The 72,089-nt window shown below is 36.8% G+C and overlaps 1 pseudogene; it reads right to left on the bottom strand.

The window, feature by feature from the left end:
* Positions 1 to 30,578: 30,578 nt before the first annotated feature.
* LOC125154094 (protein FRG1-like) lies at positions 30,579 to 46,590 on the bottom strand (annotated as a pseudogene).
* Positions 46,591 to 72,089: the final 25,499 nt, after the last annotated feature.

Genomic DNA, 72,089 nt, shown 5'->3' with positions numbered 1-72,089 from the left:
TCGTCTTTGGAGATGTGTCGAGTATGAAATTGCTGTGGCTGAGGTCAGAGGTTTTTTTTCCTGCTGTCTCCTCTAGGCTTTTGATGGTTTCCTGTCTCACATTCAGGTCCTTCATCCATTTTGAGTTTATTTTTGTGATAGGTGTAAGAGAGTGGTCTAGTTTCATTCTTCTGCATGTTGCTGTCCAGTTCTCCCAGCACCATTTGTTAAACAGACTGTCTTTTTTCCATTGGATATTCTTTCCTGGTTGTCAAAAATCAGTTGGCCACACATTTGTGGGCCCAATTCTGGAGTCTCTATTCTATTCTATTGGCCTATGTGTCTGTTTTTGTGCCAGTATCATGCTGTCTTGATGATTACAGCTTTGTAGCAGAGGCTAAAGTCTGGGATTGTGATGCCTCCCGCTTTGGTCTTCTTCAAAATTACATTGGCTATTCAGGTCTTTTGTGGTTCCATACAAATTTTAGGATTGCTTGTTCTAGCTTCGAGAAGAATGCTGGTGCAATTTTGAATGTGTAGATTGCTTTGGGTAGTATTGACATTTTAACAATATTTATTCTTCCATTCCATGAGCACAGAATGTTTTTCCATTTCTTTGTATCTTCTTCAATTTCCTTCATAAGCTTTCTATAGTTTTCAGCATACAGATCTTTTAACTCTTTGGTTAGGTTTATTCCCAGGTATCTTATGATTCTTGGTGCAATTGTGAATGGGATCAGTTTTTTGATTTGTCTCTCTGATGCTTGATTATTGGTGTATAAGAATGCAACTGATTTTTGTACATTAATTTTGTATCCTGAGACTTTGCTGAATTCACATATCAGTTCTAGCAGACTTGGTGGAGTCTGTCGGGTTTTCCATGTAGAGTATCATGTCATCTGCAAAAAATGAAAGCTTGACCTTGACTTCATCTTTGCCAATTTGGATGCCTTTGATTTCCCTTTGTTGTCTGATTGCTGATGCTAGAACTTCCAACACTATGTTAAACAACAGCAGTGAGAGTGAATATCCCTGTCATGTTCCTGATCTCAGGGGGCAAGCTCTCAGTTTTTCCCCATTGAGGATGATATTAGCTGTGGGCTTTTCATAAATGGCTTTTATGATGTTTAAGTATGTTCCTTCTATCGCAACTTTCTTGAGGGTTTTTATTAAGAAAGCATGCTGAATTTTGTCAAATGCTTTCTCTGCATCGATTGATAGGATCATATGGTTCTTATCTTTTCTTTTATTAATGTGATGTATCACATTGATTGATTTGTGAATATTGAATCAGCCCTGCAGCCCAGGAATGAATCCCACTTGATCATGGTGAAAAATTCTTTTTATATGCAGTTGAATTTTATTTGCTAGTATCTTGTTGAGAATTTTTGCATCCATATTCATCAGGGATATTGACCTGTAGTTTTCTTTTTTTACTGGGTCTCTGTCTGGTTTAGGAATCAAAATAATGCTGGCTTCCTAGAATGAATCTGGAAGTTTTCCTTCCCTTTCTACTTTTTGGAACAGCTTGAGAAGGATAGGTATTATCTCTGCTTTAAATGTCTGGTAGAATTCCCCAGGGAAGCCATCTGGTCCTGGACTCTCATTTGTTGGGAGATTTTTGATAACTGATTTAATTTCTTCGCTGGTTATGGGTCTGTTCAAATTTTCTATTTCTTCCTGTTTGAGTTTGGGTGTGTGGGTTTGAAGTGTGTGGGTGCTTAGGAATTTGTCCATATCTTCCAGGTTGTCCAGTTTGTTGGCTGATTATTGTTTGTATTTCTGAGGGATTGGTTTTAATAATTCCATTTTCATTCATGATTTTATCTACTTGGGTCATCTCCCTTTTCTTTTTGAAAAGCTTGGCTAGATGTTTATCAATTTTGTTTATTTTTTTAAAAACCCAACTCTTGGTTTCATTGATCTGCTCTACAGTTTTTTTAGATTCTATATTATTTATTTCTGCTCTGATCTTTATTATTTATCTTCTTCTGCTGGGTTTGGGGTGTCTTTGCTCTTCTGCTTCTATTTCCTTTAGGTGTCCTGTTAGATTTTGTATTTGGCATTTTTCTTGTTTCCTGAGATAGGCCTGGATTGTAATGTATTTTCCTCTCAGGACTGCCTTCGCTGCATCCCAAAGTATTTGGATTGTTGTATTTTCATTTTCATTCATTTCCATATATTTTTTAATTTCTTCTGTAATTTCCTGGTTACCCATTCACTCTTTAGTAGGGTGTTCTTCAACCTCCATGCTTTTAGAGGTTTTCCAGACTTTTTCCTGTGGTTGATTTCAAGTTTCCTAGCATTGTGGTCTGAAAGTGTGCATGGTATGATCTCAATTCTTTTATACTCATGAAGGGCTGTTTTGTGACCCAGTATGTGATGTATCTTGGAGAAGGTTCCATGTGCACTCGAGAAGAAAGTATATTCTGTTGCTTTGGGATGCAGAGTTCTAAATACATCCATCAAGTCCATCTGATCCAGTATATCATTCTGAGCTCTTGTTTCTTTATTTATTCTCTGTCTAGATATTTTATCCATTGTTGTAAGTAGAGTATTAACGTCTCCTGCAATTTCCACATTCTTATCAAAAAGGTTGCTTACATTTGTGACGAATTGTTTTATATATCTGGGGGCTCTGACTTTGGTGTATAGACATTTATAATTGCTAGCTCTTCCTGATGGATAGACCCTGTAATTATTATATAATTCCCTTCTTCATCTTGTTACAGCCTTTAATTGAAAGTCTAGTTTGTCTGCTATATGTATGGCTACTCCAGCTTTCTTTTGACTTCCACTAGCATGATAGATAGTTCTCTACCCCATCACTTTCAATCTGAAGGTGTCCTCAGGTATAAAATGAGACTCTTGTAGATAGCAAATAGATAGGTCTTGTTTTTTTATCCATTCTGATACCCTATGTCTTTTGGTTGGAGCATTTAGTCCATTTACATTCAGTGCTATTATTGAAAGATATGGGTTTAGAGTCATTGTGATGTCTGTAGGTGTCATGCTTATAGTCGTGTCTCTGGTACTTTGTCTCACATGATCCCCCTTAGGATCTCTTGTAGGGCTGGTTTAGTGGTGTCGAATTCCTTCAGTTTTTGTTTGTTTGGGAAGACCTTTATCTCCTCTATTCTAAATGACAGACTTGCTGGGTAAAGGATTCTTGGCTGCATATTTGTCCTGTTCATCACATTGAAGATTTCCTGCCATTCATTTCTGGCCTGCCAAGTTTCAGTAGATAGGTCTGCTACTGCCCTTATGTGTCTACTGTTGTATTTTAAGGCCTGTTTATCCCTAGCTGCTTTCAGAATTTTCTCTTTATCCTTGTATTTTGCCAGTTTCACTATGATATGTCATGCAGAATATCGATTCAAGTCACATCTGAAGGGAGTTGTCTGTGCCTCTTGGATTTCAATGCCTGTTTTCTTCCCCAGGTCTGGGAAGTTCTCAGCTATGATATGTTCAAGTACACAGCCCCTTTCTCTCTCTCTTCCTCTCCTGGATTTCCTATGATATGGATATTCCATTTGATTGCACCACTTAATTCTCTAATTCTCCCCTCATACTCCTGGATTTTTTTTTATCTCTCTTTTTCTCAGCTTCCTCTTTTTCCATAATTTTATCTTCTAATTCACCTATTCTCTCCTCTGCCTCATTAATCCACACCGTGGCCACCTCCATTTTATTTTGCATCTCATTTATAGCATTTTTAAAATTCATCACGACTCTTTTTTTAGTCCCTTGATCTCAGTAGCAATAGATTCTCTTCTGTCCTCTATGCTTTTTTTTCAAACCCAGCGATTAATTTTATGATGAGTATTCTAAATTCTTGTTCCATTATATTGCTTAAATTGTTTTGATCAATTCATTAGCTGTTGCTACTTTCTGGAATTTCTTTTGAGGAGAATTTTTCTGTTTCATCATTTTGGTAATTTTCTGTCCCTTAGGCATTTTAAAATCTTGTTGTGTGTTCTGTACCTGCAAGCACTGCTTTGTTAAAAATGGGTCATAGACTGTCCAGGGTCTGGCCCTTCAAGAGGTGTTTTTTTGGGGATTGTTACTTGCTCTCTGTTATTGTGACTTTGGTTATTTTATTACCCTACTCGTAGTAATATTTTGAACCTTCTACCAAGTGTTCTTTGATTTGTTCCTTGGAGTAGCCCTGTCAAGTTGCGATAGACCATAAGCAATTGAATATGGAGGTAACTGGGGAGATCAAGCATCAGCATCTCCATAGGAACCTCTTATTAAACTTCTTCTATGTTCCTTGATCTGAACAGAAGTGATTCAGTTGGCCAAGACCATTTGTTGAGTGCCCACAGCAGCCTCAAGCAGTGTAAAGATGCTGTGAAACAGTGCCCCCCAAATAGAACATTCTATCTCTTCCACAAGAAACTTCCATGCTGATCTCAGCATGGTGGAGTTCTAAAGCAGTTGACCACCCTGCCCAGCACCCTTATGTTGCAATCCACGTGTAGAAGGTATGAGAAACAGCCTGCTTAGAGCAGGAGGCAATTGGGGAGAAGGGATGTTGGTTTCAGAGTTAGTCCCCTTTGAGTGGATAAGAGGGTTCCCCGGGAGAACACCTGGGCTTCTGAGGGTCCCCACCAACAGCGGCACTCAGCAATCTATCCTGAGGTGTGCGGCCATGTCCTTGTAACCCCAGCCCCAAAATAAAGATTTTTATATGATCTATTATTTACATATGTGGCAGGGATCCAGATCATGTTCAGCCTGAGACTTCATTTTGAAAAGACAGGACTTTTTTTTTTTTTTTAAAGAGGGGGAGGATAAAAAAGCTGTTTTCTGGATGTCCTTACAGTAATTTTCTTGAGGCAACATTTGAGGAATTAATACATAGACAAACAAAACTCTAAAAAATAACCAGAAGGGTTGAAAATGAGAGATTACTATTTGCTTAGAGAATTAAGAGAAACATTCCCTCTTGTTCACGGCAAAGAATTTCCCAAAATACACAGATAAATAAAAGAAAGCAAGAGAACGTTAATATTAAAATTGAGAAAATTAAGTAAATCAACAGTCCTATACTCATGATGTTATATGTATGGAACATAGAAGGAAAATAAATTCAAAATTTACTGAGACTTTTTCTAAACCTGAAATAAGTTGTATCAGCTATGACCTAAGTAAAATACAAAAGATGGTTTGTCATGATGCAAATGTGTGTGTTTTTAAACACATTTCAAGTAGGAGGAAACCTTTTATGAGTGGTGGCTGTCTAAGGTGGGCCCAAGTTTCTCTAAAGCTTGAAAATTATAAGTAATCAAGGAAAATACTTGAAGATGCTTAGGACAGTGGTGTGGAACAGGTTGACTATATACAATTTCTTCCATCAATTTCTTACTGGAAATATTTCACAAATGGAGAAGAGGAAAGACTCATGCAGTAAACATCTGTATTTAAGATTTAAGAAGTGAGGGGCGCCTGGGTGGCGCAGTCGGTTAAGCGTCCGACTTCAGCCAGGTCACGATCTCGCGGTCCGGGAGTTCGAGCCCCGCGTCGGGCTCTGGGCTGATGGCTCAGAGCCTGGAGCCTGTTTCCCATTCTGTGTCTCCCTCTCTCTCTGCCCCTCCCCCGTTCATGCTCTTTCTCTTTCTGTCCCAAAAAGAAATAAACGTTAAAAAAAAAAAAGATTTAAGAAGTGCTAAGATTTTCCTACTTTTTTTTTTCTCACGTTGTCTCTATAAATACATAGAGAACCATTTTAAAAACAATTTGATGACAGTATGGAGCTTCAACTCTAAATATTTTGGCTTGCATTTAGTAAGAACATAATATTCTCTTACACAATCAAAATGCTTTTTGTCTTTATAAAATGTTGGTAAATTGACAGTAATTTACTAATAAAGTCTAATAGTCCATCTTCAACTTTCTCACATTACCTGCCTCCACAGTTGATTGTCCCCACTTCCATAAAGGATCCGTATTTCATTCGGTTGGTACAAATTTTAAATCCAGAGGCAAACTCATGCTTTAAAAGTTTTTTGAATAACACTGATTTTTTCTTAAAGAGCCCAGATCAATTTTCTCATAACTCTGTTACAAATACTTGATATGTTTGCTTATTTGTTCATTTTCTTCATTTCCCTTGTTCCTTTAGCCCCTATGTTTCGTGCAAACTGGAAGTTAGTTCTACAGGCTTGATTAGATTCAAGTGCACCTTGGGCAGGAAAAATTTATAAATGTTGTTGCATGGTATCTGGACTCCCAGTAAGAATTCGTGCATGGTAACCTGTTTGCTTTTCACAGAGCTCCATTCATCTTTGAGCAGTTTCTTGCTTCCTGCCACTACAAGATGGCCCAAGTTGACCTGTCCCAGACCTAGATTCTTTTTACACAGGAGGAATGAGCGTAAGTATTTGTGAACAAGAGGGCGAATTTTGATAAGCTGAAGTCATCCTCAGCAAATATCCATTCATCATTCTTTCTTTTCCTTGGGGCAAAATATATTCTCCAGCCCCTGTTTTGGTGCTGGCCATGTGATTTGTTGTGGTCAGTGCAACATGAACAGATATGCAAGCGCAAGCTTTAAACATATTCGTATCCTGCATCTTGTCTACTGTGATATGTTGATTTGTAATGAGCATACGGCTTGGATAGGTTTCAGTTAAAGGAAAACGAGGCCTACCTAGAGCAGAGCTGCATCCAATTCATAGCCTGCACTTGATCTGAGGTAATCAGCAACTTAGAACAGCCACAGCTAATGCACACAGCCAGTGCACAATGCATTTTAATTTTGGGGAAAACAAATGAGAAAATCTAAGTTAAATTTTGCAATCTTTTCTAAGGCATTATTGTCATAATACCCGACCGACGCCTGGGGCAGGGTACATGCATCAGTAATTCTGCTATGCATTGCCAAATTTCCAACCATATGGGAAAATACTATTTTTTACTCCCACCAGCAATGTAAGAATGTTTGTATTTCCACTCATTTTGTTAAAAAGGATGTATCCTCAAACTTTTGTATTTTTTTTTATTTAAATTTTTTTTTCAATGTTTATTTATTTTTGGGACAGAGAGAGACAGAGCATGAACGGGGGAGGGGCAGAGAGAGAGGGAGACACAGAATCGGAAACAGGTTCCAGGCTCTGAGCCATCAGCCCAGAGCCCGACACGGGGCTCGAACTCCCGGACCGCGAGATTGACCTGGCTGAAGTCGGACGCTTAACCGACTGCGCCACCCAGGCGCCCCAAACTTTTGTATTTTAATCAAGTAACGAAAAACACTATGGAGTTTGATGTGCATTTTTGTTGCATATAATGGTGAGCATATTTTAGGTGTTTAAGGGTCTTGCATATACACCTTCTAGACTATCTGTTCATACATTGATTTTTAACAAGTCGTTTTTTACTTGACTTTTAAAGTATTATTCTATACCTTAAGGATGTTAATGCTTTGTCTCTTAGTTAAGTTGCACATACTTCTTTTTTTTAGTTTGACTTTCCAGATGGTATTTTTTTGTGAAGCAATTTTTTAATGTAGTTTGATAAATTACACTTCTATATTAGATAGAAAGGCCTTACAAACTTCTGGTGCTTATATGGTTAACTTGCAACGCAACACAACATGCACTCACGTGCACACGTGCACTTAAAATCACAATATGTGAAAAAATAGCCTCTAGGAGTGAAAGTAAGCAGAGCCAACAGAGAACTGAATTATTCCTCAAACATTTCAGACACCAAAATATTCAGATGACAAATACAAAGTATTTTAATTGTGTCTCAATAAAAATATGTGAAATGGACAAGGCGTAACAGGAAAGTGTACTTTAAAACAAAGAGTACGTAAAGCAAGAAAAAAAAACTAGGTTTTTATTTATAATCCAGTTAGTTAACATACAGTGTAATAATAGCTTCAGGTGTCCAGTGTAGTGATTGAACACTTGCATACAACACCTGCTGCTCAGCACAAGTGCAATCCTTAACCTCAGCCATCCGTATGACCCATCCCACACCCGCCTCCGTCTGGTAACCATGAGTTCTCTATAGTTACAATAATGTAGGGGCCTTAAGAAAAAACTGTTGACATTAAAATGTCAGGGGATGGATAAGACAACAGTATAGACCCACTGGAAAAAAAATGATTGGTATAGCAAATAGATGACCTGAAATTACTGGAAGTTTATCACAGAAGAAAACTGGATGGAAAATATGGCAGAATGTCAAAGATTCATAAGGAGCATAAAATAAAGTAATAATTGAGCCTTTAGCCAAGAAAAATGAGCAAGTTCAAGAGCAATACAGTTGAGAATATTCTGGAATTAATAAAGACATGAATTCTCAGATTCAGAAAAAAAAAGTGAAGATGTATAAGAAGTAACACATACCTAAATACTGGTCAAACCTAAAGTGGTTAAACTTCAGATCACAGAAACAACAATAGCCGCAACAAACAAACAAACAAACAAACAAAATCAGAGTGGCTAGGGAGAAAAGCTAGATTCAGTACACAGAATTGACAACTGCAGACAGCAGACTATTCAGTGGACACCAATGAAGCCATGAGGAAAGCCAACACCAGAAGCCAACAAACTGTATTGACAGAATATAGGTTTCAAGCCAGCACAGTTGTTTAAGAAGAAGTGTGAAATAATATTCTCAACATATATAATAAAACTTAGTATTACATTTAGAACTTAATTAAAGTTCAAAAATAACTTCAAAAAAGTACTTCAAAAGGAAATGTGAAGTAAAAATATAAGGTGAAGTGAGGAAAAAATGGTTGGAAAACCTAAAAAGGGACTATATAAAATAATATCTACCTGAAATACAGGGAAATAATATACACATGAACACATTTCAAAACGTCAGTATTATATAAACAAGTGTTTTAAAAAACATGTAAAGGTATTAGAAACAAAGTTAGAAATTATAACAAAAAACGCATGGGGGAAAATTTTATGGTGCCGCTACATCACTTAGATTTCAAAGATTAAAATGGCCTTATAAAATTACTAAAACAGAATTAAATAGTATGAAAATATGCATGTTCATTTAATATTTCTTAAGTTTAAGTTATAGATGTTTCTTAATTTTTTGCATTTTAAAAGCCTAATTCAGGCATTGTGTTTTCTAAATGATATATAAGGAAAATAGAAGTGTGTTTACATATGTCTACACATGTAGATTTGGGATATTTCCTTTATATGTTATGAAAAAATAATTTCCTTTGTTGTATACGTTTTCAGTGTGTAGAGATACCACTTTTTGCTTTCCATGCACTTTCCTAGCTATTATTTTTTTAATTTTTTGTAATGTTTTATTTATTTTTGAGACACAGAGAGACAGAGCATGAACAGGGGAGGGGCAGAGAGAGAGGGAGACACAGAATCTGAAGCAGGCTCCAGGCTCCGAGCTGTCAGCACAGAGCCCGACACGGGGCTCGAACTCACGAACCGTGAGATCATGACCTGAGCCGAAGTCGGACGCTTAACCGACTGAGCCACCCAGGCGCCCCTCCTAGCTATTGTTTAAATAATTTTTGGGGATCTAGAAAAACATTAAAGCTATGAAAAGCTAGATGTCTAGAAACTGAAGAGCTCTTTGATATTTTGCTCCTGGTTCCTATATGGAAACTCTTTAACAGTGTTCAAGTAATCTCCATTACTTTAGGCACTCAAAATAGAATTTTGCTAATTAACATGTTTCTTTTATATATTCAGGTATTATATTTTTAAAAGGTTAAACAAGCAGGATACAAAGCCAAGTTTCCTGTTGTCTGCTTTTCTCCCTAGAGTTTTGATTTTAGAAAGAGAAGGCTAATGTTTACAATTACACAGATTAATTTCTGTTAGAAGATGTAATAAAAACCCATTTTATAAGGAAGTTCTAACAAAGTTAATAGTGGCTAACATACCTTTAGCCATAATATATTTTGAATGTTTTAAGAGTCTTATATCTATAAATTGATTTAATTCTCAAAATACTGTTAGTATTTCCATTTACAAGTGGAAAGGCATTTTGGTGATTTAAAGTAATTAGGAACACATGTGTTCGAGTTGATGTTCAATTTAACAACACAGCCTGTGCTCCTTATATTATTGCACTAAACAGGAATCAAAAAAATAGACATTTTCCGATCCTGTTACTCTGCAGGAAAAAAGTGTAAAGGACAAAAAGAAGAGGACCAAGAGAAGGTGTATTTGAATATGAATATGGGTTGGCCTGTTTTTAAAATTCTGCAACAGAATCCAGGGACTTACAATAGAACAGACCATAGAACAATGAACAGAAGGAAATCCTTGAAGTCTGAAGAATGGAAGAATCATTGAACAGTGCACAGAAGAAAATCCTTGAAGTCTGAAGAATTAAAAATTGAAAATGACAGTGTTTTGCTTAGCAAGAGCGCTAATGAGGAAGGGAGGATAGAGATGTAGTTTCGTGTTGCTTAGGAATGAAGAGCAGTGAAGGAAGTCTTACTTGAATACACGCTGTTTTCTTAAGGTAAGTGTGAGTGAGTAGGATTGATAGGAAGAGAACAAACACTTGTTACATGAATGACAGCAATGCAGAATTAGCAAGAAATCAATAACTGTAGGCTGTGGAAACTAATTTTCACTAAGAGCAGGAAAAAAGTTAGAGATTAATTGGTAGAAAAATACGTTGGAGTGATTGCAGCCATTTGGTATCATTATACTAGCAAATTTTTTCAGAGCTCTGAAGCCCAAAGGAGGCAAGATATAGGAGCAAAATAGATTTATCAGGGTCTAAACGCTGTCAAGAATGATGCCGAAGAGATACGATATAAGACTTCACTCATTTAAAAGTATAAAGTCAAAGAAATCTTAGTAATAAACTATCTATGGCCAGAAAATGTAAAATGAGTTTTCTCTTATTTACTGCCAGGTAATATTTAATAATAGAAAAGCTTCAAATTATCACATCTGCATAAGACACTTTTAATATATAAATGTATATACACGTATACCTATATACAAAGACAGATATATACACATGTATATATTCCCATACGTATATGCGTGTATACATACATATCTACGTATATGTATGAGAGTTACAGATAATTTCTGGTGATTAGAAACCAAATCAATGAACCTAAGGAACAAACGGGATTGGACCACTTTCTGGCTGTTGTAAAATGTGAATTGCATGTGTTTGTGGTTTTTATCCTATCCTGTAAGTATATTTAGGGGGTTTAGGATTTGGCATGGCTCTCGAAAAAGTGTGATTGTGGCTTAACTGGAGTACAGACCCGAGTGGACCAGTTTATTTAGAGCATGGGAACTTGCTAGCAGTGTCAAGCTGCCTCATGCAATCACATTCCTTTCACCCAGCCTCCCCCACTGAAGGTAGACATTCAAGTGTTATGTTGGAAAGGGTTGAACTTTGGCCATGGTTACTTAGAAAGTCAGTCTTATTTTGGAGTGGAAACAGCGGTGTAAAAGCTTGACTGAACTTTGCCTGAGACATAGTTTGCATCCATAATGTGGAGGGGAGGAAAATCGTGTGGTCTTAAAAAATCTCCCAATATATTTTTCACAGATTATGTCTCAATTATTCTTACCATAAATTTTCTATCAGCACTGTTGGGGTTGGAGTACAGGTTATTGGTATTGGAAAGAACAAAACCGTAAGATTAAAACCAGTAAATACTCTAACATAGTGAGAAGAAAGTTGATGTTTCTGATCATGTAGCCCAGGCTGAGTAGAGAAGCATGTGAATATCGCAAAAAGCTGATGAAGGGAGAAAATGGCGGTGGTGCCCAGAAAAACAAAGCAGTAATGATTGGAAAAGTATACATGTCATCATCTCAGAAGAGTAGAAAACTTACAAGGTAGCGATTTGGGCTAAAGTTAAGTTTTCATTAGGAGATAATGGCATCAGAATATATTTGAGTTGAAATGCTCTTAAGGGGCTACCCAGCCATTTACCAATATTTTCAAAAATTACCCCTCAACCAATGACCAGCTAAACTTTTATTAATATGTCAATGGATGAAACCAACTGATAGAAAGGTTATCTTACAGATTTCAATAATAATTGTTAAGGAGCTAATTGATCATTATACCAAGCTATATTTGTTTTCCTATAACTTACATTCACTAAATCCACTTTAATTATCTGGGCTAACCTAGAATACATTACTCGCTTTCTCGTATTGAAAAGATTTAAGTATTTGTCAGATCTTTGGTTTCCTTCTAGTGTTATTTTCTCAAGATAAATCTTTCCCATTTTGTCAACTATTTTTTAATTACGTCATTTCAAACAACCCAAAGTAACTCATTTTCTTTGTCTAAATCTTGTATATTTGTTGACAGCTAACAGGTATGACCTCTAAGCCTAAACAAACTTACTAAAAAGTACACTCTCGGGGCACCTGGATGGTTCAGTCAGTTAAGCACAGGATTCTTGATTTTGGCTCAGAACATGACCTCAAGGTTCATGAGATCAAGCCCACGTTGGGCTCTGTGCTGATGGTGCAGAGTCTGCTTGGGATTCTCTCTCTCTCTCTTCCCCCTGTCTCTAAAATAATAAAAAATAAATAAATAAAATACAGTCTAATTAGTCCAAAGAGAAGTGATGAGTATTTCTCTTCTTGTATACATTATAATCTGGAAAGTGTTCTAAACTCTATTTTTATCATTTCTAAATATTTTGACTCATATTTAATATACAGTGAATTAAACTCCCTGTATTTTGTTTTCATATATCATGGTGTTAAGGCGTGCCTTACCATCTCACACTTGACATTTATATTCATGCTCCCATTAAATGTCATCTTATTTCAATCTGTAATGGATTTTTAATTTTTTTATTCTTCCTATATTTATGTCATATGAAAATTAGTTAAATTCACAATCAGTGTTATTCTAGAATGAGTTAGATAAAAAAAATTATTAAAATTGTGGTCATGGTGAAGATAAAATCACTAGAATGTATTTGTTGTCATGAGAAAGAAGGTGAAATAGGGAAAAATAATGAGGAGACAGAATAATCTTTTTTTCAATGTTTATTTATTATTTTTGAGACAGAGAGAGACAGCATGAATGGGGGAGGGTCAGAGAGAGGGAGACACAGAATCTGAAACAGGCTCCAGGCTCTGAGCTGTCAGCACAGAGCCTGACGCGGGGCTCGAACTCAGGGACTGTGAGATCACGACCTGAGCTGAAGTCGGACGCTTAACCAACTGAGCCACCCAGGCGCCCCTAGGAGACAGAATAATCTTACTGAACCAAAATTCTGCTCTCTAACAGGTTATTCTGTAAGACACGCTTAACTTCTTTAGAGAGGGTACTGGAATTAAGATATTTGCACCAGCAAGATTCAACATGTTGGTACTTCAACAAGAGCAGGTTTCTAAGAGGAAGGGAGGAGGGAAAAGAGGGAGGGGGTGGGGAAAGGAGCAGGGGAGAGGGTGGAGAGGAAGAGATAACCTTCGAAAAATATGTTTTAAGCTTACTTCTTATTGATTTTTCTTTTCCAAGCGAAAGATTATTACTTTCCTAATGGAAAAATTCTACGTATTTAAATCCAGGCAGAGTTTGAACTAAGTGGTGTGATAAACCAAAGACTGCCATTAGGTACTATACCAGAATTGAAGCATAAATCAAAAGATTTCCTTTCCTAAATAATTGAATTCATAACCCATGGCTTTGAATTTCAAATTTTATTAATTCATTTTATGATGGCTTTCTAAATTGCCTTTTTCCAGCTAATATGCCAAATTTTATGCCAAATTTGATAGCCCCAATTTTCCCATTACAGAACAACTTTGATTAACTTTGAAGTCAATAGGATTGTTACAGGCAAAAAGGAGTGATTCTGCAGTGCTTGCAAATTTAGGTCAAAGTACAAAGATTATCTTAAAAAATATTTTGTAATTGTAGTGATTTTCATGTCACTGTGCTAATTATTAAGAATACAAAAAAAAAAATCAAAGTTCCAGAGCTTACCCTTAGTGTGTTTGAAATCTCATAAGGTAGAAACGAAATGTCATATTTATTTATTCATTTATTCAACAGTTTATGTTGATAAAATACATTCCCTATGCCAAACACTTTAAGCATTAAAGACACATCAGTTAACAAGGCAAATATTCTTGCCTTCAAGACAGTTATATTGCAAGCAGAGATAGACGATAAATAGTATGAGAATCAATCCATAATGAAATGATAGGCTAGAATGTAGTATGGCTATGCTGGGTGTAGAATAAGAGCAGGAAAAGTGCTTGAGATTTTAGAGGTGAGGAGGGATGCTGTTTTACATGGAAAGGTTAGTGCAGGGCTTACTGAGAGTGATGTATCTAAGAAAAGATTTGAATGCAGTGATGGAGTTGTCATGGTTGGAGACCATTTCAGACAGAAGGATAGTAGGTAGAAAACCCCATGACAAGGGCATTCTTGGTGTGTTCAAGGTGTGTTCAAGGTGTGTCTCCAGTGGGGGAACCATTGGGACAAAAGTAATGTAGACAGTAGGGATAGAATGGGTGATAAGGAAAGAAAAGGCTGGATTGAGAGAGAGAGAGAGAAAATCATTGTGGTAGCTGGCAGCTTCTAATGTGGCTCCAGGGATTCTCCACTTTCTGGAGTTCATGCCTTGTGTAGGGCATGAATCCAGTGAGGGATGAGGGATGGATCCAGTGAGTTGCTTCTAGCAAGTACAATACTCTACACTTGATGAGGGATCATTTCAATGATTATGTTACAAAAGACTGACATTTGCCTTGCTGGTGATTTCTCTCTTCCTGGAACGTTTTCTTGCTCTCCTGCTTACTTGCTCTGATAAAAGCCAGCTGCTGTGTTGTGAGATGCTCCATGGAGAGGTTTTATGGCAAGGAATTGAAAAAGGTCTTTGGTCAGCAGGTCATGAGGAGTCAAGGCCTCCAGCCAACACTGCACTAGGAATTAAATCCTGTGAACAATCTTGTGAGTGGTCTAGAAAACAGTGTCTTTCCTGTTGAAGCTTGAGATGGTTTAAGTCTTGTAGAGTTGCCATATAAAAAGATCAGTTAAATTTGAGGCTCAGATAAACAATGAAATATTTTGTAAGTATACATAAGTGGGACATACGTTAAAAATTATCGGTTGTTTATTTAAAATAAAAATTTATTTGTGCATAATATATTTTATCTGTCCAGTCTAGGAACCCTATTTGTGAGTAATCCAAAGCCAGAGGACTCAGCTAACCTTTCTGATTCCTGATCCATAGAATAAAAAATGGGTGTTTATAGCTGTTTGGCTTGGAGACCATTTGTTACACAGCAATAGCTAACTGATTTAAGGCAGTTTTTTTTTTAATTTTTTTTTCAACGTTTATTTATTTTTGGGACAGAGAGAGACAGAGCATGAACAGGGGAGGGGCGGAGAGAGAGGGAGACACAGAATTGGAAGCAGGCTCCAGGCTCTGAGCCATCAGCCCAGAGCCTGACGCGGGGCTCGAACTCCCGGACCGCGAGATCGTGACCTGGCTGAAGTCGGACGCCCAACCGACTGCGCCACCCAGGCGCCCCTAAGGCAGTTTTTGATGAATGTCAAAGAAGAGTGCTCACCCAGCTTCGAATGAAGGTCAGGGGACTAGTGAGGAAGAAAGTGAGATTTGTGCTGTTTGTAAGAATGGTAAGACAGGGTAGAGTACGCTTAGAAGGATAAACATCTTGTTTCTTCTTTTAATCTCGCCTAGATTCCATAATTTATTCATCAATAATAAATAATTATAAATTGTCTCTTTGAACATATTCTTAAAGTAGCTTCATTGTGTCAACTTTTTTTTTTTCGTTTATTTATTTATTTTTTTTATTTTTTGGGACAGAGAGAGACAGAGCATGAACGGGGGAGGGGCAGAGAGAGAGGGAGACACAGAATCGGAAACAGGCTCCAGGCTCTGAGCCATCAGCCCAGAGCCTGATGCGGGGCTCGAACTCACAGACCGCGAGATCGTGACCTGGCTGAAGTTGGACGCTTAACCGACTGTGCCACCCAGGCGCCCCAGTGTCAACTTTTAAAGAAATGGAAAAAAAGGAGTATATGATATATTCTTGCGTCTCTGTATTATAGCAAAACTAATACATAAAGCACTTTCTATGGGCCAGGAACTTGTGCATGCATTATGTATATGAATTTATTTACTTTTCATAATAACGAAAGTAAATGTGTAGATGAGGAAATGGAGACAGATGGTAAAGTAATTTGCCTAAGATTATACAGATAGGAAGAGACACAAAAGTCTCAGCAGACACAAAAGTCTTTGATTTTAATGAACTTAAAGTGTTTTCTTTCTGTTGGATGTCATCTGCCATAACCTCTAGGTTCAACACTTGCTATTTAGGCTACTAATATTTTTATCACAAGAATATACATCTCATCTCTTAGAAGCTTCATTATTTTTCCCATGAAATCCATCCCTTGCAAATCAAATAGTCACAGGCAGCTTCATGTTAATAATGAGCCTGACTTTCATTTGATTCATTTATCCCTTCTGGCAGATATTCAATCAATTTGGATTTAAGTCCCGGTTCTGTCACATAGGACCTTCAAATCCATTAGCAATTTCCCTAATTGCTCTCAGCCTCAGTTTTCTCAACTATGAAATGGAAATAATAATTATTATGACAGGAGACAGAGGAGATTAAAAAATATATTGTACCTCAAATGTCTGTACGGTGTCTGATCTAAGAGATGCATGCTAACTGCTAATGTCATGCCATCTCCCATTTTTCACTTTCCTGAGTATCCAGTCATTTCTTTCTTAATCACCGGAAATCTGGCCAGAATTCACAAGTAACAGAGGAGACGCCAGTGATTTATTTCTGTCCCAAACCAGAAGCATTTCTTCAGTCCTAATTCTCCTTGTTGTCTTTAGAGTTTTTGACACTTTTACTGTCCCTTGCATTTAAAAATTTATTGCTTCCCCACTTCTGTGGCACTGTCTTTTACCGGTCTCTCACCCTTTTCTCTGACCCTTCCTTTTTAATTCTATTTTAGTAGCAGTATTGAGATGAATCAATTCATGTCCAAGTAGTATTAAGCGTGTCCTTATGTGATCATCAGTCGGCTAGGCTTCTCACGTTGGACAGCCATACATGTTTACTTAGTTTCTTCTAATTACATTATTTCTGAAATTATTTCCTTAATTTATTTTTTATTATGGATTTTTAGAGTGAGTGAAAGACAGAGAGCATCAGCAGGGGAGAGGGGCAGAGGGAAAGAGAGAGAGAGAGAATCTTAAGTAGGCTCCATGCTCAGTGCAGAGATCAGTCCCACAACCCTGGGATCATGACCTCAGCTGAAATCAAGAGTCAGACGCTCAACCTACTGAGCCACCCAGGTGCTCCTCTTTCTGAAATTCTTACTATAAGTAACCTAATTTTTTTGTGCCACGTGTTAATTTGTCCCAATCCAGCCTTGCTTGCCTTGCTTTGCGATACTGGACCTAGACTCCGTGAACATTTCTTCTTGGCCAGCTGAGATGTTATGTTTGGTCAGTAAAGGGAACGGGAGGGAAACTGATGGAGAAAAGGATTCTCCTGGTTCTGGTGTGCTTTTTCCCTTCAAGCCCTGGCAACGTACACGGAGCCAGCCTTGGAGCCAGCGGCGTGCGCACCAAGGGAGTGCTTGTCCTCTAGCACGTTTCCTTGCCCATCCTGTCCCATGGTTTCCTACTCACCAGCCTCAACCTACCAGCGGTCTGGCAGGAAGCTTCCTGCTCATCAGGCTTTATCTAGTATCTGTGGGCCAGCTCTAGCAGGGGACCACCTAGATTCCATCTTCCCATTTGGTTTGTTTCTTAGTTTCCAGCCTTGACCCCACAGCTTTGGACGAACTCCGTAACTTTCTCCAGCATCAATGGGCTGTAGCCACACCCTGCCCAAGAAGGCTTGAATCTCAGCTTTGGGAAGGTAGTCCTTTTCCTTCTTTGCTGCTTCTTTGCCTGTGCTCTCTCAGGCTTAGGCTTTTCTCGAACACTCTGTTTTAATCAGCCTTTCTAGGCATTCCCCTATTCATAATTAATATTATGTTCTCAATGAATGATTTCCTTGTTCAGATTACTGGTGTTTTTGTGTCATCGCTGTGTTCTGATGCAGGATAGATATGGAGAAAGTTTCAGGAGATAACCCCTAAAATAGGGTATTTTGGAATTAGCTTAATCATGTGTATGTGCTTGAGCATAGCACTGGGCTCCTTGCCAATGGGAAGTGAGATGCCAGCAAATCGTAAGTGTAAGTTCGACTTAGTATGTTAGGCCAGATAGTTCTCTGAGCTGGTTGTACAAATTTACACTGTGACTAGCAGTGTCTTTCAGCGCCTGTTTATGTTCTTGCAAACATTCTCCACCATGTATCTTCCTGACTTGACTAATTCTGGCAAATGTGTAGGGTTATCTATGTTTGGTTTTAATTTTTATTTTTATTTATATTCAGACTAATAAGGTTGAACACCTTTTTGTATGTGTATTGGGATATTTAGAATATCTTTTAAAACATGTCTTGTTTGAATAACTTTTCCATTTTTCCCCATTGACTCAGCTACTTTTTTTACTTATTGATTTATGGGAGTTCTTTATATACCATAAAATGCAGATTTTATTAGCTCTGTGTGTTGCAGGTATTTTTTTTCTCCCAGTCTGTGGAGATACTATTTAGAATAATAAGAGAATTCAGATGCCAAGGAACAAATCCTAAATTTATAGGACACAACTGTAAAATTATAAATTGGAGAAAATAATATAATTTATATGAGATATGCTATGTTCTTGGACTGGAAACCTGTAAGACGTAATGTTACCAGTTGTCCCCAATGTTATCTGTAAATTCAGTAAAATCTCAACAAAAATCTAAGCCAGTCTTTTTTGGAAATTGAAAAATGAATTGCAAAACATAGGAAAACATGATAATCTTGAAATGTTTACCAGATACCAAGACCTACTCTAAAACATCACTTATTACACAGTGTGATTTGGACAATAATATATACAAATAGAACAATGAGAAATGACAGAGTTAGGACCAGAACCAACATTCTTTTCCTTGGAACACCTTGTATGGTCCTAAAGATACCTGACTTGTAATTCTTTGACCTTTATGTATATACAAATATTCGCTCTACCGACTTCTTCCAAATCGTTTTGTGTATTGGCATCTTGTATTACTGCTTCTTCCATTATGTAATTTTCCCTAAATAGGATTCATGAAGGAACTTTTGAGCAGTCGTTTGCATGTCCCACCACAAGGGATTCCCCCTTTGGAATCTACTGTACAAGATTTTATTCTTAGAGGAATTTTTCATGTATTTTATTTCTTAAATTGTTTCAAAATAACATTCAACATGTTAATGTCCAAAACACAGTACATTCCTTCTTTTCCCTTGTAAGTAAATCGATTCCTTTTTTAGTAGTGATCGTGATATTTTAGCAGAGGTTAATTTAACATCTCTCCGTTAGTTTAGTGGCATAGCTGTGAAGGTTGAGGGGGAAGGGGGATGATCTCATTTGATTAGCAGTGTTCCTAATAAAAAAGCATACTATTTTGACAGATTTGTGTGTTTTCAATGAAAGATACTTAATTACTGAGGGCTAGTTTAATAGAGAAGATTATTGGTCCTTCATAGAAAACAGTAAATGTCAGTGTTAACACAACATGCTTACCTTTTGAAGATGCTGTTGACCTTTAGAGCTTACTTGAAAAGATCATGCTAGGTTGGGATGACATTCCCAATAATAAAAATTGAAAACTCTGTTAAAATCATCACTCACATTCATGTCAATTTTGATCACATTTTCTTCCTAGCTGATTAAGGTAATTAATCTTAAAATAGTTTCACATTTTTCTACAATTCAAGGCAATGCACTGCTCAAATCTTACATGCATGATTTTTTTGGGTATGCTAGATGCTAGATGTTTTTTTTTTTCCTGTCTTTCACCTCTTCCTTGTTCATATTAATCTGAAATAGTTGGATTTTTCAAGACATAGAATGAATAGAAGAATAATAGAATAGGACTTCAGTGGGTGAATGTAGGAACTGAAATGAAGGATGAGCTATTCTGAATTACTTAAAAGTGAAAGGATTTTTTTTTACTAATGTTATTGAAATATGTATTTAAAGGATGGCTTTTTTGTTTACAAATAAAGGGTTACTAAAATTTATGGAAATATTTTCTATTTATATTAAGCCAGCTATAAGAAGGGAGGGGCTAGCTGATAGCCCCCAGCTGTTAACTGCTTTAGATTTTGCTTCAGTTCTTACAGGCTGAGATCTTAACTTTGCTTACAGCACTGCCAATGACTGAGCAACATGGCACAGTGGAGGACTTGATTTTCCAGGATGGACCGCACTCAGTATTTGAGCAAGGCAGTTGTAAAACGTTCTAGCCATTTGCATCCAATGTGGAACTTCTTCATTGGGTAATATTTACTCTGGAGCTCAGACACATAAGTTAAAACCAAATAGTGCTGACTTTTATCTATGAAAATAAGTAGGGTGAAAACTTCATAAAGAGATGACTATGGGTCTTGTTAAGTATCTTTGAAGTGCTTTGTGTAAGAAAAATAGAAAAGAAGGAAATTCTTCAAAGCAAAAACACGTACACGCTGACTACACAATTCAATATCAAACATTGATCGCTATGATGAAGAGATATTGAGTGACAATTATTAAAAATTACCTTTAATGTTTGTGTTTTTTTTTGAGAAAATGCTCTTTTGGAGAAAAATAGTTATCTTACTATCAGAACAGAAATACACAATTTCATTATTATGTTTCAGGAATGACTGATAAATATTACGATAAATATTAGCAGGGAAAAATACTTGTCAAACGCCCCAATTATTTTTCTTTATTGTAATAATAAAAAAGCTTTAAAAATTTTACTTAGAGGTTTGCCATACTTTTGTTCAGTAACAGCTATTACTATGGAACTTCATTTGAACTACGCAAGCATATTTGAATTTAATGATTCTTGTTTTAATCGCAAGGCACCAAATTCAGGAATTACATAGATAAGTCAATATCTACTTCTACATTATAATTGAATTACACAAAAGATGTCGATATACTTGCTAATTGCCCTCTTTAACATGGATGTTATCCATAATTTGGTTTTCAGAGATGGGATTCCAGAAATCTTCTAATACACATAGTATGTGGGATGCACATATATCTTTATGCAAACGTTGCTGACCTAAAGCTCTCCATTTGTTTTGTTTTGAGGGAGTTGAAGAGAGTCCCCTGTTGGATGCTGGGGTTATACTCTGCACACATTACCACTGTTTTCCTTCTGTCCTGTATTCCGAATTTCCTAACATTGTATAGAGGAGGCCCACCAGAGACTGCTAGAAACTTGATGCTTTTAATAGGGTTTCAGAAAGTAAGTTTGAAAAGATGGCTTCTCACAGTTAAAAATACTCCCCTTCTCTGTATGTGGCCCAAGATTTAGAGCTCTGTCTCCATTCTTCAACCTCTTTAAAACTTCTAGTTCTCTACCTCCTTCAGGAGGCTTCCTCCTGTAACACAAGGCCCCATTGAGATTCCTTGTAGCTATTCTTTGGATTACTTGATTTTTTTTGATATTTGACTATATTCCATTTAGCACTTTCTTGCTGTAATTTTGCATTATTCCCTAATTTTTAAACGCCTAATGTGCCATTTTTTTCCCCAAATCTTGTAACCTCATGCAGGGATGAACAATGTCAGGTATTTGTTTTGTCTCCATTTTTTTCTCCCACAATATTGTAACTTCTAGCAGGGATGAGCCATGTCAACTACTTAAACATCTGGGAGAATGTTTAAAGTTTCATAACACTTTTATTAAATTGAGCTGGCAGTAAATCTGCTGTGGGTAATACTGTTCTTAGTGCTATCTTCAGTTATATGGCTGAATGAATGGAGTGAGGCATTCATGGATACTGAATTTTGTATGTATGTTTTCCATGAATAAAATTCACTACGAGAATCACTCTATTGAGGGATCTGAAGATTAAATAAGAGAATCAAATAAAACACATCTGTTTTCTCTTATAGTATTGGGATTTAGTTATGGCTCCATGTGAGAAAACATTACAGGTACATAGTTTTCACTTAAATATAATGTGGTTTCTTTGTCTTTGATCCTTCTTTTACTGCTTTAAATTCCATTGGTGATGTAAACTCCCCACTCCCATTGTTGTAGCTCAGATCGGAGAATCCAGGTATATTTGCATAACCTCAGGTGAAGTGAAGATGGGACTAGTTTGTACAGTTGCATCATATCTTTGTACAATCTACTTACTGGGTGTTAAAGACTTTCACGACCCTCAAGAGTTAATAAAGAGACACAGGGGCATTAAAAACCAGTGGCAATTTTTACAAAATCAATCATGTTTGGGGCGCCTGGGTGGCGCAGTCGGTTAGGCGTCCGACTTCAACCAGGTCACGATCTCGCGGTCCGTGAGTTCGAGCCCCGCGTCGGGCCCTGGGCTGATGGCTCAGAGCCTGGAGCCTGTTTCCGATTCTGTGTCTCCCTCTCTCTCTGCCCCTCCCCCGTTCATGCTCTGTCTCTCTCTGGCCCAAAAATAAACGTTGAAAAAAAAATTAAAAAAAAATCAATCATGTTTATAATATATAGTTAAAAAATTTTAAAGTATATAATTATATATATGAATTACATATATATTTATGTATAATTGCGTCAGCATTGTTTAGAATTCCCTTCAATATTGCGTTTTATTTATTTTCATTTGTGTGCAGTGGTATAATACACACATATAAATTAATGATAAAATCAATTTTCACTTTATACTTGCTCGAACTCTTGTGTGTGTTCACTGAGTAAATATCAGTAAGTCCTTACTGTGTTCCAGGCATTGTAAATAAAAGAGAAAAAAAACAACATTTCTGACCTACAGGATTCAGATTGTTGAGTCCTTGAGAGTCCAAATGATTACGTTCTTGCATATATGATAAATAATTGTTTTATTTTTAAAAAATTAATGTTTATTTATACTTGAGAGAAAGAGAGAGCAAGAGCAGGGGAGGGGCAGAGAGAGAGAGAGAGGTAGACACAGAATCCAAAGCAGGCTCTAGGCTCTGAGCTGTCAGCACAGAGCCCCACAAGAGTTTGAACTCACAAACTGCAAGATTATGACTTGAGCCAAAATTGAACCCTTAAATGAGGGAACCACCCAGGTGCCCTGAATGTTTTTTTTTAAATATTTACTTACGTACTTATTTACTTATTATTTATTTAGAGAGTGTGCAAGTTAGGGACGGGCAAAGAGAGGGAGAGAGAGAATCCCAAGTAGGTTCCACGATCTCACCACAGAACCAGACATCACAGGGCTCGATCTCATGAACCTGTGAGATCATGAGCCCTGAGTCAAAAATGAGGAGTCGAGACACTCAACCGGCTGAGACACCCAGGTGCCCCAGAAACAGTTCTTACTGTTACAATTCCAGGTGAAATTGACCTGCCCGAGTAATATTATTTCTGTACTACAAAACATTATTAGTCTTACATGTGAATTATTTATCATCACTCTGACATGGTATTTAATAGTTTAAAATCCTCATGCAAATCTGCCTTTGTGGGTGGTATTTGTGGGTAACACCAGTAGGAACATTAATACATAGTCAAAAACACTATAGAAATTTATAAGCGCGTTTATACCATATTAAAAGTACAGATGTTCATAAAAAAGAGGCTAGGGGCACCTGGGTGGCTGAGTGGTTAAGCAACTGACTTCGGCTCAGCTCACGATCTTGAGGTTCATGAGCTCGAGCCCTCCACCAGGCTGTGTGCTGACAGCTCAGAGCCTGGAGCCTGCTTTGGATTCTGTGTCTCCCTCTCTCTCTCTGCCCCTTCCCTGATCGTGCTCTGTCTCTGTCTTTCTCAAAAGTAAACATTAAAAAAAAAAAAAGAGGATAGATTCTGTACTCACAGACACATGTGCACGCATACACCTCGGCGTCTGTGTTTGTGTGTGTCCCACAAGCTGGTTGTGTAAGCACAGAAATTAGAGACTTCGTAACTGTCCTCTTTCTTAGGGTACCCTCCACTCATCACCACACAAGAATACTGGCTAAGGCAGAGCATGTCAAAGAGAACTGCAATTCCATTCCTGAAGGCAGATGTATGACAGATGAAATGGAAAAAGATGGATTTAATACAAATAATTCAAGAAAGTTGTCAGCTGCTCTTACTTTTTTCTGAGCCGCCTCGGGGAAAAAAAGAGAAATTACCAACTAAGATTAGGTGATGGGAATCAACACAAAGGAAACAAAAAGGATTTTGCTAATATGATAGCACTTTCATCTAAACAAGTGCATTAAAGAGAAAGAGTGCTCAATTAGAGAGGGGCAGTGTATTTTGGGGGGAGGAGATAATTTTTGCATTTCGATTTTTAATTACCTCAACTGTTTCATTCCTTAAAAAACAATGGAATAATTGAACTACCAAAAGAATTCTTTTAAGGCTTTTGAAGCAAGGTGATAATCCATTACGGAAAGAAATTTAACATTCTCTAGCTTTGTTGAAACAATGGCTAAAAGATCAATTAGTACATTAAATTCATCAGTCAATATTCTAGTTTATTTTAAATTATCTTAAGATCAATTCATATGCTGTTTCTTTGTAACATTCATAACTCATGGTGTACATCCTCACTTGGACATATCAAGACTTACTAGTAACTTGAAAGCTGTAAAAACAAAAACTGGCTTAGGTTTTGAGTACCCACCTGAGAAGAATACTCAGTATAAGATTTTTAGATGATAACATAGCCACAAGTATCTGTTTTGAGCTCCAGTGCATCATGCAATGGTGAGAGTTTAGGAATTATATTAGAATTTCTGTGTTACATTTACTGGTAGTATGATGCTGCACAATGCTATTTCAATATTTAAAATATGAAAATAGCCATACCTACCTTGTAGTATTTTCTCTTTTTTTGTTTTTTTTTTAATGTTTCTTTATTTTTGAGAGAGAGAGCGCGCGCGAGCAGGGGAGGGGTAGAGAGAGAGAGGGGGACACAGAATCTGAAGCGGGCTTTGGGCTCTGAGCTGTCAGCACAGAGCTTGACACAGGGCTGGAACCCAGGAGATCATGAGATCGTGACCTGAGCTGAAGCCTGACACTCAGCCAACTGAGCCACCCAGGCACCCCCAGCTATTTTTTAATGGACTTTTAAAGTATAACATTTCTATAAAAGTGCATCTATCACTAACATAGAGCATTTAAGAAATTGGTTCCTCTGAAAACCAGTACCCAGTTGAAGAAATCGTGCGTTCACTTGGAACCCAAAAGCCCTTTTGATGCTCCCTGCCAGTCTCTACCTCCTCTCTCGTTTAGCTGCTATTATTTCTTGCCACGTTTTAAAGTTGAGGTGACATTTATATCATGTAATTAACCATTGTAAAACATACAATTCATTGGTAGGTAGTACATTCACAGTGTTGTGAAGTCACCTTTATCAAATACCCAAACATTTTTGTCACCACCCCAAAAACCCCACACCCGTTAAGCAGTTACTTCTTACTCTCTTCTCCCTCCAGCCTCTACTAACTCGCTTTCAGTTGCTATGGATTTACCTCTTCTGGATATTTCATATAAATGGAATTATATACTGCCTGATCTTTTGTATCTTTCTTCTTTTAGTTAGGTCCATCCTGTTGTAGCATATATCAGTACTTCATTCCTTTTTATACCTTGATAATATTCCAGTGTGTGTGTGTGTGTGTGTGTGTGTGTGTGTGTGTGTGTGTGTGTCTTACGACTCAAAAAAAATCAGCTATAAATCGACAAAGAACTTGAATAGGCATCTCTCCAAAGAGGATATACAAAGCTTTAATAAGTACGTGAAGACTTGCTCAACGTTATTAGTCATTAAGTAAATGAAAACCAAAATCACAAGATAGCACTTTTTGATGATTCGTAAAAAGTAGAAAAGGATGAGTAGTAAAAAATAGGCAAAAAAAAGGAAAATAACAAATGTTGGTAATGACATGGGGAAATTCGAACCCTCATATATTGTTGGTGAGAATGTAAAGTGATGCAACTACTGTATAAAACAGTTTGGTGGCATTTCGTCCTTGACTATTAAGTGTGCTGTTAACTATAGGTTTATTGTAGATGTTCTTTACTAACTTGAAGAAATTCCTGGCTATTCTCATTTTCTGGGATTTTTTTTCATGAATAAGTGTTGAATATTGTCAAGTACTTTTTCTGCGTCAATTAACATGATCTTTTTCTATCTTCTTTACCCCGATAATATGGCAGGTGTATTACAATGATTGCTTTTCAAATGTTCAACCATCCTTGCATCTGGAATAAACCTTACTTGATATTGTGTGTGATTATTTTTATAGGTTGCTGAAATCTATTGGATAATATTTTGTTAGAGACTTTTGCACCTATATTCAGGAAAGATATTGGTCCATAGTTTATTCTATTTTATTCTTTGGTTCATTTGGGTTTTAAGGTAATGATCACTCATAAAATGAATTAGGAAATGTTCTCAGTTCTATTGTTTGCAAAAGACTGAGTAGAATTGGTGTTAACATATTGGTAAAATTCTTCAGGTATATTATCTGGACTTAGAATTTTTTTAGGAGTTTTAAAATTATGAATCCCAATTACTCTAGTAGTCATAGAGCTTTTAAAAATATCTATTTCATAATGGGTGATTTGGTATAGTTTTTTTTTAAGGAATTCATTTCATGTAAGTTGTCAAATCTACATATGTAGGATTGTTTGTATTCCCTTATGCTTTTAATATTAAAGGGTCTGTAGTGATATCCCATTTCATTCTTGATATTGTTGATTTCTGTCTTCTCTATTTCTTTGTCAGTCTGGCTAGAGGTTTGTTAATTTCATTGATATTTACAAATAATCAGCTCTGTTTCATTGATTTTTTTTCTCAATTCTTTCATGTTTTCAATTTCATTGATTTGAGATCTTATTCCATTCCTTCTGCTTGTTTTAAGATTTATTTTTCTCTTCTCATACTGGTTCTTTAGATGGAAGTTTAGAGTATTATTTAGAGACTTTCCTTTTTTGATGTAAGCAGTTAGTGCTATAAATTTCCCTTGAAGCACTGCTTTATTTGTGTCCTAATTTTTGTCCTATTTGTGTCCTTTTTTGATAGGTTGTGTTTTCATTTTCATTCAGTTTGATGCAATTTTACAATTTTCCTCTGAGACTTGCTCTTTGATCAGGGGATTGTTTTTCTAAACATATTGTCCAATGGTGAAGTGTTTGGGATTTTTCTGTTACTGTTCTCTAATTTATTTCTAGACTGATTCATTTGTAGTTGCATATACCCCAAGTGATTTCAATTATTTCATATATATTGAGGTTTGTTTTATGGTCCAGAGTATGATAGTTTTTGGCATTTGTTGAATAGGAATTTGAAAAGAATGTATATTCTGATGTTGTTGGGTGGAGTTTTCTGTAATGTGTATGATATCCTGTTGGGTGCATACACATTTAGGATCGCTATATCTTCTTGGTAAATAGGTTCTTTATCATAATGTGATGTCCCTCTCTGTCTCTGGTAATTTACTTTGTTCTGAAGTATAATTCATGTGTCATTAATATAGCCACTCAGCCTTTCTTTTGGTTAATATGTTCATGATCTATCCTTTGCCATAGTTAGCCTTCTTGTATAATTTTATTTGAAGCGAGTTTCTTATATAGAAAACATTTAGTTGCGTCATGTAATTAACCATGCTGCAGTTCTATGTCCTTTCCCTTCTGTATTTAGACCATCTATATTTAATATTTAATGTAATAACTGATAATTTTAGGACTTACGTCTACCATTTTATTTAAAAAAGTTTTAAAGTTCTTATTTTTTTTAACGTTTATTTATTTTTGAGACAGAGACAAAGCATGAACAGGGGAGGGGCAGAGAGAGAGGGAGACGCAGAATCTGAAACAGGCTCCAGGCTCTGAGCTGTCAGCACAGAGTCCGACTCAGGGCTTGAACTCACAGACGGTGAGATCATGACCTGGGCTCGAACTCACAGACCGTGAGATCATGACCTGAGCCGAAGTCGGATGCTTAACCGACCAACCACCCAGGCGCCCCTGTTCTTATTTATTTTTGAGAGACAGAACGCACGAAGGGGAGGGGCAGAGAGAGAGACACAGAGAGAGAGAGAGAGAGAGAGAGAGAGACAGAATCTGAAGTAGGCTCCAGGCTCTGAGTACAGAGCCCGACATGGGGCTTGAACTTGTGAACTGCGAGATCATGACCTGAACCAAAGTCAGACACTTAACCAACTGAGCCATCTGGCATGCCTATTTTTTTTTCTTTCTATTCCTTATGTATTTTGGTTTCTGTTTTATTGTTTCTGCCTTCCTGTGGGCTCCTTGAACAAATTTACAGTTCCTTTATTTATTATTGTTGTTTTTGAGTGTATCTCTTTGTGTAGTATTTTTAGTAGGTGCTTGAGGTGTTAACACGCACACATACACATGCCTATTTAATTTATTTATATATTGTATATAGTATATTTTTCAAATATAATTTAGGAACATTAAGACGTAGGAAGTCTGTTGCATTTGTCCATGTTTAGTTGCTCTGGATGTTCTATTACATATGTGTACGTATGTGTATATACATATAGAAAATATATTGGGGCGCCGGCGTGGCTCAGACGGTTAAGTGTCCGACTTCAGCTCAGGTCATGATCTCGTGGTTGACAAGTTTGAGCCCCGTGACGGGCTCTGCGCTGCCAGGTCAGAGCCTGGAACCTGCTTCCCATTCTGTGTCTCCTCTCTCTGCCCCTCCCCTGCTCATGCTCTCTCTCTGTCTTAAAAATAAACATTAAAAAAATAAAATATATTTACATCAAGTATAATTTGGGAATATCAAGAATACTTAGAAAAAGTATTGCATTTATCTATATGTTTATTTACCATATTCTTCATATTCTTCTTTTTGATGTTCTAAAGTTTGTTCTTTAATGATTTCTTTTTGTTGAGAGAACTTTCTTTAGCCAATCTCTATCTCTATCTCTCTCTGTATATCACAAATTCTAGTTTTCCTTCATCTGATTATGTCTTGATTTTCCCTTCATTACTAAAGGATATTTTCACTGAATATAAGGTTCTGAAATTGTAGTTCTTTTGTTCATAATTGGGAAATAGTGTGCCTCTCCTTTCTGTCCTTCACTTATTCTCATAAGAAGTCTATTTTCATTAGAGTTGATTTTCTACTGTAGGTAATGTGTTGTTTTTTCTCTGGCTGCTTTCAACGTTTGTTTTCTGTCTTTAATTTTTCACAAGTTTAATTACAATGAATCTGCCATGGTTTATCCTTATTGGAGTTTGCTCAGATTCTTAGATCTATAGGTTATGTTTTTTGCCAAATTTAAGTAGTTTAAAAGTTTTTAGCCTCATCTTCTTTTGGGATTTTAGATCTTTTGTTATAGTCCCACATGTCCCTCAGTCTCTGTTTTTTGTTTTTGTTTTAGTGTACTTTCTCTCTGTTGTTTAGGTTCAGGTAATTTCTATTCTGTCTTCCAGTCTAATATTTCTTCTGTCCAGTTCGTTGTGTGAAATACATCCATCGGGTTTTAAAATTTTTGTTACCTTATTTTCTGTCCTTAAGTTTCCATCCGGTTCTTCTTTATAGGTTCTTTTTTTTTTTTACTAAGGCTTTCTATTTCTTTTATGATACATTCTAATTTTTAAATCACTTCTTTTAAGAAGGAAGAAGATGTCTGTTACTTTCACATGGGAATGGAAGTCCAGATTTCCTATTCAGCTTCCACTGATACCCTGAGGTGGAGGGAAGAGGACTATCATTACTTGTTGACCCAGGAGTAAGAGTTCAGACCCCCTGCTAGGCTTCTCTTCATACCACATCTATGAAGGGAAGAGGTCCTTTGTTACTGTTTTGGGCGCTGCTTCCACTGATGATGTGTGAATGGGGCTCATTACTCCAGAAATGTGGGGAAAGTCCTGCCTCTTTACTCAGCCTCCTTGATATTACCCCAGTGGGGGAGAGAAGGGTTACTTTATTACTGTTGCGTGGGGGTAGAATCCAGACTTTCCATACTACTCAAGTAACACCATGAGGAATTGCTTTTATCTATTTTTCCTTGATTTTTCTATGTTGCCAGCTTTCCTAGAAACCAGCCTTGTTTATTTACACATGTTGTAATGAGAGCCCAGTCAAATCATCACATACCATTTCTCAGGGTTCAAGATTCCTAGCCTTTCTGCCTTCTTCTTTCCACCTTTCAAATTCTTCTTGGGTTTCCTTTATATTTAAAGATCTTTGTAAACCCAGGGAAATAATATATGTGTCTCCAAGGGCTTTAGTGGTAGTCGTCAGGAGAAATAGAAACGCATCTACTCTAAGAGTCGAAATTCTCATAAAATAGATCTTAACTACCCTTACTGAAGAACCCTCCATGGTGGGGAAGAAAGAAAGAAAACATGTAGTTTTGAACTCTGAATTTTATTTAGGGTAACTTAAAAAAATTGGTGGCCCAACTAATAAAATAAGGATGCATATAAATAAGTGTTTGCATTTAATTTTATATGTTATATGTATTTTGCAAAAACACTTCATTCCACTGACTATTCAGAAAAAAAAATAGGAGAAGTCAGAGACACAAATTCTGGTCATTTGCTATATCTATCAGCTTTCAATTTTGCTCTCCTGTCCAGAAGTGTTTGATGCAAAAACCCATCTCTCCAGGCCTTTTTGAGAATGTCACTGTCATCTTTATTTAAGTTTGTGGGCTTGGAAGCTCCGAAATTTCTTTACATAATTGATTTCACACTGCTTAACATTTCTTTTGTCTTCTTCTGGAATATCATCCTTTTTCTTAATTTCTCTTTCAGCCCAGGATCTAATCTTCATCATTTCTTTTTCTCCTGCTGTTTTACTTTTTTTTTCTATATTGCCTGCTTCATGGCATCTGAGCAGCTATTTGGGGCCAATAAAGCCATTTTCTCCTCTTGAAAGACTAGTTCCCCTTGTTCTCTTGGTCTAGTTGCTCCAAACACCCCACAAAAGTCCATCTGCTTTGATACCAAGGTATTTTCCATAGCCAGATTTCAGCACAATTCTGGAATCAGGCAATTAACCGGGTGTCAAGTGCTCTGGGGTACTAGGGCTCTTCTCATCTTCTTTATGTGGAGCTCCCAGTGTAAGAAGTCCATTGTCAAGTGCATGTATGTAGGTTCCTTTATCCATTTCAATTGCTATGGTTCCTGGTATTTCACCAAAGGTTGTTACTGTCCACCAGATTATAAGATGAAGTTGTTTCTTCATCCTCTCTCTTTTCTTCTTCTGTTTACTCTTTTTCTTCTTACTCTTAGCCTCGGTCCTTGAACATGAGTCTGGCGGACTTCACATAGGGGTATTCAGCCTTGGTTCTAGTGATACTCTATGAAAAGGTGGGGGATGACTAAGGGCAAAATACCTCCCCTGGAGTAGAAACTGATGAAGGAGGTCCCAAAATGAAGAAAGAGCACAGACTCCCTGAAAGTGCATGCAACAGCAGGAATGGCGTGTCCCTCCTGGGTCCCTGGTGTTTTTTGCCCTGCATTTAATTATATTTTTAAATTCTCTTTAATTTTCAAACTTTCTTTCCAAATTTACTTTTCTTTAATAAGACCCTGTCTCAAAGACAAGATTTTGTTAGTAATATTTAAGTTATTAAAGATTGGAGGTTGCTAAACCAGAATTGCCATTACTGTTATGGACCATGTGTATAATATTTCTAACTTAGATAACCCAAATAAAGACCAATATAACCCATATCCAGTGTCATCCTTTATCTGTTAGGAATAACCAAGGAAAGAAGGAAGCCCTGATAAATCATGACATGACTCATGATTAGAGGAGACCCCTCCCAGAACTTACCCTAAAATTTATTTAGTGTGATGGATGTATTTTTATTTGCCAGATAAATGAGAAATTGACAGTTGGTGAAGTGTGTGTGTGTGTATGTGTGTGTGTGTGTTTATGTGTGTGGTTTAGTGTTATAAAAGTTGTACTTAGAAATGGGAAACTCCCATGTAATGCTAGAAAATAATGTATTTAGAAATTTAGGATCTTGGGATTTATTTAACTTAAGATGAATAGTATCTAGTGCCTGTAACTTAGCATCATTTCTATTTTACACATTCTGCTGGAAGACCACAATTTAAGTAGCCTACAGTTTTTCACTAGAAGCAAGTTGTAATTCTCCACCTGAACATATGTGCAAGTTTCTCTTAGGAGTAACCTAGAAATAAGATAGTTGACTAATGGAAATTGGAGCCTTCAACATTATTAGGTAATCCCAAATTAGATTCCAAAGTACAGCAATTTAGTGTCCAAAGCCTCATACAAATTTCCCTTTTATTGCTATACAGACTGTTTTACATTGGTCAATATGATAGGCATGAAATAGTATATGGATTTCTAGGAAAATTGCAATTCTCTACTTACTGCTGAGATTGAGTATTTTTCATATATGTATAAACCATTTCAGTTTTTATATAATTTCTCTTTTTACATGATTTTCTAATTTTTTCTGTTGGATTGACTTCTAATGAGTTGTCATTTTTAAAATTTATTGTATTATAATTAAATGATCATTTTAAGTAATATATGTTAAAAATTATCTTCTTGTAGTGTATAATTTGTCCTTCTACTTTGTTTTTTTTTTTTTTGTTTTTTTTTTTTTTTTTTTTTTTTTTAACATTTATTTATTGTCCTTCTACTTTGAATCTGCAAGTTTTTTTTTAATTTTTTTTTTCAAAGTTTATTTATTTTTTTGGGACAGAGAGAGACAGAGCATGAACGGGGGAGGGGCAGAGAGAGAGGGAGACACAGAATCGGAAACAGGCTCCAGGCTCTGAGCCATCAGCCCAGAGCCCAACGTGGGGCCCGAACTCACGGACCGGACCGCGAGATTGTGACCTGGCTGAAGTCGGACGCTTAACCGACTGCGCCACCCAGGCGCCCCTGAATCTGCAAGTTTTTTTCTGAGATTTTCAGTGGATCCAAATTTAATGTTTTTATTACTTTTTGTGTTTCCTATTTTTTCTTTTTAAAATGTCCTTTTTTTGATCTCAGGTCAGAAGACATTTTCCTATATTTAAAAAAAATTGGAGCTTTGTTTTTCCCTTAGGTTTCAAATTCATTTACAGTTTATTTTGATACGTGAGATGAATCTGAGGCCTTAGAAGTGCTAGTAGTTCTCCATTTTTTGCAGGACAAGTTACCACAAATGTAGCAGCTTAAGGCAACCACTTATTGCACACTTCTGTAGGTGAGAGATGGGCGTTACTGGGGGTTCTACCTAGTGTCTCACAAGTTTGAGATCCAAGTGTCACTGGAATAGCCTTTTATTGGAGTCTTTGGGAAAGAATCTGCCTTCAGGCTCCTTCACCTTATTTGGCAGAATTCAGTTCAGGCTGTTGTAGGACTAGGTTTTGATTTTCTTGTTGGATGTCAACTGGGATCATTCTTAGCTTCTAGAATCCTCTCATGTCCTTTCTAAAAACCTTCTCCATCTTTGAACCAGCAATGAAATCTCTCTCCCTCCCTCTCTGCCTCTCTCTCTCTCTTTCTCATAATATCCGTTTTGCATTTGGATCTCTCTGATTTCCTCTTTTATTATCATCCTGAGAAAACACTGATTTATTTATTTTTTTAATTTACTTTTTAAAATTTACATCCAAGTTACTTAGCATATAGTGCAACAAAACACTGTTTTTATTTTTATTTTTTTTTATCTTTATTTGTTTTTGTTTTGGAGAGGGGGTGGGGTAGAGACAGAATCTGAAGCAGGCTCCAGGCTCTGAACTGTCAGCACAGAGCCCGATGCAGGGCTCAAGCCCACAAACTGTGAGATCATGACCTGAGCTGAAGTCAGATACTCAGTCGACTGAACCACCCAGGCACCCTGGAAACACTGTTTTTAAAGGACTCACCTCATTAGGCTTGGTTCACCTGGATAATCTACTGATAATATGGTCAATTGATTAGTAACTGTAATTACATCTGCAAAATATCTTTTATCATGTAGTGTATCCTAGTTATGGATGTAATAACAGAGGGTGGGGATCATTGGGTCATCTTAGAATTCTGCTTGCCACAGAAGTGTACTGTGGGATGTGTTTGCTACGCAATTATTTTATATTTTCTTCATGGCTTTGTTTGAATCTTCCCCTTAAAGAGCTGAGAGAGAGAAAGAGGCTCTGACCGAGTGCTTCCGAAAATCATTTAATATATATTAAAATAATCACTATAAAGTCTATATTGTAACTTTATAATACAGTCAGGGATACAATGCAATATTTGTGTTTACACAGTTTTTACCCCCGTTAAGAAAATGTCCTATCTATACATGTCTATTTTTAATGTATTTAACTTAATAATTGACAAAGAATTATAAGATGTATATTCTATCCTTCTGTTGAAGGCACTTAGATCACTTTTCATGTATATACATGCCATATTGAATTTGAGGCAGTAACTCAATTATGACCATGTTGATAGGATGGGAAAAGGAACAGATGTATGTGTGCATTTGGCATTTTCAGAAATTAAAGTTCTGCGGGAAGCATTAACTTTTACTCATTTTTAATTTTAAGGGATGCAGCCAAGTGGAGTTTTGTAATGGACTCACGTACCTTCTGGAGCTCCTTAAATTATTGTTTTGGTTTCACATAAAGTGAACATTGTGTGCAAGAGTGCCCTTGGGAGAATCGCCCTGACCACATAGCCATGATTTAATAGAAATAATGGAAATCCATGATTTAATAGAAATAATGGAAATAAGTGAGCTACATTTTACTTTCCAATTGAATTATGTGGCTTTTCAATTGAGAGATGGGGATGGATACAGATAAAGGTAGATACAGATATAGATCTTCTTTCTTTGTTCTCAAGGCCATTCTTTCTACTGAGCTGGGTCCTAGAGATCAACAAGTCAACATCATCGTCTCAGTTGTAAAATCCGTGAAACCTATGAAGATAAAATAACTTACTTGCCTAAAATTGCATTGACCTGAGTCTCAAATCTAGGCTGTGTGTCTCCGTTCATCCAGTCATCCAATTTTGTAACTATAGCTATATAGCACAGATTATTTGAGGGTTATAAATCATGTGCTAAGTTCTAGGACACTGAATGGGTGAATATTTGGGGCCAAAAGATGTCACGTTAAGAAAAATCATCCACTTGTTGAAACCTGATTTTTTTTATATAAATAGAAAGTCTGTCTGTGTCTAAGTTGCATTTCTTACTTCATTTTAGGTTTTCTTTAGACATTGAATCCAAGTTCAGTGAAATTTCAGTGGAATATGACAATGACACAACTATACCTTTTGCATTTTAGACTATTCATAAATTTGATATTTTTATATCTCTGACATTTCAAGCTATGGGATGATACATATATATAATGTATAATATATAATGTGTAATATATAAATTATACACTATTATTTATGTATATATGTATATATAATGTATATGTATATATATAATGTATAATATATAAATTCATAAAATCACTGCAAACAAATATAATCCAATCTTTGTTGGAAAAAGAATTTGTCTTTTATTCTGAAGCACCTGGGTGGCTTGCTTTCTTCGGTTTCCCTGGAAGACGATGTTGTCGCCTTTTGGGGGTATTGCAGCAACCTTTACTCCCTAACTTCATCTATCATGCGAATTCCCCACCCTAAGAGTACCCTTATCTTTACAAACTTGTCTTTTAAATAAGGTCATAAATCAGGTTTCTCATTACTTTTTCTGCTGCTTCAGTCAGCACTAGAAGGAGCATTTTGGCTTAACGGTATTGGAAAGCCACTAAAAATACCACGCTGGTGCCTGTTAACATATACTTAGTCCCACTTGGAGCCAGGGCTAAATTACTACCCAATTAATATGGGACAGACAAGGAGGGGCCGAGGGATGGAGAGATTCAAGAGCTGCTGTAACCCCATCCACCAGTTATCGATTTGTCCTGCTAGAACAGTTTAATGGAGAATTGCACACTCACCACACTTAATTTGACAGTGGTATAAAAAGTAGGTTAGAAGCCTTCCCATCGCCCCCGAGCTGAAGAAGTAGAACTGAGAATGGAAAGACTGTTGAAAGGAAAAGATGAGCAAGTCTTGATGATTCAATACATAAGAGGAATCAGGGAGTCAGAAAAGCAAAGGACAACTATGCTGTTCGATTCTTACGTGACCATCACCAAATAAGAAATGCTGAAACAAAATAGGTTTGGGAGAGAAGAATGTAAGTTTGATTGAAGATAGTACCAGTTAAGAGACCTGATGATGTGAAAGAAAATTATATCAACCCCTGGTCACTTACGGAAAAAATATCAGACACAGGTTCTTGTAAGATGTTGGTGTTTTATAAGCTCTATGAGACAAACAAAATTAACTATTAAATAATAATTTTAAAAATATATAACTGATTAATTTACACTAAAATATATTTCATTCAACATCTTAGCAACTAAGGGAAAGATATCAGAAGATTAAGAAAAATAGAGAAGTTCCTATATGATTGCCCCCACTCACCCAACTCCAGCCACATAGGCTTCCTTGATGTTCCCTGATTACGTCATGGTTACTCTTGTCACAGGGCCTTTGCACTGGCTTTTCCCTGTACTTGGCATATTCTCCACATGCCTAACACATTCACTACCTTTGAGTCTGTGCCAATGAACCTTGAAGATGTATTCACTATCTTTTTTTAAATTGTAGCCTAACCTCTGCCAATATTGAACCCTCAGTCCTACTCCATTTTAATGTCTTTTGTTTTTTATATAGTACTTGACATCCCCTAACATACTATGTAACTATTATGTTTATTGGTCACTGTCTGCCTCATCTACTAGAAGTCAAACTTTATTCTTAGAGGATTTTTGTGTTTTGGTCACTGAATATTATTATATATTATATTATATTATATTATATTATATTATATTATATTAATATGTATGTATTTATATTATATTATATATTAATTATATTATATATTATATATTATTTATATATTATTTATATTATATATATAATATATATATTTGTGTTTTGGTCACTGAATTATACATAGATAATTAAATTATATAATATATAATTATATATTATATAATTATAATTATACTATACTATATTATATAGTATACCATATATAATATATATTTTAATGTATATCCTATATTGTGTATAAATATGATTGAATTATTGACAAATATTATTTTACATATTATATATATTTAGTGACCAAAACACAAATATATATAATATATTATATATAAATATATTTATATATATTTATTTATATTTTATTTATATTTTATTTATATATATTTATATATTTATATATAATATATTATATATATTTATATATATTTATATATAATATATTATAAATATATATTTATATATTTGTGTTTTGGTCACTGAATAATATTATATATATATTACAATATATATTGTAATATATAATATATATTGTATGTATATATATGATATATATATATTATATATATATCATATATATATATGATTGAATTATTGAGCTGTTGGTTAACTTGACTATCTTCTAGTCCTTTCTTATCAAAAGAAAATTTGCCTCCTGAAGCACCGTTCATATACAAATGCAAGGCATAAAACGTAACTTTAAATTGTCGTCAAAATTATTAAAACTAACCTATACCAAAACTTCTGATATGTGCCAGGCATTCAGTTAAGAGGTTTACAAGTAATACCTATTCCTCAGATATGTTAGGTCACTCACTTTTCATTGAGGTACTTGAGGCAGTGAGGGCTTCCACAGCTTCCCTGGGGACATTGGGCAGGACCAGACTTCAAAGCCTGCTCCTAGTCCATTGGGACTGTCCTAAGATTTCCTTAAAGGAGTATGATACCCATTACCTACAAAGACTCATTTTGGTTTGGTAGCAACATTTGGTCTTACACCGTACCGTGTAAGTCGAACGGTAACTTAATTTTTCTTGAGACATAGACCTAGTCCAAGGCTCTATTCACTTCATTGCTTTGACTTGTGAGGTATTCTGAGAGCAGTAACATCTCGAATTTTCACCTAGAGCTCAGTACTGATCTTATACCAAGGGAAAATTATTTCTATCACTGTTTGGAAAACTGTGATGTTTTCAAGAATGCATCCTTTCATTGCTTTAAACACTCACATTTGTTCAATAGATACAGGTATTAAGTGTCTGTCACGTTGTAGGCACTGTGTCACGCACTGAGTTTATGATGGACAAACATGACTATGATCCATATCATCAATGATTGTATGGAGAAAGAGATGTTAGGCAAATAGGCACAAAAAACTAACTTAAAACTATAGGTGTGACAAGTGCTATGAAGAGACACATACCTGTTACTAGGTGAAAAATATTAAAGAGAGCTAATTTTTAATGCATAACTTTAAAGAACATCTTTTAGGTATTATGACATAGATGATCTTTACGTAGTTAGCAAACCGGTTTAATACCTAAATCCCAAGACAGTATTTCATGTGTGGGTCTCTGGTGTGTGTGTGTGTGTGTGTGTGTGTGTGTGTGTGTGTGTGTTCATGTATTTATGTGTGCAAAACTTTTCAGTGCTAGGCTCTTGGGCTCAGCCAGTCTTCTCTTTCCTATTAATCATCCTTTTGCTGTGAAACACAAATGTGATAAAGAAACTTCTCTTTCAATATTGACAGAAGTTACAAAATTGGATATAGCATTTTTTATTTTTAGCTAATTATAAATCAATCCCTTTTTATGTAATACTCAAGGTGGTTTTTTGTTTTGTTTTATATTGCTTATCCTACTTCATAAGGATTCTATGGGAACGTGTACTAGCTTATTTGTAGAACATGATTTTCAGAATGTAATGCAGAGAGATTTTGTGAGATGAAGGTCAACTATTTTTGAGTAATCCACTTTTTAATGTATGTGGGTAAGCAACATAGTAATTTTCATAGCCATTTAAATTTGTTTCTCTGCTTCCCTCTACCTCTTTATGCACTACTATCACCATTATTAGTGTTATCCTTTTTTGTCTTCTTTGAAAAATTCATTATTAGACTAGTTAAAATTAGTATAATAATGCAAGGGCAAAAATTAAATCTCCACTGGTCTAAGATTAGAAACTAATATTCATAATATTAAACAAATTTTATATTCTATTTTGATGAGACAAGAAATCACATTACAAAATCTGTCTTCAGGTGAGGAATAGCTTGACATAGAGGGTGAAAAACATCCACGTTTTTGCCATGTATTTTTGCTCTTCTATTGTGATATTAACTTTCATTTCTTGGTAGCAGAATGCTCAGTGTCTATTTAGATTTCATCATTAGTTTCAAGGGAAAGATTAACATATGGTTGGATCATATATTTAACTCATGTGAAATACGATGCACACTGGGAGGGAAATTAATAATAAAGCCATATTCTAAAATTATAAAATATATTCATTAATTATCTTCTAGTTCCTTGAAAACATTTAAAAATTTTCCAACTTTTTAAAAGCTTTTTCTTTGGAGCTTTTTAAAAGAGCTCTAACGTATAACTTATTCACATGACAAAGAAACATTTTTATTTCTGAAAAATTGATGCAAATAATGTTTGTGGTGCCAAAAAAGTTAATTTTCTCTAAAAATCAGGAAATTTATTTGTTTTTAAATCACAGAAAGTTGAATGATAAAGGAAGAGAGATCTATCCCTTCCTCCCTGAATGATCAACTGCCAATTTCCCCTGTGACTTTAAACATACTTCATTATCATGGAAATGCTCGATTATGTGAGCAATAAAATAATCTTCTCTTAAAAGTTGTTGATTTACTTTGTAAACTAAACCAAGCAAAATAAAATCCATACTGTTCTTAATCATCTTATAAATGAGTACATTACGATCATATCATGATTTTAGGCAGAATGTAGATGAAAGGTATAGCCATAATTTGGTCATATATTAGTGAATTATTGTAGTCATACACTATTTTAAATTAGAAATAAGTGGGATATTTTCTGAATCTTAAAACATTCATTTTAAATGAATCTTAGTTTTAAATAAAAGTTCTACATTAACTTTTAAAGTTCTACTTTACCCAAATAATTTTTTTTAACTCTAAAAAGTTATTTTTGTTTCCCATTCTTTATTTTACCTAACTTCAAGAATAGAATTATAAAGCTCAGACAATCCATTCCTGGACCTTTCCAGATCTGCCTCAAGCCAAAATGCATTTACAGCATTTTGAGAAGTTATTTTCTCAGAAAACAATAGGACTATATTTTTAAGGCCAGAGAACTTCAGATAAAGAGTTGAGCTCTGAGCCTCTTGTCTAAAAATGCAACACCAGAACTCATATTTATGCAGTTAATCTCGTAATCCAAGAAATTCATAGAAAATATGGTATTTTCCACGTGCATAACCTTTTTCTGATCTAGCTATTTATAAGTGAATTTTTTGGAATGAGATTAAAAAAATTTTTTTTAACATTTATTCATTTTTGAGAGTGAGAAAGACAGAAAATGAACGGTGGGGGTAGGGGGGGGGGCGGCAGAGAGAGGGAGACACAGAATCCGAAGCAGGCTCCATGCTCTGAGCTGTCAGCACAGAGCCTGACGCACGGCTCGAACTCGTAGACCCCGAAATCATGACCTGAGCCGAAGTCCAACGCTCAACCGGCTGAGCCACCCAGGCACCCCTGGAATGAGATGTTTTTAAGGTTTGTGCAGTATAGTTAAATGAAATTCTTGTTTAACTTAGAAATATCTTTTCTAAATGTCTTTGTACATGGATAATTTTAAACAAAAACATATAATTCATGACAGAATTTATAAGAAATAGTACACAGTTTCAGAAATATAGAGGGCAGGGCAATATATGCAACAAGTGATTTTATATTTATTTTTTTAAGTTATTTTGAGAGAGAGAGAGAGAGAGAGGGAAAGTGTGTGTGGGTGGGGGGGCAGAGGGAGGGAGGGAGAGAGAGAGAGAGAGAGAGAGAGAAAGAAAGAAAGAGAGAAAGAAAGAAAAGAAAGAAAGAAAGAAAGAAAGAAAGAAAGAAAGAAAGAAAGAAAGAAAGAAAGAATCACAAGAAGGTTCCATGCTGTCTGCACAGAGCCTGATGTGGGGCTCAGTCCTGGCAAACTGTGATATAGTAAATTGAGTCAAAATCAAAAGTGAGACACAATGGAGCCACCAGGTGCCCCCAAAACAAATGATTTTAGAACAATGTTAGAAAGATAGCTTACTACCTTACTGCTGATACTAAGTGAAGTCCTTTCCACCAAACTTGTTTTAAAAAATGTATTAGAATTATCCAGAATATGGCAAGTTGTTGCATGGAAGAAAGGGTAGGTTTCTTAAGCAGTAGAAATTATACACAGAGGTTATACATTATGCCTCATAAAAATGATGATTTTCCTTCCTTTAGAGAGGGGGAGAGAAATAGAAAAATTAAGTGCAAAAAAACAAACAAACATACATTAGATCTATGAGTACATTTATTTCCCAGTTCTAGGCATGACTTCAGCTGCATGAGGACAACTAAGTTTTGACATGAGGTGAAACACATGTGTCTTATTTTGAGTCCCTCTGGAATATAGTATTAAAAAGACTTTAGTGATGGTGGTTTTATTTAGGAGTAAATCCCAGAAAGATGTGCAGAGTAGAGAAAGCAGGAGAAGGTGACAGGAAAGTACGAAAAATCAATAAAGGGTCATTGAGGAGTGGGTATAATGCTGTGGGCAGTAGGGGCTTAACGTTACTGGGGTCCTCTAAGAAAGCATGTGGAATAAGTTTCAAAATCGTCTTTCTGGGTACCCCTCCCATGAACGGGGTGGAAAGCTGATAACACCGGTCGCTGCTGTCCTCACAAGAAGGAAAAGTGGATAAACTACAAGAGCATACATTTTCATAAATTTTCTTCAGGTTATTGAAGAGAAGAGTTTGCAGGGCAAGCAAGTAGCCTGAACTCTTTGGAAAAACCAGCTCCTCCAAAGAGAAATGGAATACAAACCCTGGATCACCTTGACATAACATGAGCAAAATGGACACCAAGCACCACATGAGTGGATAAAAATAATTGAGCTACAATACTTAAAAATGTGCTAAACATTGAGCGTGCACTAGGGGGAGTGTATATGGCCCCTCTGAGCTTCAGACACAAAGAGAGTTAGGATGCATTTACAGGCTTTCTTCAGAGACCTCTACTGGCTACGAAGATGATTAGGGGTGAGGCACTTACTGAATAAAGCCTCCATGAGTGGTACAGAACTGAAGGATAAAAGTTGCTGCCATTGAAGGAAGAAAAAGTGGTCCACAGGGACAATTTTTTTGTTCTGCAGAACAAGCATCTTAAGCTACTGGAGACGGGCGGCAATCTTTGTGAGCACCTGTGAGGATCCTGTGTGGCTAGTGGAGAGGAACTAAAGACAAAACAAAAAGGAAAAAAATCTTTACAACAGGCCAATGGTGGGAAAATTTAGAGATTCCCTACTTCCGAAGAAAAGACAAGAAATCCTCTTCCACAAAATAGTTGCCAAAAAAGGTGGAGTTTGGCCTCCATAGGAGTAAAAGTTATATCACCACGAAAGACACATCTCTGAGACCCCAACCTAGACTCCCCTGGCACCTGACTCCACTGGCATGGCAGCAAACACTGAGTCAAAAGCAGCCACAGACTGCCATTGGGAGAGGGACACATACTTAGAGCTTCCCTCTTAGGCACCAGTCACCAGGAAGTTTGAAACTTAAACATGGAACAGCAGCATTGAAGAAAACCCCTACAGCAACCAAGCCAACACCCTAACCCCAGGTAATGCAAGAAACAAATGGAAGTGGATGCGTAGAAGTTACCCAGATTAACAACACATATCAAAACCAGCCCAACTCTGGAAGAGGTTGATTCAACTAACTCCAGCTAAAACTAAAAATTGAGCACAGGAACAGGTATGTCCATTTTCAGAGGTAAATGCTATATAACTCAGTGTTCCTGTGTTTGCATGATGACCGTGATTTGATAAAAAAAAATTTGAGGCAAACACAAAATCACAATGCCAAGAGACAGAACAATAAACATATACTCAACCGAAGAACCAGATGTTGACAATATCAGATAAGGGTGTTAAAATAACAATGCTTACCATGTAAAGGCATCGAGTGCACAGGATGGACATCCTTTACCAATAACAGGAGCAAGATGGAAAGCAGAGGAAAGAGTCAATGGAAACACTAACAACAATAACAGGTAGAAAGACAAAAAAGGTTTTGGCAGGCTTGTCAGTAGATATAAGACATCCTAGGAAAGGACACAAAATGAGAAAAGAACTAACAGTAGCAACAGTCAACCCCAGAACATCCAAAAGCTGTTGGACAATATCAAACGTCCTTACCTGTCTGCGATTGGACTCCTACTTGAACTTGGAGGGTATTACACTAAGTGAAATAAGCCAGACAAATATGTGGAATTTAAAATCGTTGAACTTCTGGAAGCACCAAGAGGAATGGGGCTGGCAGGACTCTGGGTGATGAAGAAAATGGGGAGATGTTTATTTGATGGGAGAAAGTTTCAGTTATGAAAGATGAATAGGTTTGGAAATATGACATACAGCATGCTGACTCCAGTTAACAATACTGTATTGTATACTTGAAATTTGCTAAAAGGGTAGATCTGAAGTGCTCTCACCATAAAAAAAAGTTATGTGAGGTGATAAAAATACTAGGTAGCTTTATTGGGGGGATCATTTTATAGTGTCTACATATACTCAAACATCAAGTGTACATATTAAGTATATACAATTTCTATTTGTCATACCTCAATAAAGCTGAAAACATTTTGAAGTTAGAAGAAAAAAATTTATATAGAGAAGAATAGGGATTAGAATTACAATAGTTTTTTCTTTTCAGAAGCCATGGAAGCCAAAAGACAATGAAATTGCATCTCAAAATTCCTGGGGAAAAAAATAGTTCAACCCAGAATTCCATACCCCAAAAATAGCAACTCTCAGGAATGAAGGCAAAATGAAGTCCTTGTTGAAGAATTCTTGTGGAGATGTGTCTGAGAACATCCCAAAAAATCGCAGATGCATTTGTCTTTTGATAGTCTAAGACTGAAAAGATCAAGCAAATTTATTTTATTCTGAATACTGGGTACCACAATGAGAGAGAAGCACAACAAATAAAGCAAGGGGGGGAAATTAAATGAAGCTTTTAAATTTGAACTGAAATTGGAGTTATTGGTATGAACTCGCGGTGTTGGGTATTGATAAAGAGATAGGTAAGTATAGATGTCTTGTATGTACAAATGTATATTTCCTAGCTCTGTTTGCTGAGAAGGTTAGAAGCAGTTGTATTCAACAACATTGAGCACATCCAGTCACCAAATACTTGTTTCTAAACACTATTGTTTTAGATAAAATTCACCAGGGCTCTTCAGTGAAATACCTTTCATTAGAAATGCCACTGGTTTTAAAAAGTGCATTTGTTTTTTGTCCACAGTTGCTTGAAGGATATATGTTTTGATAATTCAATTATTTCTTTATAAATGGATGGATAACAGACATAAACAGAAAGCATTTACAATGAAGAAAGCAATATTAAGTAATAGGTGTCCAATAATTCATTTTGTAAATATATATATGATTAAGCTAGATGTAGCATTTTACAATGTATATGATACATTATATTTTTGTCACAAAATTCTCAGCATATTTTCTTCAAGCAATTTTAAATTACCATACATTATAAAACTCATCTTGTAAAAACAATGACATTAGATGAAATGGATCATTTGAAAATAACATGATATGAACCCTCCAGAGTGTGTGTGTGTGTGTGTGTATACAATATATATCATATATATGGTTACAAAATTGTGTAGACTGTTCAATTCCAAAATGAAACGCAAAACGCACACAACATGCATCTCTTCAGAGCCACCAAATCTAGTAAAACCTTATTCTTTTGAAAATTGATTACCATCCTCCATTTGCACAAGATTATATTGACATGACTGACTACCATTGATTATCATTGATGGAGCCACCAAAATGCTACCCTTTCAAAAACTGAATAGATTCAAAGGTTTGATTTTGTATTTAAGTTTAGACCTACGTCTAACAATAATTTTTAATCTAAAAATTTTCAAACCTAACATTCATGAATAATGAGAATTTAAAAAATATCTTTCTATTCTCACTTGGTTTTGCTTAACAAATATATTTTCTAGTAAAACATTTTAACATACTTTTTAGGTCATATCACTTTCAGCAAGATCACTCACTTATTTCCAACAAAAATGTAGTCAGTGATTCAGGTCTCAGACTTTAAAACAAAAAGTCTTTATTTTACCTGAATTTACATGAATTTCATGAACACATGCTTAGTAAAAATCAGTCATAATGTGATTGTGCCAGAACATGAATTGACCTGACATTCAAAGAATGTATATTCCTGCTTACGCTACCTTGCACTTAGTGGGTTCCTTGAGTTGCATGGATTCTCAGACTCTTGAATATTAAAAAGGGATTCTTCTACTTTCTAGATATTGTTACTGTGAAAGAATATTACATGATTTTGCCAAAATCAGCTGGGAGTTAGGGTACTAAAGTATAAAACAGGATGAAAGAGGAAATTTGGATACACAGACAGGTTCACATCAGTGGATGGGGTTTCAGAATATACATTAGGAGTCATGAAGTGGTCTTCGTAGTAGGAGGGATGGGTATTAATGGATAATGTACTATCTATGACTAAAACCACAGGTCTTCTCACAACTGAACAAGAGTTTGCGATGGATATCTTTCCTAAACCTCTTTTTCTGACAGTGTTCTCAGTAGTGTTGCTAAAGAGCTGTCCTTTTGTGCAATGTAACCCTAGCCTTAGTTGAGTGATATATAGAAGAAGAAGCATAAGATTGACCCCTGGGTTCTAGTAGTTCCTACGGGGCTTTCATCATTGACTTTCCTGTAGCTGTCCTGATGTATTTCACTAAGATTACAATAATTTCTCCCTTTTTCTTGGGTTTCTTTCTACCTGGGTCAGTTAGCTTTTGCTGCTTACCAAAGCACCACAAAACTTAATTGTCTTAAAACATTTTATTATTGCTTAAGAGTCTATGAGTCAACTAGGCAAGTCTGCTGATGTAACGTTAGGTAGGTGTATGATGTTGGCTGTACTGCCTTGCACATCTTTGTAGTCAGGTACCATACCAGCTAATGCTCAGTTAGACTAGGAAAACTTCAGGTGGGTGCCTTTTCTGTGCACCATATGGTTTATCTACCTTCAGAAAGCTAGTCCAGTCTTGTTCAAATGGCAGCCAGGTAGGTCTCCAGGAGAAGGAAAGGAAGAGAGCAGGACCTTCTGCAGTCTAGGCTTGGAACTTCTACACTATGCCATCTGCCACCATTCTCTTGGCAAAGGAAGTCACAGAGCCAACCCAAATTCAAGGGGTGGAGAAATAAATTCCGTTTCTTGATGCAAAGAACTGCTAAGTCATACTGTAAAGGAGAAGACTGGTGGCGAGCTATGGTCATTTTTGCAATTTGCCACACTGTCAACTGCAATCTGACTAGTCTGAACTGATAGAAAGTCCACATTTTCTGGAGAATTTTGTCTTACAGCAGAAGAATGTTGAGACTCCTGCATGCCTGAGTAGGTGGAGCATCCAAATCTTGATTTTGGCTGAGGTCATGATCCTCATGGTCATGGGATCAACCCCCGTGTCAGGCTCTGTATTTGAGTGTCAAGCCTGCTTGGGATCCTCCCTCCCTCCTTCCCCTCCTCCCCCCATCTTCCCCTCTCTCCCTTTGCCCATCTGCCCCACTCATGCTGTTTCCAAAACTAAAACAAAAACAGAAGAGTCTTTCATTAGGGGTCAGGCTTACTTAAGAATACTTTTTATACAACAGTGACAATTTACTAATCCCCTGCTTAATTAAATTATTAAATGTTGATATACACCTTTGTAGAACTGTTATATCTAGTAGTAACTACAGGAAACTTTTGGCTAAGATCATTTAATTAAAGTAATATAACTCTTAAATTTGAAATGATGGTATTGCTGGTTAATTGAAGTTTACCAAATTGTTCTGGACTGTGAGAAAGACAATTTTTGTCCCTCTGTTGTTATCGATATTGAGAGAGCAATATTAAACTTTTGTTTAACAGGTTGTTTAAACCATAATATGTGAGGAAAGCAAGAACATTTAAACTTGAGGGTATTAAATCCAGGAAGCACAGATGGACCGAGTAGATGAGGGAATTAAAGAATTATTACATGATTAGTCAACTGGGGAAGATAACAATGAAGATATCTTCTCCATTATAATGCTTTATCATCATAAAGAGAAGATAAAACCCCAAATGTAATAGATTTGAATCCTGTTTTGATCCATTGAAGTACTGATTCCCATTTTGATGATGGTGATGTAGGTAAGAGTTCAAAGGAAGGTTAAATTTTTTTAATCCTAAAATGATCTTCTATAGTCTTTATTTGTAACAATGTTAAAATATTACTATTTGCTATAAAGGATGACTGCAAAATCATACCGATCATCAACAAGAAACACTAATAAGTCCTTACAGGGGACACTTCTTCTTGATGGTTGGGCCAATCTAGAGTCTTTCTGAAATGCATTGTAATCAAGACCTAAGTATTTCTGGGACTTAGACTGTCTCCCTCCTCACTGTCAACATTTCTGAAGGTTAGTGTATCTCCTGCCTTTTTTTCATATTCTCCTGAGACTCCACGTAAGTTTTAATTGATTGGTAGATGCACACTAAATTTTTCCTCTTAGCTTCTGGCTGTTGATTTTCAGGATAAGTCGTAAATATTAGCAGCACATCTATGTAATGGAATCTATTTAGCAATATCTCTTCCCAGTGAGTATAAAATATAATTTTAAGCAGGTCTTCATGAAAAATGTTACAGATCAGAAAGAAATTGAATAGCTTGGACACATGGCTGTGACCATATATGAGTTTTTTTAATTTTTATTTTTGAGAGAGAGAGAGCATAAGCAAGGGAGGGGCAGAGAGAGACTTTGGGACAGAGGATTTGAAGCAGGCTCTACACTTACAGTAGCAATCCTGATGTGGGGCTAGAACTCACAAACTGCAAGATCATGAGCTGAGACCAAATCCAAGGCTCAACCCCCTGAAGCACCCAGGTGCCTCATGGTTATGACCATATTAAAGAAAAACCTCAAAGGACACCAGGTCTAATCCAGCTTATTTCCCACCTATAACAGGAAGGGGAAACAGTTCAGCCCGTTAGGAAAAACAATTAGGTAAAATGATGCTTATTTTTAAAAATAGTAAGATACAAAACTTGTCTGAATTACCCCATTTCAATGGAATGTAGAATTAGGAAAATGATTATTACTGATGAGAATGTCATATCGTTTCATGACTTAGATTACTAACTCTAACAGCAGACATCATTAATTTAGTTTGAGCCAATTTTTACATATTCAAAATACAACTAGTGTATTACATAGTGTAGTTAGCATAGAAACATGAATATTATGATGATTACCCATGAGTTTATATAGTTATTTGCTTAGCACCTGGTACTACATCTTACATTTAGTATGTGCTGAGTTAAAAATGTAGTGCCTTTCAGGGCACCTAGGGTGCTCGGTTGGTTATTCATCCAACTCTTGATTTCAGTTCAGCTCATGATGAGATGGAACCCCCCACCCCCCACCGCCCCATAAGGCTCTTTGCTGACAGCTGAGAGAGCAGAGTCTGCTTGTGATTCTCTCCTCTCTCTGCCCCTCCTTTACTCGTGCTTTCTATCTCTCAAAATAAACATGTAAAAAAGACATAATGCCTTTCTTTGACTATTGATAGCAAGATTAAGATCCTCAAGAAAGTAAATATCTTGGATGCATAGCTATGTTATAAAAAAGCTTCACAAAACACCTGGTATAATCCAGCTCATCCTCTGACCTACAGGAGGAAGAGAAAGTACTTGGATAAATACTGATCCTAAGTTACTCACCTCTGAGTTTTTCTTGATAAGATCGAACAATTATTTCCTGGTTAATCAGTCCTGTAAATTCTAGTTCTGATTGAATAATGTGCAAGGTGAGTTTACTATTCAAATAGAATTTAATAGTTCTTGGGAAAAAAACCCCAAATTTTATGGTTTTCTTGTTTGTTTTTTGGCTATGAAGGAAAGACACATTTTAATAGCTGTACGACCAAGCACATATAATTTCAAAGAGTTAAAAAAAAGAAAAAGAAAAAACTAGGGGAAAATGTGTTTTTTCCCCCATTGAATGTGGAACAGAGGCTGAATAATAAAATAATTATCTATTGTTATACTAAAAAAGAAAATAAGACATTAAATTATTCATAGTATATTCATTTTTGAATATTCAAACAAAAAAGCCTTACTTTTAAAGATAAGCACAAGCTATACAGCTTTGTTGACATGCATTAATAGTATCTGATGAGTTCAGGATTGATGACCCTTTAAGGAACTTTCAAAGAATGGGAATGGATGTTCTAGAGTCAACTAACTGCTTTTACACTTTTAAGAAAAGGCCAGAGAGTAAAATTACAAATACCTCAATCCTTACTCTAAAGCCGATTAAAACCATTGTCCATTCATTGTGAAAAACGGAGAAATTAGAGTAAATATAACCCCATTTATAGCAAGGTACTTAAAAGATATTTTTATAGAAACCACTAAGCTTTCTCTCCCATAATTGTCTCCCCTATCCCTGGCTTCATTGAGATATAATTGATAAAAACTGTATATGTCTATTTTATTTTTTAATGTTTGTTTATTTTGAGAGAGCACATACACGAGTGGGGGAGGGGCAGAGAGAGAGAATCCCAAGCAGGCTCTGTACTGTTAGCACAGAGCCCAATACAGGGCTCAATCCCACAACCCTGGGATCATGACCCAAGCTGAAATTAAGGGCCCAAATCTCAACCGACTAAGCCACCTACGTGTCCCAAACAACTGCATATATTTAATGTTTACAGTTTGATGAGTTTGGACATATGCATATACTGGAGGGAATCATTACCACAATCAAAGTGATAGACCTATCCATCACAACTAAAAGTTTCTTTATAGCCCTTTGATTTTGTTTGCTTGTTAACCCTTAACATAGAACTTATTCTCTTAATAATTTTTTAAAATGTTTCTTTCTTTGAGAAAGAGACAGAGACAGCACAAGTAGGAGAGGGGCAGAGACAGGGAGAGAGAGAAAATCCCAAGCAGGAGCACTGTGTCAGCTCAGAACCGAGACTCAAGCTCATGAACAACGAGATGGTGACCTGAGCCGAAATCAAGAGACACTCAACCCATTGAGCCACCCAGGTGCCCGTCTCTTAACAGTTTTTTTAAAGTGCAAATGGAGTATTGTTGACTATAGATATTATTTTATACAACAGATATTTAGAATTTGTTCAAGATATATGTCTACAGGAATTGAAATCAGGATCACGAAGAGATAGAAAGTCGATTGCCAGGGGCTGGAGGAAGCTGGAAATGGGGAGTTACTGTTCAACTGATGTAAATTTTCAGTTATGCAAGATGACTAAGCTCTAACGTTCTCTTGAATTCACTCTATTCAAGCTTTGATTCTGATCACTAAACTGAAATTATTTTTGTCAGAGTTGCTAAATCCAATGTTCAACTCTTAGCCCTCATCTTAATTGGTCTGTCAGCACATGTAATATAGTTGATTAGTCGCTCCTGCTTGAAACTCTTGCTAATTTTGGTTCTAGGTGAATACATTTTATTGGCGTTTCATAAATCTCACTGGATCTGACTTCTTAATATCTCTTTCTGGTACTTCTTCCTCTTTTCAAACCTAAGCCTAGTAGCATTGCATCCAATCTAAACTAAATCTCTTAAGAGAGATACTCATGGCTTTAACACCATGTGTATGCTGAAAAATCCCAATTCTCTTATTGAGATATAATTAACATACAATATTATACAATTTGCAGTTGTACAACGTAGTTATTGGGTAATTCTATATTACTCAGTGCTCATCAAGATAAGTATAGTTACCATCTATCACCAAACAACATTTTTACAATATCATTAACTATATTCCCTATGCTGTACTTTTCATCCCCGTGACTTACTTGATAACTAGAAATTGGTACATTTTAATCCACTTTATATATTTTGCCTGTCCGCCTCACAAAACTTCCCTTTGGTGACCCCCAGTTCTCTGTATTTAAGTGTCTGGTTTTCTGTTTGTTTCTTTGTTCATTTGTTTTTTAGATTCCACATATAAGTGAAATCATAGGGTATTTGTCTTTCTCTGTTTGACTTATTCCACTTAGCATTATACTCTCTAGATCCATCTATTTGGTTGCAAATGGCAAGAATTCATTCTTTTTATGGCTGAGTAATATTCCTGTGTGTGTGTGTGTGTGTGTGTGTGTGTGTGTGTATCTCCCATCTTCTTTGTCCATTCATCTATCAACGGAAACGGGTTACTTCCATATATTGGCTATTATAAATAATGCTGTGATAAACATAGAGGTGCGTATATCTTTTCAAATTAGTGTTTTCATTTTCTTTGGGTAAATACCTAGTAGCGGAATTACTAGATCACACAATATTTCTATATTTAACTTTGAGAGTAACCTCCATAGTTTGGCACAGTGGTTTCACCAATTTACATTTTCACGTTATGTAACGTATGTGCACAAGCATTCCTGTTTCTCCATTTCCTTACTGACACTTGTTACTTCTTGTCTTTCTCATTCTTATACAACTCAACTCCCCCTCCCCCAATCAAATAATCCATTTAAAAAAGGAAAAGCCATAAATAGGCATTTCTCCCCCCAAAAAAGATATGCAGATAGCCAGCAGACACATGAAAAGATACTCCACATCACTATCAGGGAAATGCAAATCAAAATCACAATGAGATATTATTTTATACCTGTCAGGATAAAAATTCCCATTTTATATCTTAATATATTTTTCATTAAGCTTCAGTCTTGTATAACTCTCAACCTACATGATACGTATATATTTTTTCCTTTATGGGAGTCTAGACAAGAGTTGATGCTCCCTGGATCATGTTACTAGAGGTATAGGGGGAGTCTGGTCACATTCTGGATATATTTTGAGGATAAAGCCCAGAGAATTTGCTGAAGGTTAAGATGATGTGGAGAGAGAGAACTAAATGAGCAAAAACGTGCTTTATATATTTCTTGCCTGAACAGTGAAAAGAGTCTCATTTATGTAAAATTTTAACGGAGGTGAATATATGGATGTCAGTTTTAAATTCATCAGACAGTATGAATTGGTGCCTGTGTAAGATTGCATTTATTATACTTAAAGGGAATACCATGCATTAAATCACACAAAAATATTTGCTGAGGGCTTACCTAGAGATAGAACAATGAACAAAAACAAACACAACTTGCTGTCGTGACACTTGGATTTTAATGGGGGGGAGGAGGCAGTAAACCAGAGATAAACAAGGAAATGAGATAAACATAGATTAATAATGATAGATCTAATCTAAAAGGTTTAAGATATTTAAGATCCATGAATAATATGAAATGAGGTGATTACCTTGGTAGGATGAGAAAGAGAATTACTTTAGATAAGGAGGAGAGCCTTTCTTCAGAGTTGACAGGCCAGGATCTGGGGACAGCACATTCCAGGAAGGTTCTGAGGCTCATTGTCTAAATAGGTGCCAGTCAGGATAAACCCTGGAGACCACAGGTTGGGAATTTTGTTCTCAGTGAAGCGGGAAGCCACTAGAGGGTTTCATGCAGGAGAAGTGTGACTGTATTTTGTTTTTACTAATGATGATGTTACATGGGTGTGGATTTAAGAGGGTCAAGAATGGCAGCAAGGAGAAAATTTGGGGACAGTGTGACAGTTGTAGATATGACAGTGACTTGGGTTAGTTCTGTGACCAAAGTTCAATGTCCACAAGTGTTAATATATGGTATTATAAGAGTTATCAATGTATATTTCTGGAGCTTTAAAGATTTTTGGGAAATATTTCTTTGGCTTTATGTTAATTTATTTCTTCAGTAAATATTTGTTGAACATCTACTTTGTGCTGGCAACATAGTCATTTTCTGTCGCTTTGAAAAATTTAGGAATACTATAACTGGCAATTTTTTGATCATAAAAAGAACATTTTTTGTTGGTTGGTTGGTTGGTTGGTTTTAACTAGGCTTAGAAGAACAGGTATTACCTAATCAACCCTTCCCCCTGATAACTGGTAAGAGCCAGACACAAGTTAGATGGCTTTCTTCTTCCCCTGACATACACTAAATTATTTTTATCTCACTATTTTAAGAATATGTACAATTGTGCCTTCTTATAACAGTAGCAAATATTTCATTTCCATAACTGTTTTATAGGTAGTTTTTGCTATTGTTTTGGAGATATAAAGCATATAGGCTATTATCCCAGCTCCAGGAACCAATTAAAGTTATTATGAGTTCTTCAAGAGTGGGTTTTAGAGTATAGTTATATAAAGAAGTAAGCAATATTTGTTTCTCCAATCCATTGTTACTTGTTGCAAAGCCATGGACAGAATGTTATAGAGTAAGAGGAAAGGCACAGAGGAAAAATTTGAAGAATCAGGGTAACTGCCTTTTACTTGCTAGGATTTGATAAGTTACACAACGTTTCTATTACACTGCAGTTTTGGTTTGCAATCTAATACAAAATAGACAATTTTACCAAAATATAAACTCCATTTGATAACTTTTGTTTGTAATGGAAATGGAAATAATATCATTCCTTGTTGATAGAGTTTTGCATTGTATTAATGCTTCACCTTCTTTCATTTTCTCCATACCATTATGTCCAACAAAGAAGTCATCAGTTATCCTCACCACTTTTACTGTAACTTCCATTAACTTAATTCAAGCTCTCATCTTCTCTCACCGAGATATTGTCTCATCCTTCTAACATGGCATCCAGGCCATCTTCTGTACCACTTCTAGAAAAAAATTTTATTGAAGGCAACAGTAGGTATAGAATGGTTCCCCAAAGATGTACATGTCTTACTCCCCAGAACCTATAAACATATTGCATGGCAAGAGAAAGATTGAGGGCTGAATCAAGTTTGCTAATCAGCTCACCTTGATATGGGGAGGTTATCCTGGATTATCCAGGCAAGCCCAGAGTGATCACAGGATTCTTATAAGTGGAAAAGGGAGGGAGGATGGAGTGTCAGACTGATGTATTGTAAGAAACTCTTCTAGACCTTGGTGGTTTTGAATAAGAAATCATACTTGACACTGTGCTGACAGTGCAGAGGTAGCAGTTTTGATGAGCCAAGGGATATGGTCAGCTTCTAGAAGGTGGAAAGGCAAGGAAGCCTAGAGTATTTCCCTAGAGTCTCCCAAAGAAAAGCAGACCTGCAGGTACTTTGATTTTAGCCTTGACAGCCATTTTGGATTTCTGACTTCCAGAAGTGTATGTTTATAAATGTTGTTTCAAGCTACCATGATAGCTTGGTAATTTGTTACAGCAGCCACAGGAAATTAGATGTCACACCCTAATTTGCAATCTTCTAATGATTCCTCATTACACTTGAGATAAAGTCAGTAGTGTGCCATCAAATGTTGAGCAACTAGATCCCTGGGATAAAAAGCCCTGGTTTGTAGTGTTTGCCTATTTCAGTGTTATAATTACTCAAACTCTGATCTTCAAGCCACCAACTGACCTAAATGAAGGCCATAACTGTACAAATCCCGTCCCCAATGAGGTGGCTTTTAGATAGTCCTGAATCTACCTTCTAAGTCTCCAATTGCAGTTCATGCATCTTTCCCTGGTTTCTTTCATCTTCTTTGCATGTACTGGCCTTTTCCCTGGGAGACTTCCTTTCTTCTGCCCGTTAGAACTGCACTAATTATTTACAAATCAACAAAGGCAAAGCCTCCCCTACCCATTTTTCCTCCGACCTCATTAAATTCCCAGGCAGCATAAAGACCACAGCTGCCTTTTTTGTTTTTCTGATGTCAAAAGTACCTCGAAGCTTCTTTTACTACAGAATGTATCCCAAATTATGGCAATTTTGTATTTTAGCTTTCTTTCCCTAGTTTGAGACTCCCAGAAGTACAGATATTTCCGGGTTTTTAAATTTAATATGCTAGCATAGATGTAGGCTCCTAAGAAATACGTGGAGATGTTGGTTGGATAAAAAGGCGTAAATGATCTGGAGGGACTAAGTCACGGGAATCAAAGGCACAGCATAAGGAATACAGTCATTAGTGTTGTAATAGTGACGCCTGAAGACAGATGGTGGCTACCCTTGTGGGGAGCATAGAATAATGTCTAAATGTGTTGAATCACTATGTTGTACACGTGAAATTAATGTAACAGGTAACGTGTGTCAACTACACTAAAAAGAAAATACAAAAATAAAGGTAATGTACATTAAGCTCACACTCTATACAAAAGAGGAGCAAAAAAGATTAGTTCCATTTGAGACAGAAGTAAAGATGGTGAGGGAAGTAAGACAGATCGAGTATGAGTGGAATAATTTTGGTAAATGAGAAGAGGCTAAGCCCAGAGTTTCTTAACATTCTCACTGGTGCTGGACACTGTGCTGGCGACACAGTGGTGGCAATGTCTGCCTTATGCAATCTAAGAGAGCAAATATAAACCCGCTCGCTGAATGAGAAACTCGCAGGTTAGATTTCTAGAGGAGAAAAAAATAAATTTGGGGGTCTTTGCAACTGCCAAATGAAAAAAAATAGATACGGGTGACTCGGTGGCTCAGTCAGCTAAGTGTTCAACTTTGGCTCAGGTCTCGATCTCACGTTGGCAAGTTAGAGCCCCCTATCAGGCTCGGTGCCTCGGATCCTCTGTCCCCGTCGCTCTCTGCTCCTCCCTCCGTTGCTCTCTCTCTCCCTCTCAAAAAGAAATACACATTAAAAAAAATAAAAAAAATTAAAAATAGATAAAAAGAATAAGAGTTAAAAATTTGAAATTTGAGCAAATAAAGAAAGCCAGTTTAGCAATGTTGATATCATAATATGAAATCTAAGGTGAAGAATACGAATAAAGTAAAAGAATAACAGGAAATGTTCGAAGAATCTGCAAAAACAACAAAATCAGGCATGAACTTACAAGCAATTCAATGAACAAGACAGGATCAACCCATAGAAGGGCACCTGGGTGGCTCATTCAGTTAGGTATCTGACTTCAGCTCAGGTCATGATCTCACGGTGTGTGAGTTCAAGCTCCACATCAGGCTCTGCTCTGACAGTGTGGAGCCTGCTTGGGATTCTCTCTCTCTGTCTCTACTCCTCTCCCACTCATGCTGTCTCCCTCTCTCCCACTCAAAATAAATAAACTTAAAAAAAAAAGAACCCATACAAAGGGAAAGTGTTGATTTTATTAGTACACATCAGCAGGTTCACAACTAATTTGGAAAAGTTGAGTTTATCTGTTTGACAATCTTATGGATCAAAAATAAAAAGAAAAGGAGGGAGGAAAGAAACAAAGAGACAAAGTAAATGGTTCTGGTTCCAATAATATGTGTGATAGTGACATGAATGGGTCCTTCCACTGAGAACAAGCTGATATCCTAAATAAAACATGTGAAAAATAGTAACCTTTAGAACAACTTTGAGAACCTAGTGAAAATATAAGGTATTATTCTTTTTTTTTTAATTTTTTTTTAACGTTTATTTATTTTTGGGACAGAGAGAGACAGAGCATGAACGGGGGAGGGGCAGAGAGAGAGGGAGACACAGAATCGGAAACAGGCTCCAGGCTCCGAGCCATCAGCCCAGAGCCTGACGCGGGGCTGGAACTCACGGACCGCGAGATCGTGACCTGGCTGAAGTCGGACGCTCACCCGACTGCGCCACCCAGGCGCCCCTAAGGTATTATTCTTAAGTGTACAATTTACTGAACTTGTACATGTGCATTGTATCCAAGTACATAATAATACTTAGATTGATTATTCATTATTTTATAATATTTGTATACTGCTAGTTCTTAGTGTTAATCATCATATGCTTAAGGGTTCACAGATGTCCTTATTATTCAGTTAGAATCTAGAACTTCACAAGAAATGACGTTATAAAATAATTATCTATTGTGAAACTTAAGTATCCACAAAATATATTTTATTATCTCTCATACCTTTTCACTACCCAGATTTCTGGCGTAGAGATCAATTTTGTTGTTTTGCTAACATGTAGAACGGATCGTCCATAGAGATTCAAGGAAGGGAGGAAATTTGTTGGCCGAGGTCTTTTTCAGTGGCCTCTTCCTAACTGATAATACGCATCAGACTTGAAAGACCCATCAACATGGTAAAGACAAATTCTAGATAGTTACTATGAGGTCTCCCACTGTTCATTATTATTTTTCATTGATTCTTTTGGAATACTTATGATAAAGATCCTGGACTCTGGTATGTTTGGAGATAGAATTGTTCAAAAATGATTTTTTGGCCCATCTCTGAATCTGTCATTATTAGCTCAAAAATTGCTTGAAGCTTGCCAGGTAGTCTCTTAAGAATTGTATCAATAGTTAATCATTTGAGCCTTGTACTACCTTCCAATAATGGCATCCTCAATTAATAAATGAAAACCTTAGGCACAGATAGGCAAGGTAAGTAGGTAATTCTCCCTGAGCCTCTCTGAGTGGCACAGCTAAAATGTCTACATAGTCTGTGTCCACAGTGGGTCCATTTACAGTTTATGCTGATTGATCAGTTCCTTTTACAAACAGAACAGGGTTGTTAGTTAATTGCATGACAGAAAAAAGAACATAATTTAGCCAGGACATTTTCTTGGTCAGTGTACTTTTTGTTGAAAGTATCATATATCTACATTTACCAGAGAATAAGGAGAGAAATGTGCCACAAGGCTATAACAAAATTTATCTGGTCCCAGAGTACAATTTCCAGTGAAGTTGCATGAGTCACTAATCCCACCCTTTTCCTTTCTTTCCAGGATAATCTGGCTTCTCACGTCTGCTTTTCTTGGTTTCTGCTTCATTTAATTCTTTCTGTAAAACACTTCTCTCTAGTGACTTCAATTGTGATTACTTAATCAGTCTCACCTCCAAGTCTATTTGGTGTAATTATGAAAGTTTCAGGTTTGTGTTAGACTTTTCATAACCCTACTGCTACTAGAGTTATTGCAATGTACAAAAAAAATAAATGCTAGATTCTTTGTAGCCTTCATGGTCAAGTTGGCTCTATAACCGCTACTTCCATCCCTGACAGGCATGGCTTTTGTGTAGTTCTTTTTTTAGGGGGTAGGGGGAGAGCGTGAGTGGGGGAGAAGGGCCAAGGAAAGAGAGTCTTAAGCAGGCTGCACACTCAGCATAGAGCCCAATGCGAGTCTTGATCCCACCACCCTGGGATCATGACTGAGCCCACATCAAGAGTTGGACACATAACACCTGAGTCACCCAGGCGCCCCATGTGTAGTTCTTACTTACAAACGTCCAGTGATGAAAATTTGCTTGAGATTCACAAAACAGAAGTGAGACTGTAATCACTGGGAGGTCCTGAAGCTTAGAAAATTCATCAGTTTGTCGATTTCATTGTTGGCTTCACAAACTCGTATGTGGCAAATGCAGGAGCTTCTGGGACTTATCCCCCAGCTTCCAGTCTGCCTTTGCTGTGAACACTGAAGATTTCCCCACAAACTCCCTTTTCAACCTGCATCCCTACGCTCTAGCCCAAGACCTACACTTGGGTATATCTGACTTTGAGCAACCACTATCCACATCTTCAGAGGTACCTTTCTTAAACTTCATCTTTTTTTTTTAATGTTTATTTTTGATAGGTGGAGGAGGGGTGGAGAGAAAGGGGGACAGGCAGGATCCTAAGTGGGTTCTTTACTGACAGCAGAGAGCCCGATGTGAGGCTCAGACTCATGAACCATGAGGTCTATACCTGAGTGGAAGTCGGACACTTAACTGACTTGCCCCTTGAACTTCTCTCCAGTTTTTCTAACACTCATGTAGGATCATAGTTTCTTTTAAACTCCTTCTATTAAGAATACATAAGCTTCTTTTTCTGAATAATCTCTTTTGATATACCCTTGTAATATCTCAAGATATTTTTGTGTTTTTTGTTTGTCTTCTATATGTGATACTTACCTGAATTCTAGGCCAATAAATCAGTTTAAAATTTACTATTCTTAGTACAGTGGCAATATATTTAAGCTGTGTTTTCTCCTCACTTTATCTGTAATGCAAATTTAATGACTTGAAATACCTACATTACCATGTATGCATATAACCATACCTCTGCTTGAATGAGCTTTTTTTCTTAATGTTTATTTTTGAGACAGAGAGAGAGAGAGAGAGAGAGAGAGAGAGAGAGAGAGAGAATATGAAGCAGGCTCCATGCTCTGAACTCTCAGCACAGAACCCTATGTGGGACTTGAACTCATGAATCGCTAGATCATGTCTTGAGCCAAAGTTGGATATTTAACTGACTGAGCCATCCAGGCGCCCCTTGAATGAGTTTTTGGATAGCTCAGTTATAGAAAGTAGAGAATACTCATCCCTATGAGAACACTAATGCTAGTGTCCCTTGAAACTAATGCGCATAGAGTAGACTCACATTATTAAGAAAGAATTTAAATGTTTCCATACATAGATTAAAAATTTCCCTTCATGGTTGGAAACAAGAAAAAAAGGAGGGCACAGAAATTTAGAATTCTACCTGTTAAGGGTAACTCCATTCATTTAAACAGTCAGAGTCTGCAGACCTAATAGAACTATATTAGGGGGCCATTATAGTCTGCTATGCTTATCTTTTCCCTCCTAGATTTTTTTTCCTGTAATAAACCTGTCAACTCTCATGCAAATGCTGTCTCTATAAAGGAAAAAGATAATCAAGCCAGAAAGGGAAGTCAAGCTTACCTCCTAATGATGATAATGGTGTGACCAAAAGGAGAGTGACAGGCGAAGTCTGGAGCCCAATATGAACCATCCTGGCTTCCTTTTCTCGTCGTTTTCGTAAAGAATCACATACAGAGGAAACAAATGGGAGGAAAAAGTAACGTCACTCAGATAAACAAATCAAAGAAAATAGAATTCACAATGAAAGCGATTTTCTTAGTGTATCACTATCTCCTGGATTTAACCAGACAATTATCTGACCTTAGGGAAGAAATTATAATATAATGTAATGTAATATAATATAATATATACAATTTTATATTCAGTATGATGTCAAAAATTTCAAAATTTCAAATAGATATTGGACAATTTAAGTTGTAGAAGGGCTCGAGAATAAAAGGCAAAAAGACTGGGATGTTATAATACTGGACTTATTTTCATAATTTCAAAAGGGTCACAATGTCTCTGAAGCTGCTTCTAAACCAACTGAGGGTGTTACTATTTAGATGTGAAAATACCAAGAGAAAACTTTTGTCACTCCGTGGGAAGCCGGCAGCCCTGGTGTCATTCAAGCACGCATATACGTGTACAAAGTCGTCTTTGAACATTTTCTATTCCTTTATGATCGTGAATGTGGTAATGCATGCATAACATCTCTTGAGGCTTAGACGCAAGACACTGGTAGTTTAAAATATAATATGTTAGATAAACTCTGTAATGTGAAACTTGAGACAAGGGAACACTCCCCCCTATTATTTTAAATAATCTCATAGATTTTAAATGTTACATAACAGAGATTGAGAGCCATATCGTGGCAATAATAATGTGAAATGTAAACCTTTCAAATATCATGATATAAAATGATATCATGAAGTTTAAACATTAGTTCCTGTCTAAGGAAATAATATTCAAATAGCACTATGATTATTTTACTCATAAAACTAGACATCATCACAGGTGCAGGTAAAAGTTACAAGTTATTTTATAGCTAGCACCCTTTTCTGAGTAAAAGGAAGAGTTTATTGAATGGAATAAAATTCAGCTTAATTTTAACATAAAATAGGATTTATCTTGCAAATGTAAAATTGCCAAGTATTTTATTATAGGTATACTGATATCATATATTGTAATTCTAAAAATTATGACATTGTTTTTTTCAATTTGTAGATTCAAATTACCAGGTGCATATTTAAATATGTGTGTGGAGGACAAACAGGTAGATGTAAAACTTCAGAGCCCTAAAGATAATAAATGCTAATCCCTGAATTTTGCAATGAAATCAAGCCAATTGGTACCTGCTTCATATTCCAAGACTGTGTCTTCTATCTCAGAATACCTCTGTTTCCAAGCAAGAGTCCCTCTTCCTCGTTTGACTATATTTAAATGCATTCAACAGATATTAAGTACTTACTATATGCCAGGTATTGTTCCAGAACCAGGAAATAGACAAATAAAAGAATCGTAGACTTTAAAAAATTGAACCGCACAAAAATTGGCTGCACACTTTCAATAAAACACAGGGTAACTCGCCACAGTTGTTTACATATGTGTCAAAATATGTTCTTCCTAAGATTCAATTTTTAAAAAGTGTGCGGCCAGTGACTATGAAGTTTTCAGCGAGCTCTGAATGAGGGCCGGAGCAGGTGGGGAGTGTTAAGCTCAAGCTGAGTGCTGAGAAGTGAATAGGTGTCTGCTAAGCAATACATAGCAATACTGTGAATGAGAAGAGTTAGAGCTCAGGATGTGAGTAGACCAGGAGAGAACCGGAGAATGAAGTAAGGGAGATGAAGAGAGAGAGAGGTGGAATCGCAGGTGGCTTTTATTTTTTTTAAGCAGTGGTGAATAACTGGTGCTTCAACTTTATTCCTTATCTTACAAAACTCAGTACTACTCCCCACTTCCAACTGCAGCCAACTCACAAGTATAGGTGATAGGGAAAAACATTCTACATTATTCCCTTGAAAAGCTCCGTCTTTATGCGGTCATTTCCATGCCTGTATCTAACTCGGCCAACAGACACATGCTCATCGCTCAGTTAAATGATTAGAAACTTGGATGGTAGATTTGGACAGTCCTATTTATCTGTCATCTGCCTAGCTTTTACTGCCTTACGTGGCTTCCCTGTACTCTTATAAAAATATTTTTATTAGTTTTTTTAAAAAATTTTAGAGAAAGTGAGTACAAGTTGGGGAGAAGGCAGAGGAAGAGAATCTTAAGCAGGCTGCACGGGTGGACACAGGACTAGATCTCATGACCCTGGGATCAGGACCTGAGCTGAAACCAAGAGTCAGTCTCTCAATCCATTGAGCCACCCAGGCACCCCTGCCCTGTACTCTCTCTCGATACGTGAAAACTGCTCTGGCTTCAGTCACTTCATGATAACATCTAGCCCACTGTCAACATGCTGTCCAGGTCAACAGTAGACGGGTTTTATGAGCTCTTCTGTTCTTTAACCACTCTATACTTGTGCTTTCAGAAGGAAACCAGTCTTCTTACAGATGTCTCAAATATTGCAAGGTCTTTTTTTTTAAAACTTAAACTGTCAAGATTTTGTTTTCTTTGTCTCAAGTTTTTATTGAAATTCTTCTTAGTTAACATACCGCTTGGTATTGGTTTCAGGAGTAGAAGCCGGTGATTCATCGCTTACATGTAACACCCCCATCACCCATTTCGCCCATCCCTTGACGACCTCTGCTCTGGCAAGCCTCAGTTTCATTCTTTATGGTTAATAGTCTCATATGGTTTGCCTCCCTCTCTTTAGTTTTTTCTTCCTTCCCATATGTTCATCTGTTTTGTTTCTTTTTTTTTTTAATTTTTTTTTCAACGTTTATTTATTTTTGGGACAGAGAGAGACAGAGCATGAACAGGGGAGGGGCAGAGAGAGAGGGAGACACAGAATCGGAAACAGGCTCCAGGCTCTGAGCCATCAGCCCAGAGCCTGACGCGGGGCTCGAACTCACGGACCGCGAGATCGTGACCTGGCTGAAGTCAGACGCTTAACCGACTGTGCCACCCAGGCGTCCCTCTGTTTTGTTTCTAAGATACTACATGAATAAAGTCATATGGTATTTGTCTTTCTAGAACTTATTTTGCTTAGCATAATATACCCTAGCTCCATCCACGTCAAGCCAAATGGCAAGGTTTTGTTGTTTTTTATGGCTGAGTAGTAGTCCATTATATATACATATATAATGTATATGTATATGTATATGTATGTGTATGTATATATAAAATATGTGTGTATACACACACACACCCCACATCCTTATCCATTCATCAGCACATCAGTGAGAATGGGTAAATTTAACAACACAGAGAACAACAGATGTTGGAGAGGTTGCGTAGAAACGGGAACCCTCCTATACTGTTGGTGGGAATGCTAACCGGTGCAGCCACTCTGGAAAACAGTATGGAGGTTCCTCAAAAAGTTAAAAATAGAACTACCCTATGATCCAGCAATTGCACTGCTAGGTGTTTATCCAAAGGATACAGAAATATTGATTCAAAGGGGCTCATGCACTCCTATGTTTATAGCAGCATTATCAACAACAGCCAAATCATGGACAGATTTTCCTTAAAAATCTTTCAGTTATAAATTCGGAGTGATTTGTCACCTTCATTTATCACATTATTTCAAAGCAGAAGAAATTACATGGTCATAATCAAAGGTATGCTGTTAGTTTCTAAATGGTAAAGACAAAAAAAAATAAAAAGTAAATCTTTAAAATAATGAGTCATCAGTGATGTGTTTAAGTAAAAACAGCTTAATCTAATCTTTTGCTTCTGTTCCTTATAGCGTATACAGCTAAGAAAAATAAAATGACAGTGTTCTTGTCTTGTAGGACATGTTATTACAGATAGCTGAGGAAGCTTACATATCTAATGCGAACACATTGCTGATGTCAGTAAAACAGTTTAAAGTGACCTGGAATACAGGCAGGTCTTTCGATTTTAGTAGTAGTGAGTTTTTTGTGAAGTTTTCCCAAGACACCAGCAATTCTCCTATGAGGAGGGCTTAGTAATATTTTCGTATGCATTACTCTCTACGTGATAATCTTGATGAAATAGATTGAAAGAAATGTGCTTTCTCTTTCCAAGTTCAAGTCTTGTTTTCTAATAATTGCTACTTAATATATCTGTTGGTTGTTTATCCTTAACAGATATTGATAGTGTTATTATCCCCAGGTGTGCAGGTGTTATTATGCAGGGGTGGCTTTCCAACTTTATACGATTCTCAGAGATTACACCTATTCCTCCAATAAGTAGGAACGGGCTTATTTAATATATAAATGCTTTGTAGAGATGAGATATGGGAAAGGGAGAAATTAAAGGTGACATGAGATTTTGTGTCTGAGTAAATGGAAATAGGAAATCTTCATTGGCAGAGAGATTTTCAGTATACATATTCTATCAATTAGAGAGAGAAAAAGTGTTGATGTCTCTAACTATAATTATGGACAGATATATTTCTCCTTTTAGTTGTAGCAAATGTTGCTTTGTATATTTTAAAGCTCTGTGATTCGTGCATACGTGTTCAGAGTGTTTAAGTTTCTTGGAGAGCTGACCCCTTTATAGCTGCATAATATCCCTTTTTAGTTCTGGTAAGTTCCTTGTTCTGAAGTCTATTGTGTCTGAATTAAGATAGCGGTTTTGGTTCTTTTGTTAAAAAAAATTGTGTTGTCATGTTAGATCATTTCAGTCAGTTTTCTTTTAACCTATTCATGCCTTTATTTTTAACATGAGTTGCAGACCGCCTAACGTTGGGTATTCCTCTTTTCCTCTTTCATCTCGCTCAACCAGCTCTGTATTTTCATTGGGCCTAATAGATTGTTTAATATCATTATTGATAAGGTTGGATAAAAATACCAGTTGGACAGCTGCTTCCTGTTTTTTTCTATCTGTTCTTTGTTTCTTTTTCCTTGTCTGACATGTTTGGTTAATAAGACTCTTAAAAATTCAATTTTATGTATACTGTTAATTTATTTTTAGCTTGTAAATATTTTAAATGTTTATTAATAAATAAGACCAGGGCTTATGGTCTACATCTTTATAGACAATAAGAATCTACAAATAATGTTATACTACTTCCTATGCAGTGGCAAGGGCCTTACATTAGTAAATTCCCAATGCCTATCTCCATCCTATATGCATTTTTTGTTATGTGTTTTATTTTCCTTTGTGCCACACGTACACAGTGCATCTTCTGTCTTAAATAGTTTCCTTTTAGGACAGTTAACATGAACAGAATATGTTTTATTTTTATTTACCTCATTTCCATATTTTTGTGTGAATCCTAGTTTCTGTCACGTGTTTGTTAATACATCTGCCCGAGAGTCTCCCTCAATGTTTCTTTCAGGGCAAATCTATTGGCAATTAATTCTCCGTTTTTGTCTATCTGAAAATCATCATGTCTCCTTCAATTTTGGAAGATATTTCCCTGAGTTGCTAATGAACACTCTGGAGCAGGAGTGCGGAGAAGGCACACAAGCAACTGTCAGTTTTCTGTTATTACGCGAAAGTTCTGATTAGCAAACAGTAATCATGTTGTATTGAGCATTGCTAATCCAAGGATTAGTAAATATCGTCTCAGTTAGCAAATTAAAATGGTTGAGTTAATGGGAATTAGGCAGCTACTTTTAATGACTTGAACTTAGGTGTGAGTAAACCCATAGAAACATAAAACCTCATCCCTTATGTCAATGATCTTGGAGCAACGGTAGGAGGGAGGGGTAAGAGAAACGTTGGACAAGAATTGATTCCTGGTCTGGGGAGACTGTTGCGGTATCATAGCCTGCCTGCTTTTATAACATATTCATCGAGCTACGACTGAACTCCTTGGCTTCCGCCTCTGCCCAAACAACCAACGATGGGAACCTAATAGTGATTAAGCCATGGTCCAAAAGGTGCCACTATCCACGGCAAGTCACAGTCATTAGAAAATTAAACACTCATCCTGGTTTTAAGGAGGGGAATCTGGAGGGACACCACTCTTTATTCTAATTCGTCTAAAAATAAGCATTTGTTGTTGACGTTGAGAGGAAAATACTGATTCATGATTTTCCATGTGTGAAGGGTAAGAAAACGTGGAGTAAGGTCTGTTACCTGGTCTTAAATCACTCTCACCAATTCAGGGGACAAATGGGAAAAATAACTTTTTATTCCTCAATGAGCAAAGAGAGCTAGGTCCTATTGTAAGTTCTCCCACATGTTTTTAGTGAAATTCCTGTATCTGTGATTACTAGTTTGCTCGCAAGTAATTTACTCCACGATTTTATTTCATTTTATTATGATTTTAATGTTTGTTTATTTTTGAGAGAGAGAGAGTGGGGAGGGGCAGAAAGAGGGGGGGACAGAATTTCTGAAGCACACGCTGCCCTGACAGCAGAGAGCCCGATGCAGGGGTCAAACTCACCAACTGCGAGACCATGACCTGAGCTGAAGTCAGACGCTTACCCACCTGCGCCACCCAGGTGCCCCTTCCTCCATGATTTTTAAAAAGTCAGATCACTGCAAAGTAGCAGTTTCCAAAGTTACTGGAACAGCAGTAACGGCTGACGGGAAGAACAGCGGCTTACACGGATACAGAAAAGGCAATTCAGTACCTACGTTTGTAAGAAAAAAAGAGAAGACAAACAAAATGGCACCAGTGTGTGTCTGCTTGTGTGTGATTTTAGAGGACTTCAAAGAAAATTAAAAGGCCCACTTCCCCCTGACTTTCTACTGCCTTAAAGTCTCTCATATACAAAGTACTGGGAGCGCCTACCTGTGCCGCACGTCCTTATGTTACCATGTTGCTACAGTCTCTCTCTCTCTCTCTCTCTCTCTCTCTCTCTCTCTCTCTCTCTAGGTCCTTGTTCTCCAGGGTTCTCCTCTCCTGGTGACTGACAGTCTGTCTCTTCCCTCACACCTTGTGTTCCTCACTCTGCCTTTGGCTCCCACTGGCCTGCTGACTAGGCAGACAACCCTCCGGGTGGTTGAATCCTCCTCCTTAGCTCAAGGAAACACAAACAAAGCCAGATGTTGTAACCGTGAACTTTCTGTTGAGACACAGCTTGTCAGTTTTTGTGAAAGCATTTTCTGTCAAAAGTCTGTCATAGGATTTTGCAAGAGAAAAGAAAAGGGAATTTTGAAAACCGCAAAAACCAGGCTTGCGTGATTGACGCCAGGCTCAAAGACAGGAACCCACACGACCTTGGTAATGAGACAACTATAATCATGACGTAATGTGTTTGCTTCTCTGGTTAATACCCTAGGAAACTGCAGCTTAGCGCCATTAGGTAAGTAAACTGACCCCATGTATGCATTTACGAAAGAGCAGAACCCAAATTCGGTGCCTTCAGGAACATCAAGCCTACATCCTTTCCTCTACAAAGCAGACTTTGGCCAGTGCTAGAGCAACAGAGGCAGCTTTTCCAGACTGTGAAATGTCCCGTGTATCTTGGCCATCTAGGAATCCTGTTTGGGAAAGACACTTTATGTGAAAAATCATAAGTATATCTAAAATTTGGAGTTTAAGCAGTATATGGAATTATATCACCAGTTTAAATATTATGGGAAATAATTTTCAAAAATATGTCTGGAAGCGGGTGGGGTGATGGCAGAATTAGATGAAAGGGGAATAACAGGTCAGATAGCGAAACACAAACACCGTATGATTTTACTCCCGTGGACTCTAAAACAAAACAAAACAAAACAAAACAAATGAATGAACAGAATCCAGAATCAGACCTATGAATACAGAGAACAAACTGATGGATGCCCGAGGGGAAGGGGTTGGAGGGATGGTCAAAATGGGTGAAAGTTGAGTGGGCGGTACAGCTTTCTAAGTTGGGGACTAAGTCGTGGGGATGAAAGGTACAGCACAGAGAATATAGTCCGTGATATTGCAATAGCGCCATATGGTGACAGATGGTGTCTACACTTGTGGTGAGCACAGCATAATGTACACAGAAGTTGAATCACTGTCGTACATCTGAAACTAACGTAACATTTTGTGTCAGCTTGGCCAAACAAAACCTTTTTAAAAATATTTTCAAAATAAGAGAAAACTAAAATTATTACATTTTATATTATTTATTTTTTAATGTGCATTCATTTTTGAGACGGGGGGGGGGGAGAGAGCGAGCGTGCAAGCAGGGAAGGGCAGAGAGAGAGCGGGAGAGAAGACCCAAAGTGGGTTATACACTGACAGCAGCCAGCCCGATGTGGGGCTCGAACTCACAAACCATAAGACCATGACCTGAGCTGAAGTCGGACACTCAGCCAACGGAGCCACCCAGGTGTCCCTAAAATTACTACATTTTTTTTTAATTTTTTTTTTTCAACGTTTATTTATTTTTGGGACAGAGAGAGACAGAGCATGAACAGGGGAGGGGCAGAGAGAGAGGGAGACACAGAATCGGAAACAGGCTCCAGGCTCTGAGCCATCAGCCCAGAGCCCGACGCGGGGCTGGAACTCACGGACCGCGAGATCGTGACCTGGCTGAAGTCGGACGCTTAACCGACTGCGCCACCCAGGCGCCCCATAAAATTACTACATTTTAAGTGTGTTAGTCTTTTATTATGGAAGCATAAAGTAGAGTGGGATTTATCCATAGTTAGAAAATAATACTTTCTCTTCCATAAAATATACCAATGAATTCTAAGGAAAAATAAATCAGATGATTATATCCCTAGGTGCTGAAAAGCATTTGAAAAAATTCAGTATTGTTGATTTAAAAAAATCCATCAACTGTATGTATTTACTTACCTATTTCAGATCTTTTTTTCAATTTTTTTCTTAATTTTTTTAACGTCTATTTATTTTTGAGACAGAGACAGAGCATGAACGGGGGAGGGTCAGAGAGAGAGGGAGACACAGAATCTGAAACGGGCTCCAGGCTCTGAGCGGTCAGCACAGAGCCTGACGCGGGGCTCCAACCCACGGACCGCAAGATCATGACCTGAGTCGAAGTCAGACGCTTAACCGACTGAGCCACCCAGGCGCCCCTCAGATCATTTTTAATGGGGAAAATAGCTGTCATTCACTTTCAAGTTAAGAAAAATGCCCTCTAGGGGCGCCTGGGTGGCGCAGTCGGTTAAGCGTCCGACTTCAGCCAGGTCACTATCTCGCGGTCTGTGAGTTCGAGCCCCGCGTCAGGCTCTGGGCTGATGACTCAGAGCCTGGAGCCTGTTTCCGATTCTGTGTCTCCCTCTCTCTCTGCCCCTCCCCTGTTCATGCTCTGTCTCTCTCTGTCCCAAAAATAAATAAACGTTGAAAAAAAAAATTTTTTTTAAAAAAAAAGAAAAATGCCCTCTGTCTCTGTCAAAACTACTAACAATTCAACTGGAAGTATTAACACTTAGTTGAACACAGAAGTAAAATGAAACATTATAAAAGGTAAGAAATAGAAAAAAAATTGCTAGTGATAGTCATTTATGTAGAAAACCCTAGAGAGTAGGAGATTTATCTTAAAAGCAGTACAAAGAATAATTGGATGGCACACAGTGACATGCAAAATTTATGAATAGGTAGCAACTGATTTCACGTTACTACCAACCTGATGGAAAAATATCACTGATGATAAGACATGTTCACAACAGCAAAACAACGTTAGGTAACATGGGGATAGGCTAACGACATGCATGCCCTATGTAAGCAAATGTAAAATTTAAAATTGGACATAAAGGGAAAAGCAAGATTTTGTAATAAAGTTACTCAACATCATTAAGACATTGGGTGTCCCTGGTCTAATTCATAAATTTACGTGAAATCGGGAAAAAGTGCTCAAAGTGATTCAGTCGGTAGTCTTTTCGGCAAGTGGTGCTTGGGACGCGTAAATATCCACAGAGAAAGAAAAATTAGCTTCGTGCTTTACTTCACATCAAACCCATAGCTCCGTTTGTATTTTCTCAATTACTGTGCAACTGTTTTCATACGATTTGATTTTACATCTCTTGTAGAACATACATTATAATACTTGTTTATATAGTCCTACTTCAAAGAAATATAAATAATAAACATAAAATTTAACCACAGATGTAACCAAACTTTAACCAGATGTCACCATAAACCTATAGGTCCCATTTCCGGTGGTTCCCATTCTTTGGGGAAGATTCCTCTTTCCATCTGGTATCATTTTTCTTCTGCCTGAATGACTTCTTCGAAACTTTTTCATAGTGCAGACCTGTCAGGAAAAAAAAATCTGTCAGATTTTTTTATGTTTGAAAACGTTTCTGCCTTCATTTTTGAAATTTTTGAAATGTATATACGTAGAATTGAATGTTGACATTTTTTTTCTTTCATACTTTAGAGATTTTAGTATCCTGTCTCCTCACTTACACTGTTTCCAGTGAGAAATCTGCTATTATTCTTCTGTTTGTTCTGTGTAAGTAACATGCCTTTTTTCTCTGCCTGCTTTCAAGACTTTATCACTTTATTTTGAGAAATCGGGTACGTTGTATGGTTGGTGTAGTTTTCTTCATAGTTCTTATGTTTGGAGTCCATTCAGATTTTTGGATCTGTGAGGTCACGGTTTGCATCAATTTTGAAAATGTTTTGATCGCTCTTGCTTCAAATGCTTTTTGTTGCCTTTTTCTTTCCCTGCTGCCTGAAAATTCTCTAAAATTTGTGAACTGGGCAACAATAGAGCCAACCTCATTTGTTTCCTGTCTGTTGGGGATTAGTGTCATTCATTGCCCGATGTCCTCTGTCTTGAAAGCCACCATTTCATATATTTTTGTCTGGTTTTGTTGCTGTTGTTGATAGGAGGCTAAATTTGATTTCTATTACTACACATTGGCTGGAAGTAGAGTCTCAAAGTTGTAAGACATTCCCGAGAAAATACAACTCATTTGTTTTACGTGTGACCTATGTAGAAAATTAACTAATGCCTATTTTTATTTTTATTTAAAAATTTTTTTAATGTTCATTTTTTTTGAAAGAGACAGAGCTTGAGTGGGGGAGGGGCAGAGTGAGAGGGAGACACAGAATCCGAAGCAGGCTCCAGGCTCTGAGCTGTCAACACGGAGCTCATGGCGGGGCTGGAACCCATGAACTGTGAGATCGTGACCTGAGCTGAAGTTGGGCTTAACCGACTGAGGCACCTAGGTGCCCCAACTAATGCATATTCTTTACGTTTCCCTTTAAAGTCAGAATATATTAATTTCTATTAATTACATTTTTCCTAGTTAGGTTAAAATATGCTTTCAAAGAAAAATTATATTGATTTAGCATGTTAGATATAGCTGATGTTATAAGAAAAGAAAACTAAAATATGAGTATTCCTTTTATACTAATATTTTTAAATGTAGAAGTAATAATTTTGAAATTTGTTCTTATTTAAATAAACGTATCAGGGGCTTCTGGGTGGCTCAGTCAGTTGAGCGTCCGACTTCGGCTCAGGTCATGAAATCGCAGTTGACGGGTTCAAGCCCCACGTCGGGCTCTGTGTTGACAGCTCAGAGCCTGGAGCCTGCTTCTGATTCTGTCTCCCTCTCTCTCTCTGCCCCTCCCCCACTCAAACTCTGTCTCTCTCTCTCTCTCTCTCAAAAACAAAAAATAAACATTAAAAAAATTAAATACACATATCATATGCACTTTAAATGAATGCTGGCTACAATTTCACATAGCAATGATAAATGTAGGGCATACAGCTGATAAATAGACATGGACATTTTGCCAGCAAAATACATATGTATTTTCTTTTTTTTTTTTTTAATTTTTTTTTTAACGTTTATTTATTTTTGAGACAGAGAGAGACAGAGTATGAACGGGGGAGGAGCAGAGAGAGAGGGAGACACAGAATTGGAAGCAGGCTCCAGGCTCTGGGCCATCAGCCCAGAGCCCAACGCGGGGCTCGAACTCATGGACTGCGAGATCGTGACCTGAGCTGAAGTCGGACACTCAACAGACTGAACCACCCAGGCGCCCCATACATATGTATTTTCAAAAGTAGGCCTGCACCAATGGGACACAGAGTAAATCACCATATCTGTGAGATACGCGCTATTCTAATTCCCAGCTTGTTCGTCCACATTAACTCTGTAGTCCTTTCAAGGTTTCCAATATGTAAATAGTCCCTGACATGCTGGTGAAAATGCATCCGGAGATCAGCCTATCTGTGCTTACTTGGAGATGCACCTATCATCATCACTCCTCCGATTCCAACTTGAAGTACTTTTTTCATCAATTCCTTTAGCAGACGTCCACTGACGCAGTTGGAAGAAACAGTCCTTTGCTGTTACCGTGTGTGGCTCATTTTCAGTTGAAGCAAACAAAACCTGCTCTATTTCTGTACAGAGAAATAACACTTGA

Source organism: Prionailurus viverrinus, chromosome A2 (genome assembly GCF_022837055.1).
Source record: "Prionailurus viverrinus isolate Anna chromosome A2, UM_Priviv_1.0, whole genome shotgun sequence".
Taxonomy (NCBI): domain Eukaryota; kingdom Metazoa; phylum Chordata; class Mammalia; order Carnivora; family Felidae; genus Prionailurus; species Prionailurus viverrinus.
The sequence above is the reverse complement of the archived record's forward strand: the minus strand, read 5'-3'. Positions and strand labels throughout refer to the sequence as shown.